Below are 72,089 nucleotides of genomic sequence, written 5' to 3'. Positions count from 1 at the left end.
GAACGAAGCTCAGAGCAATGCTGTACCAATAATACTGTCCCCATTTCTGTAAAAGGAGCTGGTTATGGGTAACTTCAGTTGTTCTCATCTGTCTAGCTGCTTTAAACAGTCATGGACTGCAGAGGCAGCTGCATGTCAACATGCTGAAGAAGCAGAAAAGGAAGTGCCCAATCTCTCTCACAGAGCAAATGGAAGTGATATTGTAAGGATCTCCCCAAAATGAGCAAAGGTCAATTCAAAGGATAGTGAAGTCAGTGAGATCTCTAGTCTACAGAGCTCTGACTGCAGGTATAAAGATGCTCAGATCTTCAGGGATACCATAAATATTCCATGGAATTTCAGCAAGTTTTGAATAATGAGTAGAAGACATAATACTACTAATAAGTTACATTTGTTAGCATTTGAACATAATTACAAATAGAAAAACCTGCTTAACATCCATTACTTAAAATTACCTGTATTATGATGGATAGATTTTATTAATTATTGCAGACATTTACAGGATTCCTCAAATTGTCTTCACAACTTATAAAAGAGATTTCTAGAAATCTCAGTTCTACATTCTGCATAAAGTTATCAGTCATTGACCTGACATGGAGGATTTTATAAATCTAGTTTATCTAATTAAGTACATATTCTACCCTGAATGTTCTTTAAAATTCTTAGGTCAAATTAACTTTGAACCAGAATACTGAAGGGATTTTTCTAAAACTCGCATACTAAGTGAACAAATTGTTCAATCAAATCTGTTTTATGAATGCACCTAAATTATTTTAAACTTAAATTTACTTGAAATTAGGTACAAAGCATATTAAATTACTTTCTTAAAATTATGGATAGTAGGTATAATTTAACATTATTCCTGAGCCATTATTTATTACTTTTAATTATACTGTAACAAAGATTTTGGAATCTAATGAACTATATAAGTGACATCTCACTTCAGGAAATAACCACATGCACATGTTATCATTCTCTTTGACTGTTTATTTAATATTCTGTCTTCTTGTTAGTAGGCATAATTTTGTAGTTCCATTAATAAATTGGGAACCATAGAATGAGGGAGATATTTCTTAACACATGTTTGGAACTTCTACTTTTTGTTCAATTGTAAATCATTCAAATTTCCTTTTCTGGAATTATTTATATTTTGTGTTTTAAAAGTTGCAAGATAACTAAATTGAAATCAAATAATGAAAGCTTGGATCGTGATTTCATGACAAATTAGGTAGATTTTGTCATCATTGCCAGTAAGGAAAACTTTCACTTTCCTGTCATTGGCTGCCTGATAAATTGACAGCTATTTATTTTGCTATACTCTTCATTATCCACTACCTTTCTCTTTCACAGAACGTTTTACTAGCTTTATATTCCAGCCACTTCTTGATTAGAAGTCACTGAAATATGTTCCATGAGCAAAACATTCCCTGAGATTAATTAACTTAAAAAAAAACAAAAACCTGTTTCTCAACTTCCGTGGGACTCAATATTGTGTGAGTAGAGGGAGAGAATGTGTGTGTACCTGGCAACAGATGGCTTTGGTAACATAACTTAATTCTGATTTTAATGTTAAGTTTTGATTAATTAAGGGATTTTTGTTTGGATAATAAATTATTCCTCTCAAGTTGTAGGTTAAGGTTTGAAACAGCTTGCTGATCATTTGTCTTCTCAAAGTAGGGAGTCGTTAGGATCCAAATTAACTGCCATATGCTGGATTTCTTTGTTTTGAAACTGCTAAAAAATGTATCTCAGGAGATGAATGGCCCGGTCAGGGATTTGTGGGAGTTAGTCAATGTTATTTGAGGATGTGAATGCTTTGTTATCTATCTCAGAAGAAAGAATGACCCTGTTACAATAGGGTGACAACTGGGGACATTCCAATAAAGAAAGTGGTGTACATTCTGTATGGAATCTTTTCTCTGGTTATCTGTAGCATGAACAATAGTCACTGAGACAATGTAAATCAAAACTACCTTCTTGATAGGCTGGTAAATGATCATCTTATCCGTTCCGGAGGATGAACTGGGTTACCAGGGCCACAATTTAGCGTCATTTTCTGCTATACATCTTCACATCTGGGACAGATTGTTGCCATTTCCACTGATAGCCTGACACCACTGAAGTAACAGTAGGATATTTGCTACAAATAGAGTCAGACTTAGGGAACGGCAGAAGGGCTAGGAGTGATTGCATTCTCCTAAATCTGTATTGAAAGGCTTCATGTTCATTCCTAGGAGACAGACAAAAAATTACAATACAGAAAGGAGAATTAATTTAAGCTGACCTATGCATGGAGCACATTTCAAGACCAGTGATACAATGAACCCCAACAATACTAATGATGTTTGTTGAGCCGGAGAAGGAAGTAGGAGGACAAGAAAGGTGTGAGTTTAAAGAATTGCATTCCTATAGTCACTTTTTCCCTGCTACTTTTAGCCCACTGGAGATTTTCACACTCTATTTGTGGAAGGGATTGCATTTGTGATTCCCATTACCTCCTGTCCTGATCCTGTTTTGACCACAACAAAAAGTCTTCCACCTCTATAGCTTGTTTCTTTATGAATGAGGTTTAAAAAAGCTAACACACTCCTCATATCAGATCTTCCAACTCTCAACAGGGGGTGTCAGGGAATAGGACCTTCACAAGGCTGAAAGCACAAGCTGAAATAGGGCTTCATCATTCACCTGTCCGCAGAGAGGAAGCAGTTGGTAGGGTCTATTCCGTGCTTGCTCTTTGATGGATAATATTCCAAGCACATTTAACCCTCATAACGACCTTATGAACCCTGCCTTGTTATCATCTCATAATGCAGGTAAGAAAGTTAAAGCACAGAGAAACCAAGTGTCTTTAGTGAACTGATAATATAAATATCAAATGCACAGAGTTGGGGAAATGCTACAGAAAAAGAAGCAATATTGACAGGAGAAAGTGGCATAGACAGCCAAGTAAAAAGGGCCAGTGTGATCCTCCATCCTCATTACATCTGCCCTTCCCATGCCCCTTCCTTTATCTCCCTGTGCAGAGTGGCTGAGAAGTTCTTAAAGTGAGAGGTGAGGTGACAAGGCATTCTGGGGCACAGTGACAGTGTGCCTGCCTGTGCCCAGCCGTGTGGGATGCTGGTAGGGTAGGAGGTGACACAGGAGAGTTCTGGTGAACCAGCATCCAATGACACAGCCCTGCAGGGCAAGAAAAGCTACAGGAAGCCAGGGGGCAGCTGAGGATACAGCACACCACAGGGGTGAGTGAGGAGGCAGAGAAAATGCTGCATCAGTTGGGAGATTGGTTATGCCCAGAAAATAAGTAAATACAACGTACACCAAAGATAGCCAAAGCCAGGTTTCTCATCAGAGAAAGTACTTAAAAATATCAAGAGAGGAGGAAAGCGTGTCCTCTAATTGTTTAGAATTAGAATTAGAGTTGTGGGCTTGAAACCATGTTTTACATGTATGCACACATAGTTTGAATTGTGTGTATGTGAAGTGTACCTATATACATCTCTTTTCTAAAAGACCTAGAAGGTAGTAATGAAAGTGACGGCACTCCACTAGAGCTGAATACAGCCAGAACCCAGGTTTTTCTTTCTAAATGTCATCAGAATTATTTAAAGAACCATTTTAAAAAATGCTGAAGTTCTAGAGCTGTAAGTGGGAAAGGACAAATGAGTCCAGAATATCTTGTTGTGGCAGATGCTTAAAGAATGTTGGGGACAGGTCAAAAGACACAAGAGCCAACTGGAAGGGGCTCCCACTGGCTCAACATGATACAATCAGAACATTAAAATAATCATAACAATGGATTGCAGTTTCTTTCAACTAAGATAACAATGATAATGATCGCTATGAAGTTCTTACAACCAAGATCAAGACCAGTTTGAGAGTTCCAAGGTCGACCCAATTTTTGTACTGAATAGCAAAAGGTAAAACAGAATAGTGAAAGAAGAATAACGATCTGGATTTGCCTAAAATTCTTCATTTACAGTTTTGCCCGTAGATAGCCATTAACACAAGTGAACAAGTCACAATATTTTATGTTTTATAATATTTTTATATTAAGAATTCCACACAATCATCCCATTAACTGAATGGGATGCCTCAGACATTCCAGGAATTTTCTGGTTTCTCACTCCATTGGGATCTAACCCAGCTTCCAGGAGGTACTGGATATAGTTGTGTACAGAGAATCAGGTTGCCTCAAAGTCAGCCCCCTTCCAAGCTGTGGGCCCCTCAGACTTACACTTGCCAGGACTGGGCCAATTCTTGGCTTCAGATTATCTTCTTAGTTCCTTTCTTCTGTGGTTATTATCAGCAGAGCCACCATGACAAAGAGAACAGAATTTCCCTCATCCAGCCCTGCTAGCTCGAGATGTCTCTTGGAGACCATGGGAAATAATCCCTTCAGGTTATTGCATGGAGGTCTACCCACACCTGGGAATAGATTGTTTTCTTTATAGCTTTTTCACTTTTCTAAACTCCAAACAAGGGACTTTAACTTTCTATTTTGCCACCACCTGCTTCCCTTTGAAAAAAAAAAAGGTACAGGGTATGCACCTACTTTCCTGTGGGAATAGTGAACAGAAAACCATAAGAGAAAAAAAAAGACTATTTTTTTCACCTTTGGTGCTTATATTTATAAAACCTCAATGTGAGACTCCATAAATTAATAATAACTAAACATGTCAAGCAGTAATCTGTCAAGAGTTAATAGATGAGGCTTTCTGGATAAAAATAAAGACTGAACATTATGTAGAATCACTACATGCTAAGCATAGGTTCAAATGTTTTGTTTCTACCAACTGAATTAATAAAAAAATACCCTATCAAGGGAATAATGCTGTTCTGTCCATTTTAGAGATGAACAACTAAGGTTCAGGAAGGTTAGGAACTTGCCTAAGGTCACAACGAATATAAATGCAGGTGTTCAATCAGAACCCAGATATTCTACCTCTGAAGTTCTGCTCCAAAAAGTAGAATATACTCCCCCTTAATATTTCTCCCAGTTTTAGTATAGGAATTTTTCTTTCTTCCCTCTTTATTCTATCCTGCATTTTATTAATAATAAAGAATTGAATATACATCTTTAAGTTCTTCCCATGTGTTAACTTCTTGAAAGCAGTTCTGACCATCATAAACCATCTTGTTAGTTCTTCCTGTTAATAATGTACTCCTTCAAGCTCAGCTCTAGATGTTCCACAAAGAATAAGATGAATATCTCTTCACTCTGCTCTGGATGAGTGTTCTCATATTTGTTTTCTTATACTTCTGTTACACCACATACCATTATTCAATTTGTAATACACCTTTGTGTATACCTGGTCTAACACAACATACATTTTTTGCAGTAAGGTATATCCCACTGTTTTACCAAAGAGTAGGTGCTCAATAGGTGCTTTTTTGAATGAAGGAGCCATTTTTAACAACAATATTCAGGGAAAGAAGAAAATATATATATGATTGGTGTCTCCTGGTATTGGAATTGTTATTTCTGAAAGGTATTTGTAGCACATGTTTTGAAATATATACTCATCTTGTCATTTTCTAAATAGAAGCAGCTGTCCCTAAAATTTAAGACAGAAACTTGATCTGAGAAAGTGACACTTGCTCTGTTCCCTCAGATGTCTCCAAGAACAGCTTGTGTGGGTGCAGTGGCACCTGACAGTGAATATTAAAGGTTTGGCCTGTTTCATCGCTCACTCTCTCAGAGAATCATATTTAAATAAATCCTGTCAAGCTAAGTAATGATCTCATCTCGACTTTGTAAATACTACATTTTCTTTAACAGAATGCTTTCAGGGAATTATTGACTGAGAAAGTAGCTGAGGATAAAGGGTCATAGAACACATCTTTCTTTCTCCAGACTTGTGAACCGCTAGCTTCAAATAATCTCATGGGGCAAATTAAATAGACAGCTCAACCCAGTCCCTCAGCTCCTATTCATTTAGGAGGTTCTATTCAAACAGGTCTTGACTGACTTTTTTCCCTTCTGAATCAGCAAACAGACGAACTTTTCTCTGATGGTGGTATAGACCTGCTTTATTTAGTTGCAAGCCCCTTTCATCTTTGTCTGCAAATGTTATGATGGTTTAATTGAAATAAAATTTGTGCTAGGCGAAAGTTGGATGCAAAGAAAATACTAGGTTGCTGTCTACATTTGGAAACAACTTCTGTTCAGATCCTATTTCTAGGCCAACATCACTTCAAAACTGTAAAAGTATTATTTACATTCCAGTTATACCTCAAGGAACATGTTCCATCGGGATTCATGATGAATCATCTCTGCATGTGTTCATCATTGGGGTGAAAATCAGAGTGTGATGCATTAAGACCTGAGAACTGGACTGATCTTTAAGAGAACAATTCAACATTTACATTTATTACACGCATTGACACAGAAATTAATATAGTCCACTCATAACCTTCATAAAACAAAGTAGATGTTACTCTAAATCCTATTGACCTCTAAGTAGACATTGACACTGTTAACCATTCCTTCACTTTAAAATGTCCTCTCTTCATGCTCTCTGTAAAAACACATCTTGTTTCCATTCTTAATGACCTACGAAGGAGTCCTAAAGGAATGTCAATATTTAAAGGTCTGATAGAGGAAAGTGAGGTAGGTAAGAATCTCAGAAAGATCCTTTTATTCCGTGGTTTCTTCATAGGTGATTTCATCTTTCCATAGCTTCTTTGATTGATCTTGATCTGCATTTTATTTTCATATTTTTAAACAAATACCTTGTTACTATTCTATTCATCTTCTGAGAACTAGATTCATATATCTATTTGACTACTCAATCTCCCCACCATTCATCTCCAGATGCCTCAATGTCCTGTCTGACAAAACGAAATGAATGCTCTCTTGCATTTCTCAAAACTACTTTCCAATTTCAATAACTTTGAAAACAAAATCCCCATTTTTATTTGCAAACCAGAAAACAGAGCACAACTTTAAGCATATCTCTGTCCCTGCCCCCTCCCCTGCCTCTCTCCCATATGCAAACAGGAATCTAATTCTGACCTATTACCTAAACATCTCTCCTGGATTTGACTACCTAGATTTCATATCCTAATGAGCTCCCCATGTTCTTATTTGGCTTACTATTTTTCGCATCTCAGATAGTTTACACTGACTTATACACATCTCTTGGGTATGATCAGCTTTGCATTTCCCCCATGCATTAATCTTCTTTAATATATTTTTGCCACATTTCCCTCCTTCCTGAAAAAAATCCAAATAATTCTTTAAGTTGATAATGTTCACTCAGACTTGGCAGAGTTAGTACATTCCAATTCTTCTCAACCACTGTCAGCATTCCTGGGCCATTCAATAATGATTATTATGCTTATAAGGGAAGAATTATTAACATGATATGTTAAACACAGTGAGTTTCAAGTTCACTTCTAATTACTTTATCATTTAAATGTAGTCTGCCCACTCTACCTATATCCCACTATTGGGTAACTGAAAAGTCAGAACATTGCTGGTTGCGGGTACAAATTTTGACTCAAATTTACCCGCAAAAGAGGGAAATGATTGGATCGCAAAAGCAAAATGTCTAAGGAGACAAAGGCTCCAGCATCACTGTGTTGTGGATTCAGACGTTTTTTAGGGCTCAATTTATTCCCTATATCGGGATCTGCCCTCTGCTGTGCTGGTTTCAGTCTTAGGACCAACCTGGTAGCAAAATGATAGAAACAGGTCCAGCTCATATAACTATTCAAGCTCATATTCAGTGGGAGAGAGTGGATCCACTTGCCCAGTGACTCAAACAAAAGTACTTGCATTGAGGTTTTGTAAACTGTGGCTTGGTAGGAAGCATGCACATATTCATCATCAAGTCTTCTAGTGTTGGGGATAGTATTAGCTGACTGATTCATGGACATTGCTCACATACCCCATGTTGGGATAGGATTATAATCAGCTTCACAGGATTTATCATCCTGAGAGTGAGGGAGGGTCCAAGGATCCCTAAACAGACATGGGAACCATCTCTGAAAGTATAAAATTGGATGTCTTATAGCTCAAAAGGCAACAAACACCCACCATTTTGACTTCTATTGATTCTCCATTCTCTCAGATTCTTACTATCCATATCAAGGGAAGAATGGTTTTTTGCCCCTAAATTTGCAAGTTTATGTGACAAATTTTTGTAACCATAGGTCATTGGGGAATTAAATCCTCTTATAAGACCATAATTAAAACATGTGATCGTTTTTAAGACAGTGAGCAAAAGATATAGAACTCCAAAGATCAGTATTTTAAAAAGTTATACTTTAGTGAAGTTATTTGTTAATTTAACAATATGTTTATAAATAATTAAATATCTTATAGATTTCTCAATCCTTTGCTATAGATATGGTTCATTTAGTTATTCCCAAAATAAAAGTATCTTATCCTCTATCTTAGGACTAGTGAACAAAGAGAAGTTGTCACTGGTACAGTTCATTGGAAATGGCATCGGAATCATGTAGTGCTCTCTGTATATGAAAGACCTTTTTCCCTCTGGTGTCATACCTATTTCTCTCTGTGAAACAGTTTTAGAAAGAGAAAATCATGGGCTTACCTGTTAGGATTTCTAACTGCAATGAATGTGGGTGTTTGGTATGAGTACAGGTACAATAAAAGGAGAGGGTAAGCAGTTTTCCTTCAATGCCAGGACAAAAAAAAAATCACTTCCAAGCCTAACAGCTCCTGCCAAAACAGCACATTTATAACAGAAAGTAGCTCACTCATCTACCAGAGCCACTTTCAATATAAAATTAGAATTCTGCTGCCTCAACTCTAAGCCTTAATGTTAGAATTATTTCTGGCTGCATATTGCAAACACTATTCTGTTTAGTGTACATGACTTTCTTAAATGCTTTTTTTCTGGGAACCATTTACCATTGATTTGTGTCCAGGTGCATTTATCATGTTAGCCCAGCACAGTAATTAAATGACTGGAGTCATTCTGTGTATGAATACACTGTGCTCATTATTGCCATTTCACTTAATTCAGCATCATCTGTAGACTTCTAAATATTGCTTCTACATCATCATCTGGTACATCCTCAATAACAGTCTTTGCGATATAAATGCTTTTCATTTCCAGCTGTGATTTTTGCTCTGAAAGTTTCATCAATTGTAGATCACAATATAGATTCGTGTAGTAATGAAATTGCAGTGTTGAGAACGACTAAAATAGTTCATAAGCTTTGTCCCCTGCCTCTAGAATGAATCTCATTCCAAAAGATTAGACTACATTTTATTTTCACATATTACTGAGCAAAATCCTCAGCTTTCCTCTCGTGTTTACTGGGAATTGTACGGTGCCTGTGAAAATACTCAGTTCTCCTGCTGTGGAGTGTAATGGACAGCTCCAGCTGCTGTCCTTCTGGAGAGACCACATTTTCAACAAGCCCATTCTTTCTGAACCTGCTCAGAGACAATGACTAAGCATTGCAAACATGAGACTTGGGCTTGCATTTCCCATTGCCCTTGACCAACCTTTGTTGGAACTGGACTGTGATTGGCACTGTTTCTATCCCAGTCCTGCTTCCTTCCATCTCCTTCCATTGATGTCATAACTGTATCACAATATAGATGCTCTCTCCTTCTTCCCTTGCTCTGTGCCCCAATATATACTTCTGTCATTTCTAATCCTATTCTGCTGTCTCCCTCTTAAAGGACACAAAGCAGTGCAACTTACTGTGAAAAAGCGTTTCTTAAGTTCTTAAGTTACAATTTTACATACTAGCAAAAATATTAATCATAATAAATGTTCGTCTAGTTTATCATTTAGGAAGATGGAGAAAAAAACCCATAGGAGTGATAAAACCTCCCACATCTGAAGAGTTATAAGATATAAAATTCTATAACATATTATATAATATATAATTTGAAAGTTTTCTTTTTTCTCACTTGTACAGAATCTCTGTAACTTAACATGTCATCACTAACCCATATACCTAATTTATTTTATTGTTTATTTGTACCATATTTCATAGTCTAAGGTAAAAGTGCTTCCTTCATATCTATGAAGTTGTGATGTATTTTACAAGCATGAATATTTCATAATATAAGTGGCAGACTTTTTTTCATTTCTTGTAAATAAGCTAATGGAGTATCTTAAAATTAATGGCATCTAAATTTTACCAAGTTCTGTATTTTCTCTTCTACATAGCATTTCTACATCTCAAGTGTGTGGGTTTATGTATGTGCATGAGTGTACCGTTGAACTAAGCAACTAAGCATTCTCTATATTCTCCATTTCCATTCGATGAATGATTTGTATAATGGGAAAGGAATCTCTGAATTTTTCTGTGTGGCAGTTCTATAAGATATTTTTTTTCTAGATATCTGATAGAAAATTAAAATTATGTTTAGGAATTTGAAAGACTTGAATCCCATGAAGTAGTTTTCTATTGAGACTTTGGTCAGGTTGTGAATATGTGAATATACTGAGGACTTATAACAAGAATCTTCTTTCAGAAGCTAGATTCCCAACCATTTTTTTTAAGTCAAGTTCCTATTTGAATTCATTTTTGGTGCATTTGTTTCCAAGAAGAGACAAAGATCATGCTGTAAATTTAAATGAAAAGTATTACCAACATAGATGAAAATTGTAATGCATTGGCAAGCAAGTTAGAGATCAAAATCAAGAGATAAAAAATACTGATAATATCATGGATCAATTAAGAACACACGGTATGACATCAGACTAACTTGAGTTCAAGTTTAAAATATGAATTAATCTTAGATATTTGATATTTGTTAATTACGTAAGTAGCTCATACCTCACTATGTATCTGTGCCAATTATTTAATTCATCTGCTCTTAGATTTGTACCAAACTTTACAGTTTCTGTTTTGTGATGCTGGGGTTGAAACCCTACAAACCCCACCTCGGCTCTGCCAGTGATTCCTGCTGGGTTAGCACTTCAGGGAGATTTGGAGGCTAGAGGAGCAAGATGAGATTGTTTTCTGTCTGTCTGCTTGGATTTTTCTGTCAGTATCACCATAGCAACCCTCCTTCATTACAGAAGCAGTTATTCCTTCCAGTGGCAGCAGCTGAATCCAATTCTTGTTTGTTCTAATATTTGTAGAACCAGCTTTATTGTACACTCTAAGAGATATCAACATCAACCAGTTGTTGATGGTGTCAGAGACTTTGTCAGAGCCCCATAAAGTCTTTGGGAGACCAAAGATGTCAGCACTAACCAGGCAATGTGGAATTAGAGGGTCTCCTCTTACTCTTCTAAATTTTTATAATTGCAATTTCATCTAGAAACTATTTTACCAGTCCTAACCTGCTTCCTGCAGCTGCTGCCTTGGAGATACCTTAGAGTCTGGTGTGTTGGAGCTGGTTTAAATCACCTTGCAAAAGCTGACCAATAGTACTCTTCTCTTCCCAGTTTTCATCCAAAATTTTGACTAATCTGGAAACAAAAGTAAGTCATTCAATGAGTTCTTCATTTTGGTAAAGCTTGGGATCAATGAAGAATCAATATTGACATGGGGAGAGCTAGAAAGAGACAGAGAATATTGCATATGGAGCCTGTAGAAAGACAGAGAAAGGGGGAGAGATTTTTCCATGTGGATGGAGAGCCTGGAATCTAGGCTCTAGTTCCACAGCCTAAAAACTGTCCTGAGACACCAGTGGCTTATAGTCACTTGAGACTTTGAACAGCAATGACCAAATAGATCTTTCCAGGCTTAGATGCTTCCATAATCTTAGGAGCAGGGAACCTCCAGCATAACTGTATTTCCAACCAGCCAGGAACATTGAAGCTTATAATATAATTTATAGAAAGTGGGGGAAAAGTGATTTATTAAACCCACCTGCTTTGTTAGTATGGGTCACCCCTATTTCCTCTACAATAGTAGCTTGCTGCCCATGGTGGAAGTAATTCCAGTGGTAGCCAGGAGATCTGCAGATAGGAACAGCATCATCAACAAAGCAGCAACAGCAGTAATAACAACTTCTATGATGACAATCACTGGTAGTTTTGCTTTTTTTTCCCTTTGAGCAATTTCTTCAAATAAATTAATGTTTTTATTTTAATAAATATTTATTTTAATAAATATTCTACAAATATTGATGATAATATAATAGTAGAAAAATGTGAGAAGCATTTTTCAATTTATGGCTATATGAAAACAAGAATGATATCCTTATAAAATTCTCATTTAGAAAATATTACTATTAAAATTCAAATTCTTGCTTCAGTATGTGAATCTTGACTATAAATGACTCTTGGATTTACTTGTGGTAGTCATGTTGTATACCCATAAAAACATGGACCATTTCATTCACCTGACATGAATTACATAAGTGTATGGTGTGAGCAAGTGTTTTGAATTTTTCTTATTATTGAAATATTTATACTGACATCAAATTTTTTTCTTATCTATCAAAATTGCATCAATGAAATAGCACAATGACTCAATTTCCCACAATGAATAATGAACAATCCCTAGAAAACTAATGCCAGCATTCTCAGTGAGGATTGAATGCATTTCAGTATAAGATGAGCACACAGGTTTGGTGACACACGTATAGAGATGATGATTATGAGTAAGGCTTAAGAATTTGAGCAGGAAGCTGAGTTTAATCCCAGCTTTCAGGGAAAACCATGTTTACTGGCCTCCTTTACAGATGAAATTACTGGGTCTCCAAAGATTAACATTTCCAAGTTTCCACAACATTGATGACTCTATGAACGTTGTACGTTATGAAATTTGGTTAAAATATTCTTATGGTTTTGTTTGGAAATGTCTGCAAAAGGCTCAGGGTTGGTTCAGAGGTGAAACTTTGGTAAGTGATTGGAACATGAAGGCTCTGATTTCATAAATGAATTAATCAATTGATAGACTCCTATTGTGATGACATTACTGGGAAGGGTGGGGCCTTGTTGGAGGAAGTGGGTCATTGGGAGTGAGACCTGGAGAGAGATATCTTGTCCCCAGACTCTTTATTGTTCTCACTCTCTCTGACTCACTGCTTCCTGGTGGCTGTGAGGAGAGAAGCTTTTCTCCACCACAGCCTTACACCATGTTGCTCTCCCTCACCATCAGCACATCATGATGGGGCCAAAAACTATGGATTGAAACCATGATCCAAAATAAATCTTTCCTCCTCTAGGTTGATTTTCTTAGGTATTTGACTCAGGTATAAGAAGCCAAGAAACCACAAACATGAAATATTATATTTTTTAGATTACATTTGTCGTGAGCAATAAAACTATTTATTACACCAACAAACACAAACACAAAGTAACTTAAGAAAGAAATGTATTTTCTTCTTATCCATGTATCCTACTTGAACTCAGGTCTAGGTTGGGTATCATAATCCATGATTCTGGAAACAGTGGTTCCTTCTATCTTGTGGCTTCACCATACATACCTTCTATTCTCAAATTCACTCCATTGTCTAAGATGCTGCAGGATCTATAATATGTACAAATATACATATTATAATATGTACAAAGTATATACAACATATGTACACATTATAATATGTACAAAATGTGGGTAGCTGGTAACAGGAGAAGGGTCAGACTCCTTTTTTAACAGATAATCTTTGAAAGTTCCCAATACTACTTCTCCTTACATCCAATGAGCTGGAATTTAATTTCAAAAGAAATTAGAGAATAGGTTTTATTCTAGGTAATCATGTAGCCCAGCAAAAAATTGATATCCTAATACTTTAGAAAATGAATCAGTAAATAGTTTCTATAGATGGCAAATTAATAAATAATTTAGGCTTTGCAGGTCATATAGTCTCCATCACAAGGACTATTATAATTCAAAAGTAGCCATAAACAATATGTGAATGAATGAGTATGGTATTTGGTGGATTGAATATGACCCCAGGGCCACAGTTTGCCAACACATGCTTTAAAAGATGACAAAACTGATATTGGAAAAGAGCCAGTGTTTTCCGACACCATGCTATTGCAAAGAGAATAGAAGTAGAATTCAAAATTGCCTTTTGTTAGACCAATTATTCTCAACAGGAAAGCACTCTTTTGGTAGCCTGACCTTAAGGTGACTAACACCTGAGTTTTCCCAGGATATATTGGTTCATACCTACTTGTATGGTATCTTACCTAGTCATTTTGCACCTAAAAGTATCCCAAATCTAGTCAGGCTGCCAATAGATATTTACCAACACAAAAGAAAGCATACAAAGGCTCATTAATAAATTTTCACACCAGGATTTATACATCACAGTTAAAATCTAGCAACAACCCAAGTGCACATAAACAGGAGAATAAATATCATGCTATATATTCATACTTTGGAATAATGCTCAAAAATAAAAGGAGCAAACAATTAATATAAAATGGAGAGCTCTTAAATAGTATGCTAAGTCAAATAAGTTAAACAAAAAAATTACATATTTGATTATTCCATTTATCTAAACCTCTAGAAAATGCAAAATAACTTATAGTAACCAAAGATCACTGTATACCTACGAAATCTGGAGTGGGGAAGGCAGGCCTAAGGATTAGGAAGAGGCATGAGGAAGTTTCTCAGGTGATGTGCTCTTTGTGGTGATTGTGATAATGGTTTCAGGAGTACACATCTATGGCAAAACTTTTCAAAAGTGCACTTTAAACTTGTGTTTCACAATATGTTAGTTAAACTCTAATAACACTGTTTCTGATAGTCAGGTCTCAGATTGAATCATAAACTCTGTTGTCACACCACCTGGACTTGGTCTTTTTTTTTTTTTTTTTTTGTTGTTGAAATAAAATGCTGTTTCGTTTTTATTAGCACCCAAATAAAAGGCATAAAAATGAATGAATGATAGTGAAAGAAAATGAGTTTTGAAAATGAAAGAATCTTTGTAATCAGGACATTAAAGTCACCAAGCTAAAATGATGTCTACTTTGATTACCAAATTTGCCTTTGATGGGCAAGAATCTCTAATATTCATGGCTGAAATGGCTGGTTCTGCTGCATGATCAACTTCACTTAATATATTGACTTAAAAATGGATGTGAATGATTGCTCAGAAGTAAATAAATTTTTCTTTAATTGTCCTCCCTAAAAGTCAATAAAAACAAATTGGCTGTCTCAGTGATGAATCTTGTTTGGCATTTCTGAATAGCTTGAAGTATAAAAATGCATTACTCAGTCATATGGGCTCAGACACTTTACATTACCTTTGAGTTCTTCATTTCCCATTCTAATAGAATTAGAGTAATTCACCACTAAAGCTTCTTCCAATTTAGAGAGTCCATTATTCCTGTATCCAAATCTATTCATGCCATCTCTGCTTTGGTAAGACATATCAATCAGCCTGTCTGATTGATATGTCAGCTAAATACAGAAGGACAGTAGTGAAATGTTTTCATAGCAACTTCTCAGAATATTTGGACATTTATTCTCAGTATACTATAATTCTGATTCATCTTTTCCCTTTTCCCAAATACCTTGACTTTGATTAAATTACACATTACTTCATTATCTACTTCCACCACTTGACTTCTATAGTGTTTAGATTTATACACTTTCACCTTTTCATGAATGTGGCTACTTCTGCTGCTATTATGTTCTTGGTCATTGCCAGTATGACGTTTGCCCTTGCCTAGCTTTATGCCCTGGGATCCTGAGCCCAGAGGATCCAGGTTGGCTCAGAACTGTTTCAGGAGATATGAAACCAGAATGTGATGAAAAAAAAAAAGGTCATAATGTATAGAAGATGCATATTCAAACTTTTTTGACCTTACCCATCTTACAGATTTAGTTCAAATTTAGTCCACATTCTTTGCAGACCTGCCTTGATCGCTCACTTTTTCTCCTGACTGTATCCCTGTTTGGGAATGTGCTTTTTATTACCTCTTATTTTTAAGCTCTTTTTTTTTCTTGATTCATTTTAAATTATGGGTACCCCATAGTTCAGTAGCTTCCCTCTATGGTTTGTATCTGGACTATTCCCCCAAAGCTCATATATTAGGCAATGCAGCCATGATCAGAGGTTAAATGATTGTATCATGAGGTCTGCAACCTCCTCAGTGGATTAATCCATTTGGTAGATTAATAATTTGAAAGGACTCCTGGGTGATAACTATAAGCAGATGGCTGGAGGAAGTTAGTCATTGGAGGAATGACTTTGGGGCTATTTCTGTCCCTGACCCCTTCCCATCTCTCTCTGCTTCTGGCTATCATGAGCCGATCAGCTTTCCTCCATCCTGCTATTCTGCCATGGTGTTTCTGCCTTGGAACCTGCTGACCATGGATTGAATTCTCTGAAACTGTGAGCCAAAACTAGAACTTTCCTCCTCTGAGTTGTTCTTGTCAGGTATTTTGGTCACAGTGATTAAAAGTGGACTAGCCTACTTCCTAATATGTTTCTAAAGAATATCACAGTTTGTAATTTCTATTATTCTTTGTAGTATCTTGTAAGGATAAGCACAAAAAAGTTCAATAAAATATCTAGTTATTTTTTAATTGATCCTACTTGGAAGTATTGCTTGCTTAAGGTTTTTAAATAATAAATACTTCTTAGCCGCCCTATATCTGGACAAAATATTACCTAGATATAATCTACGTAATTTTCAGATTTTTCTACTATGTGATTAGTCATAGTATTAACACATTTCCCACAACTATATCTGAACACAATTAATTATGATAAATGATTTTTATAAATTGGAGTTATCAAGATTAATATCTCTTTTGAAGGAGAAAGTGTAGAATGAAATAAATTTTTAAAATGAACAGTCAATTTTTTTTAGACAAGAATGCACATGCATATCAAATCAAAATAAGAAACACCTAGTTAAGGCAATATAGTCCCCAAGTGTTCTTCATCAAGAGTCTGTGCTGAAGCTTTATTAAAAAAATACAGTTCAACTCCGATTATTACAGTTGATCCTTTCCATGTCTTACAGATTTTGCTGTAAGACATGGAAATATTCATCCATTGTTAATATTGTTAATATTCATCCATTCATATAAAAATATATTGTGAGCACATATCATATACCAGGTAATGAAAATAAACTGGACATAACAGGGATCTTAGAGTGTTCTCAATATGTTCCTAATTTTTATTTTGTGGAAATTTCTAAATACCTTAACTTTTAAGCAAAAAATGTATCGCCCATAAGTAGTTGAAAGTTCTTCAATGCAATGATTCAGGGAGTTGTTTTTACTCATTTAGGCAATAGTGATAGGGTTGACCTCACAGATACTTACAAAATGTTGGGCATAACATGTAATTATACAGATAAATGTGTTGTTCTGGTTTTCCTGATTGGTCAGAGTACTGACCAATTGCTGTCGTCATCATCCCAACTCTTTGTGAACTAGATTGCTGGGCGTTATATAATTGACATCAATGATTCTTGTTGACAAAGCACTGCCTTCCTTCTTTATTGATCTATCATCTATCATCTATCTATCTATCTATCTATCTTTCTCTTTGCAGTAGAAACTTACCTATATGGCAATCATAAGAAGATATTGGTCCCACATCATCTCCTACAGCTATGGACATTCATCATTGGCTATAATAAATCAGAGAATCCCATATTCTGGCTATAGTTATGAAAGAATTGAAAGAATGGACAGATGATTTACACCAGCTAAGTCAGAGTCATCCCCAGAAATATACTACAATAGCTGTTAATATGGGAAGATTTTTTTCACAAGAGGTGATGACTTTTAGAAAATCATGAATATAAAATTATGGTCAAGTTTCATGTTTTGAAGGCAGAAAAAATACTTAGGATAAAATCAAACAGATCCTAAATGGAGGCAGGGGGAATGAACCCAAATAACGTTTCTTGATCCCTGAATCCAAGAGAAAAAAAAAATCAGCCAATCAAGAATACACAGCAAATACCAGAGAAGATCAATGTGTAAAGAGAGAAGGCTTATTTTGGCTCAAAATTTGAAGATTCCAGGCCATAATAAAAAAGAGCCATTGTTTTCAGGCTTCTGATGAGGGCAATGTCAGAGGTGGATGCTCCCCTTATGGCTAGGAAGCAAGAGACTGAGGAGGGAGCTGAGGCCACATTGCCTTTAAGGGCATTAGTCCAGTTATCTTAAGGATCTCTCAAGAACCTACCTCCTTAAGGCTCCAGTGTCTCCCAATAGCAACACCTTGAACTGACTTATCCACCTCGACCTTTGTGGGAAACTCAAGATCCAAACTTAGCAACTACTGTCTTAAAGCAAGTTTTCTCAGGTAGCTCTAACAAATTACCATAGATTGGGTAGGATAGATGATCATCATGTACTTTTCACATTTCTAGAGACTGAGAAATCTAAGATCCAGGTACTGGCAGATCCACTATCTGGTGAAGACAGATTACTGTCTTCTCATTGTGTCCTTGCATGGTGGAAAGGAGAGAGGAAAGAACAAACTCCTTATTGTCTTTTCTTATAAAGGTAGTAATCCTAACAAAAGGACCCCACTCTCAGGAGTAATTACCTCCCAAAGGCACAGCCCCTCACTCCCATCCCATTGGTCATTAAGGTTTCAACATATGGTTTGGGGAACACATATGCATGCAGTCCATAACAAATTCCAACCAAAAAAATCTAATTAATATGCCAAGCTTTCTTCTAAAACTCATACACAGTTGAGTTTGGGTTCCATACCAAAGGATCATTCTCTGGCTACTGTAGAGCAGTTTTAAGATATTACACTGGACAGAGTTTAAAATGCACCTGCTTCCAAATGAATTCAATGACCCAGAGACCTGCTCTTCTGATTTAGAGGTTATTTATAATCCTCAGTATTATTTACCCATGGCCATGGACAAAATTGGCTAGAGAGTCTCTAAAAATCTTTCTTCTATACAAAGATCTGCTTTTCTAATCTGAGGTAAAATTTATATAAGTCAGAAATCTTTATACCACTTTGCTTTTTTATTAAGAATTATGATTGACTAAGTCAGTGTCAGACCTAGGGCATGAGGATTGGTAAAAGCTCTATTCCTAGTGTCCAGCAATATTTATCCTGGCACTATGTAAGAATGTTGATGTCATCCAAAGCCATTTTTATTAAGGAAGTCATTTGAACCTCAACCAAAGAATGCACCTTATAGAGCGATCTTTGCTTTTTTTTTTTTTTTTGCCTCAATTTTGTTATAAATAAGCAAAGAAATCCACCTACTAATTTCATGGATCTAGAACTGTGCCAGAGTCAGTATGTATACAGCTCTGTTCAAAACTTTTAAAGATGTGTTAAACAAAAGAAATACTGAGACAATGAATCTAATACTAAGTAAGTTCTGTCACTTACCCCAATACTGACTGAAACTCTCACCCTTCCTTTACCTCTGGAAGAGCATTCTATCTTTTGTCTTCCTCTATGGAATTTTCGGGGCTATTCTTATTTTCTTTCCTCCCAATTGCTTTTCTCATTCTTTCATTCTTCCTTCAAGTCTCATTTTTCATATTACTTTTTCCCTTTCTATCTGTGGAACTTTCCCTTCTGTCTTTCTTGTGCTAAAATTTTAGGGTTCTAATCTTTCCCTTCTTCTCTGCTGTCTAAAGCCCTTTCTGGTTTTGTAGATTTGACAGGCTTTTCATTATAAATATCGTTTAACAGTAAAGTCACTTTTTTTTCTGGTAATTGAACTGATGGAATAGCCTATATAATTCTTAAAGCAAGGCCTTATTATTTGAATGAATCCCAAGGTAACTGTGTTAATAACATGTTCCCACCCACCCCCCAAGATGTTGGCTTGTGACCATGTACAAAAGCAAATCCTTATGCCACCTGGTGTCTATGAAGAAAAGTACAGTCAGAAACATTAAAACTACCTTCAACCAACTCCTCAGATCCTGGATGAGTTATCCTTTTTATTCTATTCATATGAAATGTCCTTCATCTGAACCTCCCCACTGAGTCACACTGCAATTAGCTGGACAGAAATTTGTCACTCCTAATTCATACATCCTAAGACCACATTCCATTCCATCTCCTAGGAAAAAAGATGCTTCCTTCATTCCCTCTTTTTGCTACTCACTGATATAAAATTGGATAAGCCTAGAGCTGGAAGTGAACTCAAAAAGCATTAATAATTTAATGCACATTTTTCACAAAATTTAGCCAATAAATTAGCAATGGATTCATCAGAAAGCAGTCCCCTTTCTTCCCAATAAAAGGCTTCTCAAGTTTGCCTAATATTCTTTCAAGAAGCATAGGATAAACTTTAAAAGATAAAACACAGCTAGAAGAAATAACTAACATAAGCAAAAGAAAGAACACAGTTGAAATCTATGAATGTATATGTAGCAATTTTTATAGAATTTGTTTTTAAAAAATGAAGATGATTGTCATTTATATGGTGGACTAAAACAAAATACTGAGAAGTTGCCTGTTCTGTTCTAATGGAACTTGTCTAAGAGGCAGGGCAGCAATTGGGGAAGAACTAGGCAGAGGAAACCCAGGGCTAAACTGGATTGTTGGGGATGGCAAGTTGTCATTCAACAGGGGCCAAAATGTCATAAACTGGTACATTAACAGATATCCAAAGAGCTGCAAGTTTGGACATTGATATAATATAAGCAGCAGAGATATTAATACTCATAATCAGGCTTCTTACTCAGTCTTGAATGGCACAGCTGCCTCTATTTTTAGGCAGAAGGACTACTGAGATGAATCAGCATCTTATTAAGCTCCTGATTTTATTGGTGCAATGTAAGACTTGAGTCCCCGGAGCTGACTGTGCTCCAGACCCACCACCACCACCTCCCAAAAAAGAAAGAGGACAACAGTCTAAATTTTGAGTGTGGGACAACACAGGAGAGTATGCAGAACCTGGGACCAAGGCCAACCAGTCATGGTAGAAGGTTGTGGCAGAGGTAAGTGACTCAGGACACAGCACTCAGAAAGCAGAAGGAGAGTTCTGCTCATATGAGACTAAATATAACCCCAAAGGCACACCCCAGTGATCTGCTTTCTTCAGTGATGCCTTACCTGCCTACAATTATTGCCCAGTGAATCCATATCAGTGGGTTAATCCACCAATTAGATTCCCTGCTTGTTATAGTCTAACCATTTTGCCTCTAAAAATTCTTGAATTGTCTCACACCTGAGGTTTTTTTGGGGGACACTTCATATCTGAACCATAACATTTATATCAAGCATGATGCTGGTTTCTAACCGGTAGCTAAAAACAAGATGCATTTTCGGTCAACATGGAGGTGGAATTTTCTGGGGAATTATCTGCAGCTGAAACTTACAGATGGTTATCTTATTTTTCTGAAAGTAGATGTTTGAAAAGTCAGATATTGACTTCATTAGCTTAAATTATTTTTATAATTGACACTTTGCAGATGCAACTTCAAGTAATATTCCCAAATCTAACACCTGGACTATTATATTTTATAACTAAATTATGTTTGGTCAGTTGAAGCCACTCAGTTATTAAGGGAAAAGCATCACTTGTGGCAACACAGCAGGGGAAGAATGAAGAAATTTCGTTGCAAGAATGAAACTGTGCCAATAATGGCAGAGGAGCAGGCAAACTTGGAGCCCCATGGGGAAGCATATGCTACTTAAGCTTGTTGGTAAATGAGGCTTCTAGAGTCCTGCATTTCTCTCTGTATACGTTAACATATTACTTTAATATTTTCTGGTTCCCAGTAGACCTACCACAGATATCTCTATAGTGAATGAATGAATGAACTTGTATAATGTTTTCAATTGGATGATGACAAGTTGAGTAGGCATCCAATCTCATTCCTTATCTAGATTCATTAGAATTTGGATCCTAAATGTTTTTTCCTCTCTGCTCCACTCCTGTTTCAGTTGTTGGTCATCCATTAGGTTTGGGGAAAAAAAAATAAAGATAATGATGCAAATCTTCTCCATTGGAAAGAAAATGAGTTTGGGGAACTAGAGACTAGAGAGTTAATCAAGGGTGTTTGAAACTGATGAAGTAGCTATCAGTGTATACCAGCTCGTTTTTATTGACAGGGCAACAGACTGAACTGTTCAAGTTGACTGACAGCTCCATTTGCCAGGCAGCCATTTTGAATGGCAGTTTCACTGCACAGTGTCCATCTTGAGTGGCATCTCAGCACCAAGAACACCTAGTTTGATTGACAGCTTCACATACAAAGAATTGAAGCCAGGATATCTCTGAGAAGCTGAGGGAAGAGGATGGGAGAGAATGATTTTTAGGCTTTGGGTTTCCCCTGTTCTTTTTTCAGTCATACTGGGAACATTTCATCATCACTGCGAAAATGCAAAAAGTATACACGTGTAAAGATGCACTTGATATCTCACAGCTGTGCTGCAAGTCAACACAGTTTTGTGCCCTGTGATATGAACATGTTTGACTCTCTGTAAATGATATAAGTCAAAATTAACTTTGCCATTATTACTGAATTTTAGTTATGTCCACTAAAAGGCTTAATTTTCTATTTATCACAAAGGGGACTGATTAGACTCAATCTTTTATGTATTTCTTGTGATGCATAATGTCTATACTATTTTAACTCACCCCTTTGATGTTAGACTTGAGTTCACTGAAATACAGAAGAGCCAGCAAAAGGACATGGTTACCTAAAACACTGATTTAAACCTAAAATGTTAATCCAAGTCATTCTAAAATCTAAAATTATTGATTAAATGTCTACTCTGTGAATGGCACATGTGAGGAATGAAAACTAGAAAATATAGAGACAAGAAGAAGATTTTTTTCAAAATCATCCAACAATGGCCATTCACAGCTAAAGTATTGTCTAAACTTACAGGTACCCCTCATCAAGGAAATAAAAGACCTAAAGAAAAGGGCTAGGAGGGAGGGTCCAATTACATGTATGGTTTGAGGCAATGAACATTTTAGGCAATGGGACATTTGAGCTGAATTGTGTAGTCTTACAAGGAATGTGAAGATTGATATCAAATAATCAAGTGAATATCAATTCACAAGAGTGAAGACATTTATTTTTTTTTGAAAAATAAAATGAAAGTGAGAAGAAGGAGAGAGGACCCTATGGTTAGAAATCAGAGAAAGGCAAAATTGAGCTGTGAAAGTGAAAAATGTAATGGTTGAGCTCTTATTCATTCTTAGAATTTAATCTGGCAAGAACGTTGCTGTTATCATTACCCATGACAGTTATAACAAGAGCTTTCACCTATCTTGTGACCTGCTGGACATAGTGGCACATGCTGTAATATCAGTGACTTGGGAGGCTGGGACAGGAGGATCACAATTCTAAGGCCAGCTTCAGCAATTTAGCAAGAACCTGTCTCAAAATTTAAAAATTAATTAATTAATTAATTATAGGCTAGGGGTAGAGCCCTTTGGTAGACCACTCCTAGGTTAAGTACCTGGAACCACAGACACATACACAAAATGTTCTCTTCTCTAATACCTTCCATTATTAAACACATACACACACACACACAGGAATAAATTGTTTGCCTAAGATTATGTATTTAAATTTTAATTTAAAGAAATTCTAGAGCTTCATGGGTGCTTGAATTAAGTGACTTCCCCCCCCCAAGGGTATGTCAATTTAATTCAAATTGTAAGAGGAACTACTAATAAAATGATTCCACTATATTTAGGTAGAGATCAGGAAAACTGTATAAATATACACTGTTTTCAATACAATAATTCCATACTTTTGTCAGACAACTGATGCATTAGGAGACTAGATTCTACAGTCTTCTGTTCTCTAATATGAATGGGTAGAGTCCATGTCTGCCATGTCTAATATGAATGGGTAGGTAGTTGCTAAAGCACTTTCTTACTTGACCAGCATGCATCTCATGGAAGGAGAATGAGCAGTGGTAATATTTCTTGCACTAGAGAATGAAGCTACAACCTCATGAGGTCAAGGACTTTTTCAAAAGTCCCCCCAAGGCCTGGAGCCATGCAACAACATTAGGATGTAACCTCTTGGCTACGGGTCTCTTCTCAGCCATATATGGCTTTTTATGTCTTTCAAAAAGACTTCCCAACATTTCCTCTTTTCCTGTCTGGTCTTCACTCTCAAAGGCTCAAGCTGTTGATCCAGAGATGGCAAGAACCTCTCTTTCTGGTGCTCATCATTTTTGATAATTTTATTTGAAAGCAGATCAAATACATATGTTCTATATCTGTTTTCAGGAATATCATAGAATTGTCCTAGCTGACTTTTGCAGGCCTGGTTTACAACAGTCTTTATATTCACTTACTAGAGCTGCCCTAACAAAATATCTAAGACTGACTGGTTTAAACAACAGAAATGTATTTCCTCACACTTTTGGAGACTGGAAGTTCAAGACCCAGTTGTCAGCAGGTTGAATCTCTACTGAGGCCTCTCACCCTGGCTGGTAGAATAACACCTCCAAAATGCAATTTTGCACATTTTTTTTCTGTTGCAGATATACCTCTGGTGTCTCTTGTGAGTCCAAAATTCCTCTACATATAAGGACACCAGTCATACCCGGCTAGGCACCATATAAACGACCTCATTTTCAGTTAATCGCCTCTTTAAATCTCTAAGTTCAGTCATATGCTGAAGTTCTAAGGATTGCAGTTTCAACATATGAATTTGATGGTGATGCTGGGGTGCAATTCAGGCCACAACGACCTCTAGCCAGACTTTGCACTTCAGAAAGAAATGCAGGATTCTCATCCCACCACACACACACACACACACACACACACAACACATAATATTCCACTGAATATCTTTATAAGGAATTTGTATATCTAGCCAACTCATTGATAGAAAAGGAAATAACTGTTCACAATATGAAATGACAAGCCCAAGGTGCAGAGCTGGTCAGTTAATAGTGTCAGGAAAATTAGAGAAAGCCCTGGAAGCAGTATAGGGCTTTGTCTGGATGGGACTTTTCCTTCCATCTGTTTTTTCTGGGTGCAGTGAGGTTTTCAGGCATTTTTCCTCATTGGAACTTTATCTACTAAGATTCTTTACATAATTCTTCTCAGATAAAGATCTTGATCCCTCCAGCTAGGAGTTAATCTTCCCAACTCAGAAACTTCACCGCTTCATATTATAGTATTCTACATATTATAGTTATCTATAACTATATAACAAGTGCACTTGTTTCAAATCATCCATCTGATGTTTTAAGCTTCTTAAGAAGTGAGCGAATGAACGACAGGGTCATTTGTTTTCTATGGTAGCTTCTTATATCTTGTTTTGCACATATACCTATCAGATACTTAATAAATAATTATGGCATTATATTCTTTTTTAAATTCAAGCCTCCTGTTATAAAGCTGCTCCTAGTTTGTTTGTATTGCTTCATTTTAAAATTCAGTTCCAGGGACAGGCAGAAAAAAAAAAGGTGTTATATATTTCCGGTGATCTCCATTGATGAGGTCTCAGACCTTTCCTTCACAAAATTTATAAATTTGAATTCTAATTGATGAGCTCCTTATTTTGTTTCTCCCCTCAGAAGTCTTGAACACTTTCAGGACAGGAACTGTGTCCTATTCATCTTTGTGTCCCTAATATTGTGATTAGCTCATAGCAGATGCTCTAGAAGTACTGAGTACGTTATGGAACTCCTCAATCACAGGAGCCCAGGATTCAGGTGGGCAGCTTCAAGTTGGCCACTGCTTGTATTTAAACATCGAGTGGGTACAGGTTGCCATCTAGTGGCAACTGTTTAGCAATACACTCAAAAAATAGAACTCTCCCAGTATTTTTACTGGTTTGCAAATGCCCTAATAAAAACCCCTAACCACGCGGCCGCAGCTACCCGGCTCCACAGGTGGCCCCGCGGCGGGTGCAGAAGTCAAGTCCTGAAGCCAGCAGCCACTTTTGCAAGCGGCTGACACCCGGAGCGGCTTGGCCTGCCCCGCCCGAACCGGCAGTCTGCCTCTGCCATCAGGGCTCCCCTGGGAGGCCTAGAGCTCACTCTGGGAGCAGCCGCCTCACCCGCCCGGTTCCTAACCACGCGGCCGCAGCTACCCAGCTCCACAGGTGGCCCCGCGGCGGGTGCAGAAGTCAAGTCCTGAGGAGGGAAGATGGCGGAGAAGGGAGTGCATCACCCCAGTGCGCCGCGTCACTGAGCGGGAGAAAGACGATGTGAATCGCCTGAAGGCTATCTTGTTGGGAATTTCCAATGAAATTGAGGTGCTCCAGAATCTAGTGGACAGATTTCCATCATGAGTAGTTCGACTGCGGGAGCTCCATTTCTTCGCACGGAGGGTCGCATAGCCTGACAGGCAATCGCCCCCCGCGCGCGCTGGGGAGCGGCAAGGTGCCAGAGCGGGGGAGCAGCGATACGGATTCGGGGGGCTACCGCCAGTGGTACATTGGCAGCATGGAGTGCTGAGTTCCGGCTTTGAGTCAGAGGAGAGAAGCGGGCCAGTTTGGTTCCAGACACTAGTCGGACCACGGAGGAGGACAGCAGCTGCCATTTCGGAGAGAAGATGTAATCATCCCTTTGTTCTACTGATCTCAGCTCATTCAGCTATGGAACAGGTGATTTCAGGATGGTATTTGCCTGCGACTAGCAGACAGATTTCTTGCTCAGGCTCAGGACTGGGGATCTTGTGGAGAATACTCCTAGAGGCTCATGCCTGGCAAGGCGTGCGCCGGGCACTCAGCAGCTGGATTCTGGTTCCCGGGGCTAACCTGGCCCAGGTCTGAGGAAACTGAGGAGACTGCCAGTGGAGGCCAGCTCCAAGTGGAGCGTGCGCTGAGCTTGGGGCGACTGGGTTCTGACTCCCAGAACAGTTTTGGCCTGGGGGCTGGGGAACCCATGGGGGTCGCTCGCTGGAGCCAGCTCCCAGCGGAGAGTGTATCAGGATCCGAGAGGCGGGGTTCTGGCTACCGAAGCTGCTTCGGCCCAAGGCTAGGGAACCAGCGGTGACTGCTTCTCAGTCAGGGTCCTGTTGGGTGCTGTGGGGCAGAGTGGAGCTTCCTCCTGCGCCCAGAGCAGACCAAGTGACCCGCCGGCATGGTATCATGACACACCAAACGCAGCTGGGGCTGAAGAGAGTAGCCGCCCACGCCTAGAATAGGACCAGCTACCCCGCGGCGCGGTAGCCAAGTAACCTCATTTGGAGTAGGGGCTGTGCAAAGCTGCCATCTGAGCAAGCAGGGCAGGCAGACCTGCGTCCCACTGGAAAGACAGGCCAGGTAGCTTGCCAGCTTGGTGGACATGTAATACTGAGGCAGTTGAGTCACACTGGTTGGAGTGGGGGTGGAGCAGGGTTGCTGCCCGGGTCCGGAGGGGGCTCAGCGACCCGTTGGAGAGGTAGTCAGATACCCCCATTGGGTGTGGGGGCTGTGCAGAACTGCGACCCACCAGCCTAGAGGCCTGCCAGCGCAGTAGACACGTCACACCAATTGGAGTGGGGACCCAGCAGAGCCGCCACCCACATCCAGATCAGGACCAACGACCCCAGGGCATGGTAGTTACGATACCACAATTGGAGTGGGGGCAGAGCAGAGCCGCCACCCGTGTCCGCAGGGGGGGCAGACCTGCGACCGATCAGCGGGGTAGACAGACCATCCTAATTAGAGGAGGAGCACAGCCACTACCAGCCCTGCAAGGGAGACTTCCCAACTATACAAGAGCAATATAAATAAATAGGGAGTAAATTTCAAAAACACAACAGTTGCACCAAGCAGAAAGAAACGCGAGCAGTATGAAAAGACAAGGAAAGAAAGGACCACAAGCAATGCAGGTCAACTCAACTTTAGAAGAGGTAATAGCTGCAACAGATGGAATGTCAGATAAAGAGATCAGGATTTATATGCTTCAGATGATCTGGAGTCTCAAGGAAGACATGAGACAGCAAAATCAGACAATGAAAGATCACATTGACAAACAAATCCAGGAAGTAAAAGATCAATTTCACAGGGAGATAGAGGTAATAAAAAACAAAAAAAATAGAAATCCTAGAAATGCAGGAAACAATAAACCAACTTAAAAACTCAATTGAGAATACTACCAGCAGAGTAGATCACTTAGAAGAGAGAACATCAGACAATGAAGACAAAGTATTTCAACTGGAAAAGAACATAGACAGATCAGCAAGACTGCTAAGAAACCATGAGCAGAACATCCAAGAATTATGGGACAATATCAAAAGACCAAAGTTAAGAGTCATTGGGATACAGGAAGGCACAGAGCTCCATACCAAAGGAATAAACAGTCTATTCAGTGAAATAATATGAGAAAACTTCCCAGACTTGAAGAATGAGACAGAATCCCAAATCCTAGAAGCCTACAGGACGCCAAATGTGCAAAATCATAAGAGATCCACACCTAGACACATTATAATGAAGATGTCCAACATACAGAATAAGGAGAGAATTTTAAAAGCTGCAAGAGAAAGAAAGCAGATTACATTTAGGGGTAAACCAATCAGGATAACAGCTGATCTCTCAACACAGACTCTGAAAGCTAGAAGATCCTGGAATAACATATTTCAAACTCTGAAAGAAAATGGGTTCCAACCAAGAATCGTGTATCCGGCGAAATTAAGCTTCAGGATAGAAGATGAAATTAAAACCTTCCACGATAAACAAAAGTTAAAAGAATTTGAAGCTAGAAAACCACCTCTTCAAAAAATCCTTGGCAAAACATTACAGGAAGAGGAAATGGAAAATAACATTGAAAACCAACAATGGGAGGTAGGACAGTAAAGGGGGGAAAGTAGTCAAAGAGGATAACAAATCAGGTTTAGTAACATCAATAAACAAATATGGCTAGAAGAACAAACCATATCTCAATAATAACCCTAAATGTTAATGGCTTAAACTCACCAATCAAGAGTCACAGGCTAGTTGAATGGATCACAAAACAAGACCCAACAATATGCTGCCTACAGGAGACGCATCTGATAGGAAAAGATATTCATAGACTGAAGGTGAAAGGTTGGGAAAAATCATACCACTCATATGGACTGCGGAAACAAGCAGGAGTGTCCATACTCATATCTAATAAAATAGATTTCAAGCCAAAGTTAATCAAAATGGATAAAGAAGGACACTTCATACTGCTCAAGGGAACCATACACCAACAAGACATAACAATCATAAATATATATGCCCCAAATAATGGTGCAGCTGTGTTCATCAAGCAAACTCTTCTCAAGTTCAAGAGTCTAATAGACCACCATACAATAATCATGGGAGACTTCAACACACCTCTCTCACCACTGGACAGATCTTCCAAACAAAAGTTAAATAAGGAAACTATAGAACTCAATAACACAATTAACAACCTAGACCTAATTGACATATATAGACTATACCACCCAACATCAAGTAGTTACACTTTTTTTCTCAGCAGCACATGGAACCTTCTCAAAAATAGACCATATACTATGTCACAGGGCAACTCTTAGACAATATAAAGGGGTAGAGATAATACCATGCATCTTATCTGACCACAATGGAATGAAACTGAAAATCAATGATAAAAGAAGGAAGGAAAAATCAAGCATCACTTGGAGAATGAACAATAGGTTGCTGAATGATGAATGGGTTTTAGAAGACATCAAGGAGAAAATTAAAAACTTCCTAGAGTTAAAAGAAAACACAGACACAACATATCGGAATCTATGGGACACATTGAAAGCAGTTCTAAGAGGAAAATTCATTGCTTGGAGTTCATTCCTCAAAAAAAGAAAAAACCAACAAATAAATGATCTCATACTTCATCTCAAAATCCTAGAAAAAGAAGAGCAAAACAACAGCAAAAGAAGTAGAAAGCAAGAAATAATTAAAATCAGAGCTGAAATTAATGAAATTGAAACAAAAGAAACAATTGAAAAAATTGACAAAACTAAAAGTTGGTTCTTTGAAAAAATAAATAAAATTGACAGACCCTTAGCCATGCTAACTAAGAGAAGAAGAGAGAGAACCCAAATTACTAGCATACGGGATGAAAAAGGCAATATCACAACAGACACTTCAGAAATACAGAAGATAATCAGAAATTATTTTGAATCCTTATACTCCAATAAAATAGAAGATAGTGAAGGCATCGATAAATTTCTTAAGTCATATAATCTGCCCAGATTGAGGCAGGAGGATATAGACAACCTAAACAGACCAATAACAATAGAGGAAATAGAAGAAACCATCAAAAGATTACCAACTAAGAAAAGCCCAGGACCGGATGGGTATACAGCAGAGTTTTACAAAACCTTTAAAGAGGAACTAACACCAATACTTTTCAAGCTATTTCAGGAAATAGAAAAAGAGGGAGAACTTCCAAATTCATTCTACGAGGCCAACATCACCCTGATTCCGAAACCAGACAAAGACACTTCAAAGAAAGAAAACTACAGACCAATATCTCTAATGAACCTTGACGCAAAAATCCTCAATAAAATTCTGGCGAATCGGATTCAAATACATATCAAAAAAATTATACACCATGACAAGTAGGATTCATCCCTGGGATGCAAGGCTGGTTCAATATACGGAAATCAATAAATGTTATTCACCACATCAATAGACTTAAAAATAAGAACCATATGATCATCTCGATAGATGCAGAAAAAGCATTCGACAAAGTACAGCATCCCTTTATGTTCAAAACTCTAGAAAAATTAGGGATAACTGGATCATACCTCAACATTGTAAAAGCAATCTATGATAAGCCACAGGCCAGCATCATTCTGAATAGAGAAAAATTGAAGGCATTCCCTCTAAGATCTGGTATAAGACAGGGATGCCCTCTCTCACCACTTCTGTTCAACATAGTCCTCGAAACACTGGCCAGAGCAATTAGACAGTCAAAAGAAATTAAAGGCATAAAAATAGGAAAAGAAGAACTTAAATTATCATGATTTGCAGATGATATGATCCTATACCTAGCAGACCCAAAAGGGTCTACAAAGAAGCTATTAGAGCTAATAAATGAATTCAGCAAAGTGGCAGGATATAAGATCAACACGCATAAATCAAAGGCATTCCTGTATATCAGCGACAAATCCTCTGAAACGGAAATGAGGACAACTACTCCATTCACAATATCCCCCCAAAAAATAAAATACTTGGGAATCAACCTAACAAAAGAGGTGAAAGATTTATACAATGAAAATTATAGAACCCTAAAGAAAGATATAGAAGAAGACCTTAGAAGATGGAAAAATATACCCTGCTCATGGATAGGCAGAACTAACATCATCAAAATGGTGATATTACCAAAAGTTCTCTATAAGTTCAATGCAATGCCAATCAAAATCCCAACAGCATATCTTGTAGAAATAGATAAAAGAATCATAAAATTCATATGGAATAATAAAAGACCCAGAATAGCAAAAACAATACTAAGCAGGAAGTGTGAATCAGGCGGTATAGTGATACCAGACTTCAAACTATACTACAGAGCAATAGTAACAAAAACAGCATGGTACTGGTACCAAAACAGGCGGGTGGACCAATGGTACAGAATAGAGGACACAGTAACCAATCCACAAAACTACAACTATCTTATATTTGATAAAGGGGCTAAAAGCATGCAATGGAGGAAGGATAGCATCTTCAACAAATGGTGCTGGCAAAACTGGAAATCCATTTGTATCAAAATGAATCTGCATCCCTATCTCTCGCCATGCACAAAAGTTAACTCAAAATGGATCAAGGAGCTTGATATTAAATCAGAGACACGGCATCTGATAGAAGAAAAAGTTGGTTATGATCTACATGCTGTGGGATCGGGCTCCAAATTCCTCAGTAGGACACCCATAGAGCAAGAGTTAACAACTAGAATCAACAAATGGGACTTACTCAAACTAAAAAGTTTTTTCTCAGCAAAAGAAACAATAAGAGAGATAAACAGGGACCCTACATCCTGGGAACAAATCTTTACTCCACACACTTCAGATAGAGCCCTAATAACCACAATATACAAAGAACTCAAAAAAATAGACAATAAGATAACAAATAACCCAATCAATAAATGGGCCAAGGACCTGAACAGACACTTCTCAGAGGAGGACATACAATCAATCAACACGTACATGAAAAAATGCTCACCATCGCTAGCAGTCAGAGAAATGCAAATCAAAACTACCCTAAGATACCATCTCACTCCAGTAAGATTGGCAGCCATTAGGAAGTCAAACAACAATAAGTGCTGGAGAGGATGCGGGGAAAAGGGCACTCTTGTTCATTGCTGGTGGGACTGCAAATTGGTGCAGCCAATTTGGAAAGCAGTATGGAGATTTCTTGGAAAGCTGGGAATGGAACCACCATTTGATCCAGCTATTCCCCTTCTCCATCTATTCCCTAAAGACCTAATAAGAGCATGCTACAGAGACACTGCTATATCGATGTTCATAGCAGCTCAATTCATGATAGCAAGACTGTGGAATCAGCCTAGATGCCCTTCAATAGATGAATGGATAAAAAAATGTGGCATTTATACACTATGGAGTATATTACTCTGCATTAAAAAAATGACAAAATCATAGAATTTGGAGGGAAATGGATGGCATTAGAGCAGATTATGCTAAGTGAAGCTAGTCAATCTTTAAAAAACAAATACCAAATGACTCCTTTGATATAAGGGGAGTAAACAAGGACAGGGTAGGGATGAAGAGCTTGAGAAGAAGATTTACATTAAACAGGGATGAGAGGTGGGAGGGAAAGGGAGTGAGAAGGGAAATCGCATGGAAATGGAAGGTGATCCTCAGGGTTATACAAAATGACATATAAGAGGAAAGGAGGGGTAAGACAAGACAATACAAATGGAAGAAATGATTTACAGTAGAAGGGGTAGAGAGAGAAAAGGGGAGGGGAGGGGAGGGGACGGGGGATAGTAGAGAATAATATAGACAGCAGAATACATCAGACACTAGAAAGGCAATATGTCAATCAACGGAAGGGTAACTGATGTGATTCAGCAATCTGTATACGGGGTAAAAGTGGGAGTTCATAACCCACTTGAATCAAACCGTGTAATATGATGTATTAAGAACTATGTAATATTTTGAACGACCAATAATAAAAAAAAAAAACCTAACAACAGCAAAGAGAAAACTGTATAATTGTCATTGCTACAGCAATATACAGTCATAGAATTTTTATCATATAATACTTTACATAACATTTCTTTTATATATATATATATATATATATATATATATATATATATATATATATATATATATATATCTTTCTTTTTAGGTGTAGATGGACACAACACAATGCCTTTATTTTTATGTGTTGCTGAGGATCGAACCTGGGTCCCTCCTATGCTAGGTGAGTGCTCTACCACTGAGCCACAATCCCAGCCCATACATAACATTTATTTGATGGAAATTTTAGTGAAAAATTCCTGGACTTGGCGAGAGCTGCGTATATTCTCCAGTTTGCTCAAAATATTGTCTCTCTACCTTTCAGGTCAGTTGCTCTTCTTAACACTTTACCAGTGGACACCAACAATCTCAGCTGTAGGCAGTTATTAACCAGGCAAGCAGAGTGTCTCCCATTATCCTTGTGTTTTCCAAATTTAAAAATATTGTAGGATATCAATGATCTTTTTTGATACAGTTACTTGAAAGTGAAGCCTCTACTTCTATGCTTGTGTACTCTGTACTCTGTGTGTCTTTGAAATTGAATAGAGTACAATAGAGTCCTAGAAACACATTTGCCAGTAGCTTATAGTTAAAATGATCTTTTAAATTGTGTCCTGTCTCTGGTTATTTATTTCACTTTTAAGTAAAAATAAAATTAAAAACATAAAATTATTAAGAGGTGTTTACTTGCTGTTATTTTATTTAAAGAGTACATTCTACTTATAAAGACATTTAATACAGGACCCCAGGTTCTAGGAAGATTTTACTCTGTTTTAGAAGCCCATGATTTTTATTCAAATATATTTATATATCAAGAATACTTTTAGTTCTAGTCATTATGAAGTTTTAGCTAATAAACTTATCCTGACATCATAAAAAAAGTCAAACAGAACAGAATATGTGAAGCAACTGTTTTAGGTGTCAGACAATAGGTATCACAGAATTGTGATCCTTGGGAGAAGGAAACCACAGGAGGTGAGTTGCACCTCTATGCTGGGTTTTTGCCTGAGGTTCACTTTCCAAACTGCCACTCAGCAGGAGATATTGAAAATGAAGCATAGGAGGTAAAAACACTAGAAAACTAATTAACAACATATCCGTGAATTTGGGGAAAATTTCAAGCACATTAATATATGTATAAGGAGAGTACCCAAAATAGAGGAAAAGAGAATGCTTGAAAATAATGGTCAAATAATTTTCAAATTTGAGTCTACAGAACCAGAAATCTCAATGAATTCCAAATACAGAAAACACAAAAATAATACAAATTCCTGCCGTAATAGACTTTCTCAAAGCTAATAATAAAAATAATCTTAATTTCATCCTGAAAAAAATTAATTTACATACAGAAGAACCAAGATAAATATGGAAGCACACTTCTCATGGAAGATGGTTAAAAACATGCAGGCCGGGAAAACCCTGGCTATAAAGTGCTACAAAAAAGAAAAAGAGAAAAAGCTGAAACATGGAAATATTTCCACTGGAAATATCTATCATAAGACATTTTCTATAAATACCAAAGCTGATAGAATCACCAATAAACCACACAAGCCCCTTAGTCAGTTTTATGTCTCTGACCAAAATATCCTATAAGACCAATTTCAAGGAGTAAAAGTTTATTTCAGTTCACATTGCAGAGGGTTGGCCAATGGGCAACTGAGTCCACCTCTTGGGACCTGGGGTAAGGCAGAGAATCATGGCGGAAGGGCAGCAGCAGAGGAAAGAGGACTGATGGCAGGTGCACCTTTCCAGAGCACATCCCTAGTAATAAGCTTCTTCAGCTATGCTCCACCCATCCACAGCTACCACTCAGTCCATTCAAATTAGGATGGAGTTATTAAATTATAGATTATAGTTCTCATAATCTAATTATTTCATCTTTGAATATTCCTATATTAAAACAGGAGCTTTGGGAAGATTTTACTCTGTTATAGAAGCCCATATTTTTTATTCAAATATATTTGAATAAATAAAACACCTCACACCTAAACAATAATAAAGACATTGAAAGAAATCCTTCAGGAAGAGGGGAAATTATACAGTATGAGAATCTGAATCTCCACAAAGAAAAAATGAAAGATCACCAGAAAGAGTAACTATATAGGTAAATACATGAAACCTTTAAATTATTATTTACATTTATCTAAAAGATTATTGAGTGCTTACAAATAATATAAGTGGATGGTGGGACTTAACACGTACAAAACTAAAATGAATGGTTTCAATATGCATAGCAGTAGAAAATTGAAGTACATAGATATAAATCTATAAAGATGCTGCTATTATAAATGGAGTACTATAATATCATTTGAAAGTAGGTTGTGACATATTCAAGATAGGTACTGTAAACCGTAAAGCATCCACTAGAATAACAGAATGAAGATTTACAGCTACTCAGGAGGCTGAAGCAGGAGGATTGAAAGTTTATGAACAGCCTGACCAACTTAGCAAGACTTGGTCTCAAAGTAAAAAAGTGTTGGGGAAGTATCTGCCACAGTCTGGCTGGGCAAAAAAAGGGGGGGGAAGGGGGCGGGATGACAAGCAACTTGTGAAGGTTGAAACAGCGGGAGCCGCTTTATTGTAGGATAGCAAGAGGTATTTATACCTAACTCATTATACACAGCTTGTTTCAATTAACATCATCTAGATACATCAATTAGTCATTAAGGAATCCTCATCATCTTAATAATTACACACAGCTTATCTTAATTAACACCATCTAGATACAGCAGTCAGTCATTAAGGAATCTCCATCATCTTAATGGCTTGCTGGCATTACTTCTCAAACCACTCCTCCTGGCAAAGCGCCAGGTGCCATCTTGACTTGTCTGTGGCCCTCAACATGTACCTCTCTAATAGAGTACTTACCTAGCACGTGTAAGGCTCTGCCAATAATAGAAAGGAAAGGAAAAGGAATAGAAAGGAGAGGAGAGGAAAGGAAAAGAAAGGAAAGAAAATGAAAGGAAGAAAGTTATAACTCAAATTAACAAGAATCTGAAATGAAGTCTTAAAAATTACCCTATTATTTCGAAAGTGTGCAGAAAACAAAAGAGGAAAAGGATCAAAGAAAATTGTAACAAATAGAAAATAAATTGAAATATAGTAGATCAAATAAATGAAATAAGTGCTCACATAAATATGAATGGTCTACCCACTAAAAGGAAGAGATTGTTACAATTTTAAAGACATATAACCCCCAAGTATGTTGCACAAAAAACCCACTTTAAATTTTAAGATGAATGTAGGTTAAAAACAATAGGATGAAAAATATTGAACCAAACTAACTCTATTCAGAAAAAGTCTGATGTCTTAATTAGCTCTTTGCTGCTGTGACCCAAAGACCTGACAAAAACTAATTTTGAAGAGGAAATGTTTATCTGTCGCTTATGGTTTCGAAAACCAGCCCATAGATGACTGATTCTATTGTTCTGGGTCAGAGTTGAGGCAGAGTATTATGCTGATAGATTGCGGTGAAGGAAAGTTGTTCAGTATGTGGCCTCCAGGAAGCCAAGAGAGAGAGACAGCTCCCCTCACCAAAGACAAAATATAAACCACAAGACAGGCCCCATCAACCTACCTTCTCCAGCCACACCCTACCTGCCTTCAGTTGCCTCGCAGTAATCCCTCTCAGGGGATTGATGTACTGGTTAGGTTAAGGCTCTCATAACGTAATCATGTCACCTCTCAACTTTCTTGCATTGTCTCACAATGAGCTTTTGGGAAACACCTCATTTCTAAACCATAACATCTGGAGTAACTTCTGTGAACGTGAGTCAAAATATTTTTTAGGTCAGTCTTGTGGCACAATCATAGCACATCTGACTCCAAAATATCTTTCAGGGTTAAAATCATTGTCAGTGGCAAATCACTTTATTTCATAATGATAAGGAGAATTCATGAAGGGAATATAACAGTATGCAAAACATTTATGTTCCTAAATACAAAGCTTGAAAATACAGGAAACAATAAGTCATATAACTGAGGAGAAATTGTTAAATACACAAGTAGAGATTGACATACTCATCTCTCAATAATTGTTAGAACAAGTGGAAACAAATGCAATAAGGACATAAACAATATTAACGACACTATCAACCAACCTGACCCTAATTGACGTGTATCAACTATTTCATTCAATAGAATAACACTTATTAGTAAGTCAGTGCACATTCTAGGATACAAAACATTTTGATAAATTTAAGCTGATTTTTCATAAAATTTATATTCCAAAGCACAATGGAGATAAGTAAATAACAATTAGAAGACATCTGGAAAAATTCCCAAGTCTGTAGAAACTAAATAACACACTTCTTAATAACAAGTGAGTAAGAAGGAATATATTACTGGGAAATTAGAAACTATTTTGAACTTAATAAGAACACAAAGCAGGAAAATAAAGGAAATTAAAGCCATTCAGATTTTTTGAAAAGTAAAACCTCTTTACTTCTGGATGACAAGATCATTTGTGGAGGAAATCTGAAAATGAAATTATAGTAAAGCTACTAAAATTAACAGGAGTAATTTTATAAGACAGAGGATTGATATATAAAGATAATTTCATATCTGCAATCTAGCAATGGGTGAATAAAAATTGAAATAAAAAGTGATGTTTTTAATAATATCAACAATATGAAATGTTTGGTGATAAAACAGACAACTGAGGTGTCAGATATCTAATCTCAATTTTATAAAAATATTGCTGAGAGAAGTTAAAAGAGATGAAAATTAATGAAGAGATTTAATAAGGGAGTAATTAATGGTGAGGGAGTAATTCTGTTGTTTAATCTACTGAGTTCATGATAGTGTGTTATAGCAATCCAGGAAACAAATTTAGTCTTCAAGACAGTGCAAATCAAAACCACAGTATGATATCAGTACTCTCTTTCTAAAATGACAAATAAAAGAGTAACAACAATTAATGTTGGAAAGGATGTGAAGCAAACAAAACCTCACACTTTGCTGATGTATGTGAAAAAAATATTTACACCCATTTCTAAAAAAAAAGTTTCATTTTTTTCTTACAAATATTTTCTCAATGAAAGCATTGTCCCATAGCTTGAAAAATGTATGTCCTCCAAGTGTTTGTCAAAATAGCTCTCATCAAATTATACTTAAGACCTCAGCATTTTATTGTATTTGAATTATAAACACTGTGGTTGCAGAAATAATTGGTGGTAATAGAAATGTGAACAGAGGTGGCCTCAGTGATTGAAAAAGATCAAAAGAGAAATTTTTGGAAGAAGAAGATGCTTTTTTTCTGGATTTAGTGACAGTGTCAATGGTATATTACATTTTCCAAAATTCTCAAACTGTCCCCTCATTGTGTTGGTTACCTTTTCACCATTGTGACTGAGATAACTGACAAGAACAGCTGAGAGGAGGAAAAGTATATTTTGGGCTCACAGTTTTAGAGGTTCAGCCTGTGCTCAGCCTACTCCATTACTCTGGGGCAGAGGTGAGAAAAAAGACCATGGAGGAGAAAAGCTCTCAGCTCATGATGCTGGGAAACAGAGAGCAAGTTAGGAGCCAGAGGGATAAGACATAATCCCCAAGGGCACGTCCCCAGTGACCTACTTTCTCCAGCCACACCACCCTATCTGCCTACAGTTACCACCCAGTACAGTAATCCTCTCAATGTATTAATCCATTGAATGGATAAACTCTCAGATCTGGTTACATTTATCACAATCATTTTACCTGTGAACACTACTGCATTGTCTCACACATGAGCTTTCAGGAATAACTTATCTCCAAACCATAACACCGACCATCTCAGCATTTTAATATAGTTAAAATATGTATCAATAAAATTAAAAGTAATATTGAGGACTTGGGATGTGGCTCAGTGATAGAGCGCTTGCTTCGCTCATGTGAGACCCTGGGTTCGATCCTCAGCACCACATAAAAATAAATGGACGAAATAAAGGTATTGTGGCCAACTACAACTAAAAAATAAATATTAAAAAAAGTAACATTGAAACATCTATGATTTCATGTACACCAAAAAATGACCAATTAGTGGAAATACTTTATATCTGCAAGACAATGGTGCTATATAAATATAGTACGAGGGAAGGACTTCTTAGAAGAGATGAAGTATAAAACTGAGGCATTTTGAAAACAAGAAAGTTAGAAAATAAGGATAGTGAGGCAATAGGAGCTAAAAGATTAATAGAAAAACAAAACAAAACAAAAGTGATCCTAAAAGAAGATAATCTGAAATATAATAAAGTCCCATGTTTAGAAAGGATAGGCTTTGATAACCTATTATGAGAGATTAATCGTAAAGGTAGATATGAGCTAACTTATAAAGGGCTTTGAATTTGAAGCAATAGAACACACACTTCATTTATGAATGATAATATTCATCCTCCTGGTATTTCTATTCATGTTAATTTCTGAGTACTTACAGTGAGATTCTTCACATTAGTAAGGTGCAGGGTGTGGATTTTGGTTTTGGAAGATAGAAGAAACAAGTAGCTTAAAGATCAGCTATTCTGCTCTCAATATCTCAGAATTCCAGAATTCTCAGAATTCCAGAATGGGTTTTCAGTTCTTCAAGCCATGGATAATAGTAGTACCAGTTATTGCAATAGAAGTTTCTGGAAGTATTTTATAAAGGGAAATGGAAAGGCTTTGGAATCAGAAATATCGTTTACAAGGCTATGTGGTCAAAAAATGATTTGTTTTCTCTGATCCTTAACTTTTAATCTTAAAACGAGTTTCCCATAATATAGAGTGATAATGAGAAATATTACGAGATGATCCATCCATACAAAGTAACAGAGACAGTTATCAGGATGAGACAGCTGCTCGATTATTGTTATAGTATCTCTCTTTTCATGGTTTCTACACAGGCAGATTTGGATGAAAACAGGCTGATAATAAACCAGTAAAGGGCTATAACTAGAAAATCTCCTGGTTCTTGGGAAAGTTCATGTAGTACCTTGTTTCTGGAGAAAAGTAATATTGGACCACACAGTGTCAGAAGGATAGTTTGAATGGACAGTATTATCTTCTCCTTAGGGAAAGATCCTACACACTGGTCAAGGGCCTCTTTTTTTTTAGTTGTAGATGGACACAATATCTTTATTTTATTTATTTTTTATGCGGTGCTGCAAACTGAACCTAGTGCCTCATGCATGCGAGGTAAGCGCTCAACCACTGAGCCATAACCCCAACCCCAAGGGCTTTTTATTTAAAGATTAAGCCTCTATTTCTATGTCACCATTAGACATTCTTTCTAACTTCAAAACTCTTTCCTACCCACCAAATGAAGCCTCTGTCTTGGTTTCTGACAGTTCTCTCATACCCCATGCACTTTCCTTAGTTGATCTTGTTTTTCTTGTGATTATCTGCTCATGAGTGTCTTTCAAATCTAGGTCTTTACTTCAGGTTTCTCTCCAAATTCTAAACTGATATTCCCATTGTTTATTATGACAGTGCATTTCTATTTTTACCCTATACTAGTATCACCAACTCAATTTTCCTCCAACTGAGCTTATTCTCCAAAACCTTTTTGTGTATGAGTGCATGCATTTGAGTTTGAATCAGGACACATGCATTCCAAATTTTAGTGAACAGCGTTATGAGACCCGTGGCAACTAGAGTGTGAACCTAATGACTGTCATTGACTCTTCTGACTTCCTTCACCCTATCTCCATCCTGTATAGATCGCTGATTATGTTTACTTCTATTTCTTAAACTTGGGCTTTCATTCCAGCAGCCTTCATCTTAGCTTAAGCTAGAAATTTTCGACAGCTGCCTCATCCTAACTGAGCTCACTGCTTTTGTTTTCATTTTCCAAGTCAGTTTTTTTCTTCTTTTATCCCATCACACCATGATCATTCTAAGATGTAATTGCTTGGATGTATTTTGCACAAAGTAAACAGTGACTGTGTGTGTGTATGTGAACTCCCCTGCCAAGCATTTTCCTCTTTTCCTGAACAGTCACTGAAAACTCAGGCCCCACAGGCCCCACTCCAACAGGTTTGGTAGATTTGGTAGATTTGTAGCTTGGGGTCCACAGGAGTCAACAGTTTGATGAGCAGGTGATTTAAGGTTTTTCTTTGGAAAATAATAGAGATGTATTTATTTCTTTGAACAACAGATGGCAGTAAAGTCAAATGAAAGAATTTCCTCTAGCACCAGAAATGCTAGGAAAGAGGTGCATAGCATCTTTGACCTTTGATCTCTGCACAGCCCCCGTCCCCTTTTTAATATAAAGTGTTTCTTTGAAAGACTACTGGCTCAAAATATAGCTCTTATTATATTGTTAGGATAATAAGACTTCTTGGTTCTTTTACTTGATGAAAACATTCATTTAACAATTTATAATTTTAAACACTATCTTTTTACAGTATAGATTGTGGCATTGTCTGTCTCTCACAGGCTTTATTTACTCTACCCATCCAATTCCTCACAATTTATGTTTAAAATAATTATGTTAAATTATTTAAATGAATAAATTTAAGTAAAAATTATTTGGGGATATACACACATACACACACACACACACACATATATATATATATATACATATATATATGTATATATATATATATATATATATATATATGTTTTATTATTTTATCTAGTCAGGGAATAGCTGAAGTAATTTTAAGTAAATTTATTTCAGGACAGAGTCTGGGAAAAGAGTACTAAAATTTCTGATGGGTATAAATAAATACAGAGATAAATAAGTGCAGGTGATGTAAATGAAAACAACGTAATGGGATTCATCCTTGGAAACGGAAGGTCTTTTGTAGCTTGAGGTAACAATGTGGGTTTTGGCCTAAGTTTCCAAAAGATTATGACAAAGGGTTTGGAGAGAGTTCCCTGGGAGGAGTACTTCTTACAGAGGGAAATCTGTTAGACAAAAATGATGACTTTGGGGAAACCTGATGTAATGTGGAGAAAGATTTGAGGGAAAATATAGGAGAAATCTAGTCACAGTGAACAGATGCAGATCATGGAAGATCTCAATTAGCTAAGGAATAGAAACACTCCAAGGACATTTCTGTGAGTTGTGAAGTAGGCAATGGAAAAGCGTCCTTGGATTCATCAGATCACACAGTCTTCATAAACCAGATAAGGTAGTTGGGAAAAATATCTAATATAAATTTATTCGAAAAAAACCCAAAGTATCAGAAATATCAAGTGATTTTCCCTAAGATTATAGAGCTCTGTTTGGCATAGGCCTTGGAGAATCTGACCTTCTGTTATGTCCAGGCTTCTAAGTCACAGAAGAGTCCCAGAGACAGCCACTTGCACAAGCCCTGAGTACTCACTCTATGTAAATAAAAGGTTAAATATTTTACACTAATATCTCTAATTGTCATTAGAATCCACCAGTGGAGTACTGAAGCCTTGCATGAATCACATCGACTCTCAAAATCAGGTAATTGAAACAAGGTTTAGGGAAGGGAAGGTTTAGAGACTGGAAGAACACCAATAATAATGATCTGAAGTTTTATTTCTGGTTTATCTGAGTCCAAAGACATAAAATAATCTGCTTTGATTTGGAATTTGTGTAGTTTGGGGTTGAAGAAGCATTGTGTTCAGGAGGACTACAGAAAAGTGACAGATATTTAAATATTCCTGTGAATGTAAAGCTTTCCCTGCCTTGAATTGACCTTATATTCAGACTGAAACATTCTCATTTTGCACTCCTAAACAGCTCACAGGAAGATAATCTTAATATTCATATTCTAAAGATGAGGAAATTGAGATCCAGTGAGGTTAAGTGACTTGCACCTGTGCAGCTAATAAGTGTCAGGCAGACAAAGCAAATTGCAAGACAAAAAGAGTAAAATGCTATTAAGCCTATTTATATGGATACCATATAAAATGATAAAGGAAGGTTCTTTATCTTTGTAATGATATTTTATATTCTGATTATAAAAGTAATGCATGTTCTTTATGGAAATGTGGAAAGAAAATGAATTTTTATCATCCAAATGACTAAATACCAAAACTATTTATAATAATATAATAGGAAAATGTTCTAAAGAGAGTGATGATGACAGTTAAACCAACATTCTTTTCCTTCAAAGTATATCAAAAAGTTGTCTTTATTACTAGGAGAAAATCATAGAAATTCAGCAGCATGTTTAATGGATGTATAACAAAGACATCGCCTTACCTTGAAAAATATCCATGAAAGTATAACAGATATTTAAAAATTTTACGTCATATTGTCTATGTTGGAATAAAACCTCAAGCTCTTATCTAAATAAAACGAGAGTAATCATGGCAATTCTAGATAGGAAAAAAAAAGTAAGAATGAAGACAGGACCAAACCTATATTGGCAGAGAAATGTTTGTTATTATATCTATTATTATTCAACAAATGGGAAGTGCAGGGAGCATTCTTTTAGAATTAGTGACATTCTTGGTATCACTTGCCATGGGAAAAAATAAGAGAACAAGAGTAGAAAAATGACAGAATTCTATCAATATCTCAATCATATTTAAGTGTGGTACCTAAGTGGACAGTTTATTAGACTTATGGGCAGGTACAAACATACAGGAGACAAAACCTCAGCTCAAAGTGGTTTTAACTGAGACAATGTTGTTGTTATTGTTGCTGTTTTTCAATGAATTTTGGAGAAGCTAAAAGACAGGACAGAAGAAATTAAGGAACCAGGCTATTAGAGAGCACCAGAACTAAAAGCATGTTCTAGAGGTTGCCAGTTCTCTTTGTCTCTCTGTCTCTTTCTCTCACTTCTCTTGAGTTCATTTCTTCTTTGTGTGCTGTAAAACAGCCACAGAAAATTACATTCCTATCTTTTTAGACTTGTGACCTGAGAAGTAATAGGTTTTCTCTCTCTCTCATACTCTACTGTTCAAACAACCTCCCAAAGTCTCACTTGAATCATTTACAGTTGCAAAAATGGGATAGTCTTCTCTCCCTTAAACAAAGGAAAGTCTTCATAAAACTGATGTGGCAATCATTCTGGGGAACTAGGTGGTCCTCTGTACTAACTGGTAAAATGATTAAGAAAATGAGTAAATACACCCCAAATCTGAAAGAATAAACACATATACAAGTAAATAAAAGTTCAAAACAATCATTTTCCAACAGTTTAGGAACCTCTAACAAGATGGATATCTAGCACCAGGACATTGTACACATTCATGGTTGCTGTAGACCTCATTTATGAATCTGGGGCTTCAACTAACTACCCAGATTTCACAGTGGTTTTTCATCTACTTCTCTTCTTTCTTCAAACTCATCATACAATGCTTCCACTTTTAACTAAGCTAAGAAAACTCTAGGTTATCTCCTGTGCATTTGTATCTGCTCACTAGTCTAGTAAGCTGTCCAGTCGGTCACTGTGTGGCACTAGCTATGTCTTTCCTCTATGGCCTTCGATTGTTGATTACTGATAGATCTACTAGGTTCCATTGTCTCTTAGGGACTGGAACCTCTCTCAGAACATTGTCCAGTTACTGCTCTGTCTTTCAAAAGTACCTTCCTCCACCAGAGCCCATAGTAACTAGGAACTGGTATCCGGAAGTGAAGTGCTGATTATTTCTTTTTAAAATAGGATTGTCTCTTTAAGAGATATCAGAGTAGCACTGCCCACATCCCAATGTCTTACAGACTCTAGCAAAGACTCTAGGAAACGAAATAGCTTTTCAGAACTTTGCATACAGCCTTCTGATATAACATAATATGCAGACATAAATCACAATGGATCTGGACAGTAAATAAATCTAATGACAGATAATGTGCTCTCCTCAAAAATGACTCTCTTCTTGGTCAACCAAAAGAAAATGTTTGTTTATTTCAGTGGAAGCAAGCTCATTATTATTGGTTCTTTCTTTCTTGAGGACTTTGGTTCTCTCAGTTTCATGCTAGGTGCAATTTTTTTTTTTTTGCATAGCAGAAACTTGGACTTGAGTCCAAGTGTCCTGATTCTCAGTTTATTTCTCTAAATATTGCTAACAACCATGAGGAGTCTATTTTCATGCGAACAAAAGACAAACAAAACTGTGTAACTGGAGAGAATCAGATCATTGAAACTGCTATTAGCCCAATGCTATTCTTTTTTTAATAGTTTTTATTTGTTATTTTTAGTTATACATGACAGTAGAATGAATGGACTTTCACATATCATACATACATGGAGTATAAATTCCCATTTTTGTGGTTGTACATGATGGGGAGTTACACTGGTCGTGTCTTCATATATGAACATAGGAAAATTATGTCTAATTCATGTTACTATCTTTCCCATTTCCATCCCACCTCCATTCCTCCAACTCTACCCTGTCCAATCTGGCAAACCTCCACCCCAGATTGCCCACCCTCCCACCTATTGTGAGTCAGTATATGCATACCAGAGAAAAAGTTCAGCCTTTTGCTTTGGGGGATTGGCTTATTTCATTTAGCATGATAGTCTCCAGGTTCATTCATTTACCTGCAAATGTCATAATTTCATTTCTCTAAATGGCTGAGTAATATTCCATGGGGCATTTGTACCACATTTTCTTTATCCATTCACCTGTTAAAGGGCACCTAGGTTGGTTTCATAGCTTAGCTTTTGTGCATTGAAGTGCCATAAACATTGATGTGGCTGATTTTAAGTCTTCTGTGCATATGCAGAGGAGGAGGATAACTGGGTCAACTCGTGGTTCCATTCCAAGTTTTCTGAGGAATCTTCATACTGCATTTCAGAGTGGTTGCACCAATTTGCAAGCCCTGCAAGCAATGTGTGAGTGTGGCTTTTCCTGCACATCCTCACCAACATTGTGACTTGTATTCTTGATAATTGCCATTCTGACTAGAGTGAGATGAAATCTCAGTGTAGTTTTAATTTGCATTTCTCTAATTGCTACTGATGTTCAACATTTTTTTTTCATGTTTGTGGACCAATCATATTTTTTCTTCTGTGAAGTGTCTTGTCAGTTCCTTTGCCCATTTATTGATTGGGTTATTTGTTTTCTTGGTGTTAAGTTTTTTGAGTGCCACTGCTTTTGTAGATCTCCAGATGAAGTGACAACACAATATAGCACTAATTTAACTATAATTTACCTTATTACATGAGTCATCTTCCTAACTAGATAGTGAGTCCTGAGCAGGCAGGAACCACATCTTACATTATTATCTAATAAGGGGTTGTATGGGGAACAGGGTCCCAGAAAAGTACTTATTTTCATTCACATTTAACCTACATACTGAAATAGCTATTCTCCTTTCCCAGCATTGGATATTGAAATCATTAATATAAAAATCAATTTGTATTAGAAATTTTTCAAATCATATTCTTATTTTATTAGCATGTAATTTTCTGAATGTGGTAGAAAAATCTCTGCTAATGAATTCTATTTCAAATGCTCTCATTATAAGACTTTCAAATCTCATTAACTAAACCAGGCATTAAAAATACAATGATAATAAAATGAAACGGGAAACTGTTGATAATAGATTTGTGTAACTTTCCTCTTTTAGTGAGAAAAAAAAATATGGCTTCAGTCAGTGATAGCCCAAGAATAAGAAGAGTACTTATAAAATACAGGGAATACACTTTTCTACATGTTATAGTACAGCCCGAAGTCTTGCTAGAGTTATGGAGGCAAGTATGAAAATATGGTGGATCTTAATAAGGGCATGTTGATATTGGCATTTTTATGATGTACATATTCAATAGCAATGCAAAATGTCCTGTATAAAGATAACATCATCTAATTGCAATCTTTGGGTAAAGTTGTCCAAGCCTTTATTTAAACTGTTCATATTGATAACTTGACCCTAAGCTTATTGATTAATATCTATTCTAGGCATCTTTGCCATACTTTTCTGGAAATGTAGAGAACAGACAACACTTAAGCAAGAAATTTACGTTTTTAAAAAGTGTTGGCCTTGCCCTAAGTCTTCTTTTTTCCCCCCCTCTCTCTGTCAGATATTACACTCCCTGGAGTCAGAAAGGATTAAGAACAAGAAGTAGGAAAACAGAAAGAAAGAAAACAAAAATCAAGTGACTAACTAATCACCCAGTTCTGGCAGATTTGAATTCCTTAGAGAAGTACAAAATGTCAGAGCTAGAAGCAATTGTCAGATCATTCTAGACCTACCTCCTATAAAGCTGAGTATGATGGTAACAAACAAGTAGAATTATTTACTCAAAATCTGTTGCTGATTGAAGGTAGAATGCCCAGCTCAAGGCAAACAAGTATCTCTCTTTCGAACACCTCCCAGCAGAATGAATGTTTGATGAAACATACAATCTAGTCCTCACTCTGCCCCACTTTGCTGAAATCATGTTTGCTGAAATCACGTTCTATTGGGCCCTGTATCTATTCAGCCCTATGTTCACTTCCTATGAGTGCTCCTTCAGTCTCTTCATGTGGCTCCTGTGAAGAGAGCTTGCTTAGGAAAGGATCTCAAGGAGATCTGAGCCTACACTCACTTTACCACTGAGGTATCTAGGACTTCTTGACTAAATCACTTGCACATACCATTTTGGGTTCCATTTCTCCACACTACAAAAAAAAAAAAAAAAAAAAAAAAAGGAAAGTGCATTGTATGGTAGAAACCTTCTGTTCAAAATCTGGTCCTAGGACCTGCAGCACTGACAATACCTTGGGGTTTCTTAGAAATGGAGAATTTCAGGCCAGACCCACTGAATTGCAATCTGCATTTTATCAAAATATGCAGGTGATTCACATGCACATTAAAGTTGGAAAAGTGCTGAGGGGATTTTAAAAATGGTTTCCCTCCTGTTACACATTATTCATGCTTTTTAGCAGAGACATGATTTAACTGCATCAATTTTTGGCACTGAGAAAAGCTGTGCTATTGGTGATATACAGAGATAGGGAATCATCTAACAACCCTCTCTTTCTCTCCTCATAGACACTTCTTCCCACTTTGGCTGTTTTTGCTCTTAAAATGAAGGCTTACCATTTTCTGCAATCTTTGTCTACAGGAACACATACAGCTGGGAGAGTTCTCTGCCAGGTGAGCAAATGAGCAAGCATGTTATCCCTTCTGGAGCAGCACCTTGGGAAGGAAAGTGACTGGGTGAAGGTCACCTGCAAATGGTGAGTGGAAACGAAACTCCAGAAAGATAGCTTACCACCTGGTAAGTTCTGAAGCATTAGTGCACTTCCATGTAATGCGGCTCTCAGGTGCATTATATTTCATGCACTTTTCCTGCCCTGGAGCCATTGTTTCCTTTGTAATTACAGACTCATACTCAGCTGCCTTGAGAATACTGATGATTGTAAAAAAGACAGCTCACCACAGAGGGTAGGAAGAACTGGTCAAATTGCAAATCTCTTGTGTAAAACGAGAAATCTGTGATTTGGGCTGACTTTCCACCTACCACCATCACCACCACCACCACCACAACAACAACAAAAGATTTCACAAGCAAACTGTCCTCATAACCCCCTTCCCTTTGGTTAATGCTGTCATGAAAAGGCTAAGCAGAAAAAAGCTGGCAGATAGATACTGCAGATTCAAGTGGAAGACAAACAGAAAACCACTTATCTGTGGATTAAAAAAAATCACACATTACATTGGTCAAAAGCAAGACCTAAAACTAGAAAAATGTTGCCATACATGATTAGATGTGAAGCATCCAATAGTTTTAAGGAGGCTTGGGTCCAACACTACAATAGTGTTGCCTCAAATTAGACCCCTTGCATATTGTTACAGTTTAGATTTTAGGTGTCCCCCAAAAGCTCATGTGTGAGACAATGCAAGAAAGTTTAGAGAAGAGATGATTGCGAATAAAAGCCTTAACCCAATTAGCGAATTAATCCCCTGCTGGGACTGACTGGAAACTGAAGGTGGGTGGGGTGTGGCTGTAGGAGGTGGGCATTGGGGGTGTGCCTTTGGAATATATATTTTGTATCTGGCAAGTGGAGTGTCTCTCTCTCTCTCTCTCTCTCTCTCTCTCTCTCTCTCTCTCTCTCTCTCTCTCTCTCTCTCTCCCCTTCCTGATCATCATGTGAGCCATTGCCCTCTGCCACAGTCTTCCATGATGATGTTCTGTCTTCCCTTGAGCCCTGAGGAACAGAGCCAGCTGTGTGGACTGAGACCCCTGAAACTGTGAGCCCAAAATTAAAATTTTCCTCCTCGAAAATTGTTCTTATTATGTCTTTTAGTCACAGCTGTGACAAAGCTGGTTAAAAAACATAGTTCATTCCTGTGGAACATGGAATTATATGTTATTTAATAAGTTTTTAAAGTTAGTTTTTATTTAATTCATCTTTTTCTAAGAGGAAACATAACAATCCTCAATATAGAAAAGCAAATAAGTAGCTCAGATAATAAGCTATACTCATTTCCTTCAGACCAGGTTATTTCTTGTCAATTAGTGTCTCCCACATTGAGTCCACACAAAGATCTAGATGCAGAATCTTTCTCAATAAAAGAAAGCAGGCACCAAGAGCCAGTGACAAATTGTGAGACTTACAACTAATCCTTGATTCTAAGAAGTATTGATTTTTCAAAAATTAAAGTTTCTAATATTAGGTAATGACAGAAATAATTTGTCTCTCCTGCTACATCCCCAGCCTACATCCACCAAACTTTTCATTAGCTCAACAGCCACTTTTATGAATCAATGTTGTTTTAAAATAAAATAAGTATGAATTTTCTTTGTCCCCTACTTTAATGCCTTTGAGTAAAAGGAGTTGTGTGTGTGTTTGCATGATTGTTTTTGAGATAAAATTCAACTGACATACAATGGTTCACCCACTTTGTAAAAAGCAAGACAGTGTATTGAAAAGACAATATAAACTTACCATACAGATCAGCAATTCTGTTTCTGGGTATGGACCCAAATGAAAACACATTTTCAATGAAATAGAATTTTTTTCAGGTTTATATTCATGGCAGCACTATTCATAACAAATCCCAAATGGAAACAACCTGATTATACATTGGCTAGAGAATAGCCTAGAAAAGTATGACACATCCTTCTCACAAGAGGATGTTATTCAGCAATAAAAAGGAATGAACTATGGATGCAGAGATGAGCCTCAAAAACACTATGCTAAGTGAAAGGAGCCAGGCACAAAACCCACATATTGTACAATTCCATTTATATGAAAGGTCCAGAAGAGGCCAATTTACAAAGATACAAAATAGACTGGTGATTGTCTAGGGCTCGGACTGGGGCTGGGGATGGAGATTAGCTACAAATGGATATGGAGAATCTATTGAGGCAATAAAATTTTTCTAAAATTGATCATGGTGATGGTTGCTCAACTTGATAAATTAACTTAATGTTTAAATAGATGAATTTATGATATGCAAATTAAATATCAATAGAGTTGTCAAAAACATTTCAACTGATGAGAGATAAGGAACCTGGCCAAGCATGATGGAGTGCACTTGTAATCTGTGAGCTGAATCTCTGCTTCTGTGTCTGACTCTATCATTCCCAATGCGCTTATATCAGGTTAGTTTTTCTCATTGATTCTCAGACACAGAATCATATTCTTAATAGATTTTTTTGCACTCATGGAATGTTTCCTCAGTTTTCTCTCAATCCATCACATCTAGACCATAGATTCCTTACTCATCTGTAGAATTCCTTTCTTAGAAACAATAAAAAACCCAGGGCCTAGATTAGCAGTTCATGTAGAATGAGTCCACGTTGAACACCATTAACCTCTGATCTACATTCCTTTATTAACTTAAATCCACAATAAGAATTTTGGGGTCTGATAGAGCAGCCATGGGTTTTGGGAAGTCTCTGGGGGAAGACCAGCATGATCATTTTGTAACTTTGTGAAGAATGGACAGAGAGGTGAAATGGTAGCCTGATGACTTAGATGAGGAATTCTGGTCACTTGTTCTACTTTAGTGGATTGGAGAAAAATGTAGACATTGAAGTTGTATTGATTTTAAAATAAATACAATATAAATTGATTACATTTGAGCCAAAACTGTACAGTTAAGTAGACTGATTGTACCCTAGCTATAGTAGAAATACAGGAATATGTGGTAGGAGAACTGCATGACAAAAATGCAAATTGAGAATTTTGCTCAAAATTTTGATGGCGTGAATGTAGAGCAATGCCCATCATCTATAGAATAGTATTTAGGATCTACATGGATTATAATAATGCATAAACTCTCTATAAATAATATGTGGATAATTTAATTACAAAGATGATGCAGTAAATCAAGATAAAGGCTCGTTCCAAAATGAAGAGCTTCCAGAAAGTCCAGCCTTGGAAACATGATAATTGTAGTTAGATGCCAGGGTCAACCTGTCATGATTGGGTACCATTTTAGTTCTTTGTCATTATGCTCAAGACTTAAATATTTGAGAAAGAAGATTGATTTAGCCAACTTAGATTAATACCACAGCTCAAGGAGAGCAACATCTTTTGGCTAGGGGAGAACAATGTCCCTTGATTTATATACATTTCCACTGGTTTATATATAATTGGCATTTTGCAGAGGGAAATCAATATGTGATTAGAACAGGTTAAAGATACCTGAACAAAGCAAAAATGAAGAACCAAAGTCCATTAAAATTATTGTGTCATATCTAACTTACTCTTCACCATACTTTATGTAATTTAAAACTGCGTGAAAACATACTCTGATTCATAATGTTATGAGATCTGTACATTTTTGCTTGCAATGTAAATTTTATTTGCAATGACTTTTAGCCAACCACTCACTAAATTCTATCCATTCTTTAATTAATAGTAATGTAATTTAGAAGTTTCCAGTAAAAATTTCATCATCTTCAATGCTCTTTTAAACCTCTCTGTTTATCTCACATGACATATACTTATATATGTGTAGCATCTCCTTATTTTGAGAGTGAGCTACTTGTGCATAGGTCTTATTGAACTCTGTATCCCTGACAAAGATTAAAATGGAGGTGACCACATAGCAGACATGAAATGATAAATTGTCAAATGTATGATCATAGCAATAAGTAAGCACAAGTTTTTCTACTGAGTAGGAGGTAGATTAAATAAGGGAGTATCCTAATTTTGCTTTATACCTGCAAGGAGGTTATGTTCTTGTTTAATCCATTCTGTCCTCTCTCTAAATGCAAGACATTATGCCCAGCAATTAAGCAGTTAGAGACAATAAGTGAGGTATTTTTCTGTGCCATTCAGAAGCAATTGCAAGCTATGGGAATTAGCATTTTCCTTCCAGTGGAATGCTCAGCAGCTGCAAAAAGTGCCTTGCTGAATGGCATGTGACACTGATTATATTATCTGGTGATTAAAAGGGTCACAATTAGATAAAACCCTGTGCCAATGAGTGTGTTGCAACTCCAACTCACACGAGCAATCTTCCCTTTCCCACTGAGCTAATGCTGGCCTTCGAATAATGGAAGACTCAGAGTTCTGCCACCCTCTATCATTCCAGCAAGGTTCTGCTCTATAATAGGTGGTAGTAATTCAGTTATAATTAAACAAGACCTGATATATTATTTCCTAATGAACTCAAGTGAAGTCATCTCCCACTTCTTCCCAGTGCCTCTAATTAGGCAATAAAGACTATATCATGAGCAATAAAGATCATTTTTCTGGGCTGGTGATGAGGGATTAGAGAGTACACAGGGAGGATCCTATGGCCCAGAGTGAGAGGCAGGTAGGCGGCAGTTCTGAATGGAACATCCTCCATTCCTCTCACCATCTGCTCCCAAATTACCTAGGTGGCAGGCACTGATGGGGAACAAATTGAATTGAAGCTAGAACAAGAAGCTTGAAGCCATCAGTCACTAGCCCAGAAATTTAAATCAGAGCTTTATGTGTGTGGGTCCTTTGCATAATTATTCTGGTGCTTTATTAATTTCCAAGCTTTTTATATCTACTGTCTGGTTGGATCTTGGGAAACTCAAGGGATTTAAAATAAGTAGCTTCCCCCATCCTTATGCATGAGATGATCAGGATTGCAACTTTGAAGTGGCATGCATGATGTGGGAAGGTTATTGCATTCACAGTTATCCACCGCTGAACCCTAAACAGAGTCCACTCTAAAGTGGTTTTGATTATAAATTAGTTTCCTATAATATTAACCAGTAATCATGCTTTCCTCTATTCCTTTTCAGATAATTAAGTGAGGAAAAGCCATTATTTCTGTATTTTCCTTTAGTTCATTCAGTGTACAGGTAGAAAATGGAGGTCTCCAAAACTCCATGATTTTGTGATATAGGGTGCTTCAGGGAAAAACAGCACTGTCTATAGTATATTCTCCTGATTTTGGATTCTGAGGGAGCTATTTTACAAGGGTATAAGTAACTGAGAACAAAGCAAAAATAACTCTTGTGGACAGACATGAATATAGAGCCTATCAATGGAAAGACAAACCTCCTTGCTTCCTGTGGGAAGGCCAGTTCACAGATTTATTTCAATATTGTTGATCTACAAATGAATCTATTTAACTCCTCCTTTAAATGGTTGTGATACCTGTTTGGTTTCCTCATAGGAGTGAAATAAAATCTTTAATCCATGTTCATTTTGTATCTTCATGAGAGTAATTAGTTTATCCTTTGAAAAGGAATTATCTTTTAACAGTAAGTGAAAGTTTATCAGTTTACATATTGCTGTTGACAATAAATTGGAGAATTAGCAACATGAGTACTCATAAGTATTCTATGGCTCACAAAGCAAAACTATTTATTCTCCGACTTTAAAGAAAAAGTTTGCAGACCTTCATCTAGAACACATACGTCCAACAGAGACTCATGGATCAGAGGATCCGCTTTTAGAATTTTTTTTTTACATGTTTAAGGTATCAAGATTGAGCATAAATGAGAACCAGTATAATAAGCCTTTACTTGTCCTTAAATTGCTAAGAGAGTTATTTTGGAGCATAGGATCTGGTTTTGGACTAGACGTTAGGAGACTTGCTATGATTAGCAGTGGGACATTTAGCAAATTCACATTTCTGGGTTTGAGTTTTTTTTTATATGTAAAATACATGTATATATTTTGCTCTCATTTTAATATTCTTTTTATGTTTATCCTTTAGAGATTAGCAAAACTAAAATTTTCTCCTGGTTGAAGTTATTTTTTGGAGAAAAATCAGAATAAATCAGATCAGATCATTCTGTCCTGAAACAGATGGAAACTGTGTTGAGAGCCTATTATAAAACTAACACATTGGGTTAGAAAACCATCTACTGCCAACCCGCTCCTAACTCAGAATGACTGAGCTGTTAGATGTCGAGTAGAAAGGCGGCAAGACCACTGTGAAAACAGAGTAGCAAAGGGGCCTAGGCTGGACCTCAGGCTTCTTGGGAAGAAACTGAAAATCTAGGTTTTATTTGCAGAAAATGGCCAAGAAAACATTGCAACTCATCCCTTCATCCTACTCAATATGGTAAGTGGTTTGCATATCTTTCCCACATCAGTTTGGACTCTGAGGTAAGTGAAATTTATTTGGGGCTTTCTCTACTCTCACTCTGACTCTTTTTCCCCTCACCTACGCTTTCCTCCTCTAGTCTCAATACCAGTATTCTCATCTTGTACCCTGAGCTGCAACCATATCTGCCCTCCCCTGGAGTTCTTTATTCAATCCTGCTGAGAATCTAACATCTTAACTACAAAACCTCTTTTCCTTTACTAACCCTTTCATTCCCCATTTCCTTTTTTCCCTCCCTCTTCTCTTTCCCTCCTTTCCTCCATCTTTCCTCTCTGTTCTCTTTCAACAATTACTTACTGAATGTCTGTCACTTGGCATCTAGGATACACTCGTGAGCAAAAAACTGAGATGGCCCTTTCCCTCATGCAGTTTGTGATCTACGGAGGGATACAGCCATGATACATCTAATTGTGTTCAATAAACACAAAATTGTGATGGTGAAGATTTTTACATAGAAGGAATATAAGGTGCTGTGGAAAACAGGGAAAGAGAAATCTTTCCAAATAAAAAAGGTAAACAAAGTCTTTTCTGAGGAAGGGACTCTTATGCTACTGGATTCTGAAATGTCAGTAGGACATTCCTATGCAATGAAGGTAGAGAACTTTCTGGGTAGAATATAGAACATGTAGAAAGCAGTACTAGGATGGATACTTTTATGCATCAACATAAGGGATGCCGAGATAGCTGGTAAAATATTATTTTGGGGTGTATCATTGGGTGGCTTTCTGAAATATATTAATATTTAAATCAGTGGAGAGAATGAACATCACTATCATCATGGTGGGCTGACATCATCTAATGCATGGAGGGTGCTACAAACAATAAGAGGTGGAGGAAGAGTGAAATCACTCTCTCTTCTTGAACCGGAATATCCATCTTCTCCTTACTCAGATATCAGCTTGCCTCAATTTGAGGCCTTCAGATTTCTACCAAGACTTGTAGAATTGGTTCCCTATTTCTCAGGTTTCAGGTTGAGACTGGGACTACCCCAACTTGTTTTTCTCAACCAGCATCTTTCAAGCTTCAGCCTGTGGGACTTCTAAGTATCCTTAATCAAGTGAACCTATCTTTCAAAATAATATTTTTCATATGTGTGTATGTATCTATCTATCTGTCTACATTGAATTATTATTTCTGTTTTTTTGTTTTTGTTTTTTTTCTTGGAAAACATCAACAAATAAAACTACTAAAGAAGTAGAGATAGTCAGAAGATCTGTTGGGGAGAGAAAGGGGAACTGTTTAATATGAGTCAAGATAGATATGTCCTGATCATGAAAATACAAACATTAGAGGATATATAAAAGGAGTGCAGCCTTATCTTTAAAATGATTTTACTTAAAGAGAGTGCTGTCATGTGGAGGAGTATTTGGAGAAAGCCATAATGCAGTGGAATAAATGAGAAAAATATCCATTGCAATTGAACATGCAGTATATCTACAATACTATGTAGGTCCTGTTATGTGTCCATCATTATCCTGAAATTTTCCAATCTTCACTGATATTCCTCCATTTTATAGGTGATTAAACTAAATGCTGAGAAGGTAAGTAAATGTCCAGATTAGAGAGATAATAAACCTGAAGGAGGGATTCACACAGTTTTATGCCCCAAATTCTATGTTCTTAACACCTATGCTTTGTTTCAACTGGAAAATTCTGTAAAGCACTGAAGAAAGTTGACACTGGAGGTATTTCCCCATATAAATACACATACACATGAACTCATACAGATTATTTTGTCACACCTAAATTTGCCATCAGATAATTTGAAAGTACAGATTTGAGGCAGGGAAATATGGAAATCAGTGTATGGTTTGCAATTACATATCAAAGAGAGCAGATCAGAATAGAAAATATGTTTACGGTGTAGAAGAGGCCCTGCAATGGCTGTATTTCTGCCTCAGTGTGACATCTCAGCAGGCAGAGTGGTCACTGAGCACTCAGCACTTAGGAAAATCAATGCTTGTTGTGCTTCACCTGGATTGGTGGTCACAGTTCATCGACCCTCTGTTCTCCTCATGGGACAATGAGACCTGGGTACTTATTAGCAGTGAACTTGAATCAAGTTACTTAACCTCTGTGAACTTGAGCTTTGTTGTCTCTAAATTGTGTCAATAAGATCCACCTGCAAGGACGGTTTGGCGCTTCAAGGAGATGACACATCTGCAAATGTTGTAGTTTTCCCTCTCTGCCAATTCCTGGAAGATCTTCCACATGGCTGCTTGCCTCCTTCCTCCTCTCTAACTCTTCCTCACTCTTCTTCCTTCTGTCTTTCCTTTATTTCTTCTTTTAATGTTTTTCCTAATTATTTTTATATTTATTTATAATGAGGAATCGCTCACTCAAATTGCCACAAGTTTTGTTATTCCATTCATCTGGCTATGAATCAAGAGAATGAATGTAAAACAAACATGCAGATTATCACATTTACTCTTTAACCAAATGGATTGATTTAAAATAAGTTTTCAGGCCCCTTAGGCAGATTGAGAGACACATAACACTATCTTCTTTTTCTTTCCCTTAAAACAACATCCAGACACCCAAAATGACCCCATTTCTTATTAGAGTGTTCATGCCTCTTCTTTCAATAATACTTTGGAATCTCACTGAAACTAGGACTCTTGAAAAGACACCCTATCTTCAAAGTATTTACATTTCTCACTATTGAATTTGTGTTTTAGGACTATGAGATTGAGCAGGGAATGTAGCTCAGTGATAGAGCACTTGCCTTGAACATCAGTGGGATCCTGCATTTGATCCCCAGCACCATGAAATATTAAAAAATATACATATATTTAAAGAAAAAAATATTAGGGCTCCTTTTTGAATTTCTAAGAACAGAACAATGAGTTCATAAGCAACTGGATTCTAAGTAGAGAGTGCTGTTTTATTATGGGGTGGTTTCTCCTTTATTTACATAAATCCCAGCATGAGATGGGCATTGCCCAGGAGAGCTACAGGGAAACTCTGGGTCTTCCTGGAGATTCATACTTTTGCCATGCATTATGAATAATTGAATTAATTATTCAAGACTGGATTTATGTTTTCATCAAGGTAAACATGCTGACCCTTCACTAATAGTCAGGTCATCTTTGCAAAAATCTCTGCTGAAGAACCACTGAAATAATGACCCCAAAATGTTGACTTTATTTCAGGGACGAGTCAAGATTCTGAAGTGAGGTGGACTGAACTGACCCTGAGCCTTGACCCTCCTGTCCTGATATTAGAGATATTCAGAGTCTCCCATAGTGGGACACAAGCTCAAGAACTTGGTCAAAAAAGGAAAAAAAAAGTCAGGGGAAGTTTTGTTGCAAAAATGTTAGCCTAATACTTTTATCTTGATTGCAACAGAATATTAAACTCTGTTCAAACACCAAAATTATATGTCTAGTTAAAAATGACAGATGCCTAACCCTTGAAGTTGGAAGATGGGGAGATCTTTTGGTTCCTACATGTCACATCACAAATAATCTCTTTTAAAATATTTGCAAATATCATCTTATAAACAACTTTGTGATAAATAAAGAACTCTTAAAACCCAATAATAAAACTGATATATTGATAAATGATTTAATATTTAATAAATTAATATTTTTCAATTAAAATGGTGAAATATTCATGTGGATTTTTTATCAACTTAATTGGCCATTCAACAAATTTTTTTCCTCTGTTTTTGATGTTTGGAGCCCTTAAGATGCATGATGGAATTGTGTTTTGAATTTTTTGGTAAAAACAGCTAAGTGAAGACCTGGAGATATATACTAGAGCCATCTCCTTGGAAGGATTCAGCATGGATAGATGGTAAAGATTTAAAGGGGAAGGAAGGATTGTTTAAAATAGTAAATCAGTAAGTCACTTCTAAATTTAAAGAAAACAAAACTGGAGTTGAAGAATAAGTTTGTTCCCATTGGCTATTGCCATTTTTTTAAAAAAAATAAACATTTTTTTAAAAAACTAAAAAAAAATGGTAAAATATTTGAATACACATTTCACAAAAGAGGAAAGATGTCCAAATAACCACATGGATATTATATACAAATACGAAAAAATAAAATATGAAGGGAGTGAAACTGAATACCAAAATGAGATAGTACTTCTCGCTCATTACATGGCTGTAACAAAAAGCACAGTTTGTAACAATGGTACAATCCCCTTGGAAAATGTTATTGAATTTCCTCAAAAGATAAACCAAAATGTTGCCATATTATAAAATGTAACCAAGATATTTACTTAGAACTTGATACATTGATATTCAGAGAAGACTGTTTTATAATAGCCCAAATCTAGTCCCAATCCAAATGTTCATCAATGATGAAAGAATAAGATAAATTTAGTATAATGCTATAATTGAATATTAAGGAATGAAAATAGATCTGTCTAATGAAAGATGTAAGTAGTTGTAGAGAAACACAACTGAAATAAAGTCATATATTGGGCAGAGGGAGCAGAGACATCCATTTCAGGTTCTTTTTGACTTCTCTGTGTAGTGTTTCTTTCCTATGGATACAGGGGGAATCTGTCACTTGAGGGTCCTATGACCCTTCAGAGTATTTCTGCTCTCACACAGACAGGCAGGGAATGTTTATAGTGACCTTCCTGCTTCTGATAGCGTCCCAATCTCCTTTAGTTAAAGTACTAAGTGGTAATGTGTCTTGAGTCCTTAGATGCATCTAGGCTTTTCTAATTGGTGTCTTATTGGTGAGACATTCCTTAAACAGACAACTTCCTGTCTAAAGTGCTATCCCCCATGCCCTGCCTGTCACCTAGTTTTAGTTTATTTTTCTTTAAACACTTGTCATATTTTATAAAATCTAAAATAATTCATTGTAAAATATCATCTGATATCAGGCAAGTCAAATGGGTCTTAGATTCGTCAAAATATTGAACATATATTTTCATTGGATATGTTAAACCAAAACTCTTTTGAGACTGACAGATCTTAGAAAAGGACAATGTCATGGGACAAGTTCCCACAAATATCAGCAGGAGGGCTACATAGCAGATGAAAATATGTCATGTAGACCTAAAGCTAAGAGAATTTTTATAAAGACAATTTGAGGAAGAAAAGCATAGTTGTTTATACTGAATATAGAAAGAAGGAAGGAATAAGATAAAACAGGCCAAGTTTGGGGATAGGAGGAAAACCCATGAGAAGTACTTGTTGCTTTTGGATTGTTTGGGATTCTTAACAGGATATAATGGCAAGTAGTGAAGCAGATGTTTGGGTTTTTGTTTAAATATATATTCAGAAATGTGGAACACTCTTTCATTGGTTTGGCTGACAGCTATTAACTGATTAACTTCTCTTATCTCTCTTTGCCTCTATGTTCCAGCCCCTTTAATTAAACTTAGGATATTCCAGAATTTTTCTAATATTACATACTTTTATATAGTTACAAATGTGTTATATAACTTGTTGTGTAGTTACTAAGGTAGTCTTGTCTGTCTCCTTCAAGTCAACCAGGAACATTACTTATTACTGAAATTCTCCATAACAGTCAATAGCAGTGTCCAGCACCTGGTGGGTCCTCATTATTGAATGTACAAATGATTGGCCTCAGTTAGGAAAGCTCACTATCCATGCTATTCTATGTGACTGTTCAATAGTAGGCAACAAGTTGTAAGTAGAGGGCAGTGATTTAGCAATATTATCGCTTGACTCTTATGCTACCCTTTCTTGAGGTTTTCACACCTATTGGTTGAAGAAGTCAGGACATTAACAGATCCTGCTATTATAAGTCATATAAACTTTATACCACAAACTACATGGTGAGTAGATGTTATTGCAAATGTGAAGTGTTAACTCTAAAGTTCAAGGTCTCTCAGATAAGAAATTTTTTTTTTTTATCTCCAAAGACCTTATTCACTCAGAATCCTATGATATGTGGAAAGGTGTGTAGGGGTGTGTGTGTGTGTGTGTGTGTGTGTGTGTGTGTGTGAGTGAGTGAGAGAGAGAGAGAGAGAGAGAGAGAGAGAGAGAGAGAGAGACATGGAGGGAAAGTCAAGCTTCATGATGGATTACTCCTCATTATAAGCACCTCTTCAGAGGAATTCTTACCACTGTGACATTAGAAATACAGTGGCTGACTCTTCTTTTTCTCCTCCTTTCTTCTCCAATAAATCCTATTTTTTAAAAAACAACAATGAAAAGGAAAATATTTAAAATGAAATCATTTCATATCAGTGTGAAAAAAAAGAGAGAAGATTTTTTTTTTGGGGGGGGGTTCTGTCCTTCCTGTAATTATACCACATAAGCAAAAACTAGCTCTGAATTTCAATGATAAGTTTGCTTTTATGAATAAACTTGATTGTTCTGCCCTGTCTCTTTGCTGCATTAGAAGAATGGAATCCAAGGATATATTTCATTACCTTTGGGGGTTAAGAGGTTACTCCTTTGTGTCCTCAAACCATGTGGTTGCTGATGATCCAGATTCTGGATTCAGTAGATTCCATAAAATCCAATGAGAACGTTCCAAAGAAAAGTAGTAAAGAGTTTCAGAAAATGTGTAATGAAAGGGTGGCTTTGGGGAAAATTCATTAAATGAGAATTTGGAAAGAGAACATGGAAAGTGCCACTAAGAAGATAGCAAAGAACAAAGAAGGATAAGTCCTGAAAAGTCCTGGTTGACCCAGGAATAATGATGTGGATTCCAGTTTCCAATACCTATAGACCTCCCATTCCTTTCCTCATAGACTACACAACTTCTAGTCAATTCTAGAAAAGTGAATATAGCTTTGGGTAGGTAGTGCAAGACCACATGAGAAAGAAACTTCTGCATGTGTATCCGATAATGCTAAACTGAAAAGAAAAATACCCTGAGAATTAGCAATTAAATATTCACCACTAAACCCATACTTCATTGACACAGTAATATTCTTAAAGCAAAATTTAACAAATACATGTCCAGTGTCTGATATGTCAAAGTTATATGATTGTCATAAGTTGACTAACACACCTACTCACTACTTATCTTATATTCTCAGATATAACAAATATCTGAGAAAAACAACATAAAGGAGACAAGACTTATTTTCACTCTTGGTTCCAGAAGTTGCAGTCCATGATTGGCTAGCTCTATTGCTTTGAGTCTCAGATTATCATGTTGGAATGGTATGGAGGATCAAATCTGCTGAACTCCTAGCAGCTAAGAAGCAGAGTGGGGGATGGTGAGAGGGAAGGGAAGGGAAAGGAAGGGAAGGGGATGAGAGGGGAGGGGAGGAGAAGGGAAGAGAAGGGAGGGGAGAGGAGGGGAGACAAGGCACAGATTAAGAAGTACCCTTTCTGGGAATGCCTTTAGGGACCTACTTTCTCCTACTACGCCCTAACTCTTCACATTCCACTACCTCTCAAAAGTCCATTCGAATTATGAATCCTTCATTGGACTAATCTGTTAGATATTTTATGATCCAATCACTTCCTAAGAGCCCCACTTCTGAACATTGACTTATTTTGGCTCCAAGCCTTCAACACATGAGCCATTTTGGAACATTCCAGATCCAAAGTGTAGTAGAATGTCATTTTGCTATTCTGCAAAATAATACAAACTGAATGTAAGCTACAGAAATTTGCTTTCTCACAATTCTGGGTGCTGGAAGTCAAAGGTCAAGGTATGGATATGTTAGGTTTCTTCTAAGACCTCTCTCCTTGACTTATCTTTTTACTGGGTCTTTCCATGGTCTTTGTGTGTTCATCTATGGTCTCTGTATGTTCAAATTTCCTCTTTTAATAAGGCCACAGCCAGATTGGATTGGGGTCTACCCTAAGGTTTCATTTCAGCTTAGCTGCTTCAATTAAAAGCTCTATCACCAAATATAATCATATTTGGAGGTAATTGGGGTAAGCCTTCAATATGTGGATTCTGTGGGGACACCATTGTGACCATAAGACTTAATAGTTACTAATTCATTATATCCTCCAACTATGGAAATTGAGTCATCCCCTGGGCAACTGGTTTTCAATTTTATCCAAACTTTTTAAAATTTTTAGTCACATTCTAATTCTGTTTGAGTGAAATCAACAGAAAGTATGAATACAATTCATAGTTTTTAACAAATTTATATCTATAGTGTCTAATTTGACATTCCCACATTTTATATAAACAGTTCTTTAGAATTATTTTTTGCATTGTCCAAGGCTAAAATATTAAAGCTACTGAATAATGATAGAGTTTCTAGACTTATTAATCTGGACACTTGTAACATGGTTGGCCACTTTTATTGGAAGGAATCTATGCATAGTTCACCCTTCAGTATATTGAGTTACATCTTGAAGATATACTAGTGGTTCATTTTTGTCCAAACAAATGGCTTTCTCCTAACTTTCATGATAGTAGTAAGTTATTTTATTAAAACTATTTCTTTATGTGATAATTTTTAGAGTAGTATTTGTTTAGAAGATAATTATTTGGGATGGTAAATATACATTTGAAATGCACTATTTTTTAGCTCCTACATTTGTTAAAGGGAACAACATAAGACACAAGACTTCCCCTGGTGTAAATTATGTTGATCACAGAATAAACAAAACTTATATAAAGTTAAATGTAGTCAGTTTATATGTCAAAAGTCAACAAAATGTGCAAAGTAGTTCAAGAAAGTATAAAGGTAGATTTAATGAGGAAAAATTCTATGAACAAAGCAGGAATCAAATTCTCATTCACTCTCATGTTTAACTGAAGAAAACTTTAGGCATAGAGTTAAAAGATATTATTTCAAATATCTATCATTGATTTTATAACTTTGAACACAAGTCTCTAAAACCCAATGCTCATTTTAATCTTCAAAAATAGGGGTAATAACAATTACCTAATAAACTTGACCTCTTCTTGAATTGTTTCCATATAATTTAAACATACAGGGAGTGTTCTAGGTGTTTAGGGAATATAAGTAAACATTTTGGGGAAATTTTGAACATGTATGAACATTTTCTCACTGTCATGTAAATAATGCAAAGAAAACTTATTAATTTTTGTATGCCCAAAGAATATCAAAATGTACTATGATATTGCAGGATGTTGGCAATTGTTAACACTGAATATTGGATACAGAAGGGTTTCTTTATATTATTTATTCTGTTTTTATATATATTTGAATATTGTCAGAATAAAAAAGTATAAAAAGTACTCTAACATAACTATGTAATACTCAGCAATATGAAAGTCTATCTAGTTGGTTTTACCATGAAATTTTATTTTATTTTATTTTATTTTATTTTTTTTTTTTATTGGTCGTTCATAACATTACATAGTTCTTAATACATCATATTACACGGTTTGATTCAAGTGGATTATGAACTCCCGCTTTTACCCCGTATACAAATTGCTGTATCACATCAGTTACCCTTCCATTGATTGACATATTGCCTTTCTAGTGTCTGATGTATTCTGCTGTCTGTCCTATTGTCTACTATCCCCCCTCCCCTCCCCTCCCCTCCCCTCCCCTTTTCTCTCTCTACCCCTTCTACTGTAAATCTTGTCTTCCATTTGTATTCTCTTGACTTACCCCTCCTTACCTCTTATATGACATTTTGTATAACCCTGAGGATCGCCTTCCATTTCCATGCAATTTCCCTTCTCACTCCCTTTCCCTCCCACCTCTCATCCCTGTTTACTGTAAATATTCTTCTCAAGCTCTTCGTCCCTACCCTGTCCTTGTTTACACCCCTTATATCAAAGGAGTCATTTGGTATTTGTTTTTTAAAGATTGACTAGCTTCACTTAGCATAATCTGCTCTAATGCCATCCATTTCCCTCCAAATTCTATAATTTTGTCATTTTTTAATGCAGAGTAATACTCCATAGTGTATAAATGCCACATTTTTTTTATCCATTCATCTATTGAAGGGCATCTAGGCTGGTTCCACAGTCTTGCTATCGTGAATTGAGCTGCTATGAACATGGATGTAGCAGTGTCCCTGTAGCATGCTCTTGTTAGGGCTTTAGGGAATAGACCGAGAAGGGGAATAGCTGGGTCAAATGGTGGTTCCATTCCCAGCTTTCCGAGAAATCTCCATACTGCTTTCCAAATTGGCTGCACCAATTTGCAGTCCCACCAGCAATGAACAAGAGTGCCCTTTTCCCCACATCCTCTCCAGCACTTATTGTTGTTTGACTTCCTAATGGCTGCCAGTCTTACTGGAGTGAGATGGTATCTTAGGGTAGTTTTGATTTGCATTTCTCTGACTGCTAGCGATGGTGAGCATTTTTTCATGTACTTGTTGATTGATTGTATGTCCTCCTCTGAGAAGTGTCTGTTCAGGTCCTTGGCCCATTTATTGATTGGGTTATTTGTTATCTTATTGTCTAATTTTTTAAATAATTAAATTGTGACATTTTCCATGTGCTTTTTGTGTTTATCTCCCATAATCCTGTCTTTATGTATTTATAACAACATGTTAATCTCTATAACTTTTCTTTGTCTTCTGCCTTGAGTTGAACTTTCTCTTCCTTCAAGATATGAGAAGTGGACACTAAACTAATGATCGTTCTTCCTTGCATTGAGGACTCACGTAGTTCACCATTGTTGCTTACATTTTAAGTATCTGTGTTCCATTTAAACTAAGCAAAAAACATATAACTAGATTCTTCATAACCATCAACTGTGATGACAATCTATTTTTATGTTTGTTTGTTTTTTTTTGGTGGGGGTGGGTGGGTACCAGGGATTGAACTCAGGGGCACTGGACCACTGAGCCACATCTCCAGCCCTATTTTGTATTTTATTTAGAGACAGGGTCTCCCTGAGTTGCTTAGCATCTCATTTTTGCTGAGACTGGCTTTGAACTTGTGATCCTCCTGTCTCGGCCTCACTAGCTGTTGGGATGACAGGCGTGCACCCAGCTGATGACAATCTACTTTTGTACAGTGTTCCCTCCTTTTGAGTGGGGAGGTATTTTATTCTGTCATCAATTCCCTGATTCCCTAAATTGGCAAGTTGTGGCATAAATGTGTATGCATAATGTATTATGCATGTATGTATGTATGCATGTATGTATGTATGAATGGCTATATTTGCAATTTAGAGGGAATTTGGAATAAACTGTTTTCTCCACCATTGATTCACTCAACATCTTTGTGTTGACACACCCTATCCTAGTCACTGAAAATTCAACAGTGAATACAACACAATATCCCCTGCTTAACTGCAGCATGTGCCAGGGGAAGGGGGACGAGAAAATAATCAGATAATGAGGAGAATAAATGGCAAGTAACATTATCATAGTGCTACCAAGAAAAATAAAGCATAGAAGGGATAAAGAGTAGACAAAAAAGAGACAGAAAGACTATTTTAGGTACAAGAGTCAGAAAATTGTGAGTGCTAAGGTGACATTTGACTAGACACCTGAAAAACTCAGGACTGTGAATCCTGTGGACATGAGCCAGATGTCTATTACAGGCTGCAAGAAGAACACAAAACTTTTGAGAGGCCAGTGACCCAACCAAGAAACAAGAAGAAATTAAGGCAGATTGGAGCAGGGCGAGATGTGGAGACGAGATAGCAAGGTTTAGAATTTTGATTCCTTCTACATGCAAGTGGAAGTCTCTGATGACTTAAGCAGAGAGAGGACAGATTTAGAGACTGAATGTATAACAAGGCCATGAAGCTCAAAGGCACGTAACAGCTAGATTATCAATGCATCACTAAATAAGATTTCACTGAGGCATTTGAGGTGATGAGATTGATTGAACAATTGGAATGATTTGCTATAATAGGCACAACAGAAAGTGTGTTGAGATATGGTACATGGTAGATTTTACTTTCAATTAAATATCCTCTATCTGTAGAACCTATCACAAATTTTAATTATTTATATAAGGGGACTAATATTTTAATATGATTTCCTCTTCTAGTTGCCTGAGTTCCAGATCTTTGTCTGGTCTCATGTCAGGTATCCATTTGTGGCAGATTTAACATTTTTGCAACAGATAAAATGTAAAAGGATGTATCAAGATAATACACAGCTTCTCACAGGAAAAACAACAAAGCAATGATTTTCAATGTAGAGGGAATGACATTAGTGTCCTAATTTCCTGCACTCATCATATTAGGGGCTAGCCCTGAGGGCTTAGCTGTTAATACAGAGAAGACCCCTCTTCCTCCTCTGGTACAGCTGGACCATTTTGGTGTATCTGGACAGGATCACTCTGCTCTGGGGGTTGGGAAAAGGACTTAGGAGTCAGGAATATGCTGCAGGGCTTGCCCTGCTACCTGTTTGTGCCTCTGGGAGAATGCTGTCACAGATAGACCCGGAGAGACACCACATCCATGTCAACCTGACAACTTGTCATAACCAAGCAGATGCAGGGCTTGACATTTATTTCCACAGCTGTTTTAATTTTCTCTGTGGCAGAAACACAAAATTGGAAGACTGTTGGCCTTTAATGGAGCCTTGTCTATAAGGTGAGGTGCCTCCCTAGTGGAAGATACAGGATCAGACAAAGAAAGCAAGGGCTCAGGAACTTGCAGTCCATAGAACCCAGGAAACATTGAGTTCACAAGGAGGAAGGAGGTGAATGCTTTTCTGAAGCAATGTCCTATGCAGAAGAATGCACTGTGGCTTCATCAGTCATAGGCTTCAACATCAGAACCTATCATGGTGAAAAATATAGGGTACATGAGAGACGAGGATATACCAGGAATTGGCACATGCCTAGGGACTCTCTTGACCTCATCCCACAGACATATGGTGACACAAACCACACAATCTTTTTCTCATTCCCATGGATTCCATCCCGAGGAACACAACAGGAGGAGTTTGCCTAAGAGAAGAAAATTTTTGTTCCAGAATTGATACTATTTAAATTAATAGATCAAAATATTCAAATTACATTTGGTATTTAACTTTTCTCCCAAGACAGGGGATGGGGGATGCACATGAAATATCAGAATGCATACAGAGATAGAATGTTGAATAAATGCACGAATAATTGTAAATTCATAAATTAATGAAGATCTGCTCAATGACTATTGTTTTGTTTTTCTAACACAAGAACACATACAATTTCTAGAAGACGATGGTAGTTAGGGACATGGACAAGATAATGGTCACATTTCTGCTTTATCAAAGTGTAAGGATATGACTCAGATTCCAGGCACCAGAGTGTAGTCACTCTGTCCTTAAAACCATATGTGTTTCTGGGCCATTTTTTTCAGACTGGTTGAAGTAGTTTAGTCACAGGAGTGAGGTAAATGCCATAGGAATTGCTGTTTGGAAGTTTTTGTTCCTCCAAATAATGACGATTTTTAAAAAGAAAACACTCACTAAAAGAGGATTCATAACAAAAGAATGCACAACATTCCTATCAGGACAATGAGCAACAGGGCTGGCTAAGCATCTTTACAACTCATTTGAAAATTTTATTTATTTATGGGATTTTTTTTAAGTACCAATTCTCTAACAAAATGTTCTCAGCAATTAATTCATGCTTTCTAAATTTAAAGCATACTAATTAGATATCCGTCAGGCGACAGGGGAAAGCCTTCTAAGAAACTAGAGGTTCAAATATAGTACACATAAATTAACTCTCAGAAAAACTCTTCTAAAAATACATCATCCCATCATGTGTATATTGAGTGGGCCACATATGTTTTTGAATTTCATCATCTATCTGTCCAAATGTGTATGGAACATGTGTTCTCTCTAAGTATGGATTTTCTGGGCACACATTTGCTTATACCTATTAGCAAGTATTCATAGAGAAATTATTATTGGCCCATTCTATGCCACACATTATGGGAAATGCAGAAGAATGGAGAGATGTCTATATTACCAAGAAATTTGCATTCTTCTTGAGGAGATGGGCTCACACATATGCTACAAGCTAGAATTCAATCAAATGCTAATTCCATGCTGTTTCTAGAAACATGGAGAGATTATTGGAGTAACTACCTATAGGAGGTGTGGCTAAAACTGCACTTAGAAGGCACATGACCTTGGGTGAGGGGAGAGAAAAGGAAAAGGCAACTCTGATTACAAACACTTGAAACTTAGCTTTTAAATATTTTCTGTTTAACTATTGAAGGTGGAACAGGTTATTTTCAAAGGGTGAACCTAGGGTCCAGGGGACCTATGTTTTAATCTAGATTTGACCATTGCCTCATTTCAGCATGACAACACTGCTCTAAAAATTGAACTAGAAAAACTGACTCTTAAGAATGCACTCATATTTACATACTTAAACATAATTTGGTTTTACTCTAAAATCATCGACGTCTGCCCTTACCTTTTTAAAAATAATTACATCCAGAATTCTATATTTCCCACACAAAAATATCAGAAAGGATAGCCTTCCTCTTTGTTAATCATAAATCAGATAGCCAACTCCAACAAAGAGGTGACTTAATATATGTGGACAGACAAAAGGATTGGTCATATTAAAATTTCAAAGTATAGAAAGTTATTTAACTTCCTATAGTCTACTGAAGTTTAGAGAATTGAAGTCAAATGTTGCCAAAGGCAAGATTTATTGAGGACTTTCAAGAATGAATATATTTGTCAATGTTCAAATTCTTGAGTTACTAACGATATCTCACATGTTCCTAGCATGCCAAACTTCTCAAATAATCACTTGCCTTTTAAGATTTATTTTCTTTGTAAATCATCATTTTCCCCTGACAGATAATAATAGTCAGACATAAAGATGTCAAGAGAGTTTTCTGTTTACACAATCAATCTATAAAACCACCAACTGGAAACCCATATATACTCATTCTTGCTATGGTTCTTTTTTTTTTTTTCCCCCACTATGATGGTCTTCTAGATTTGTTTCCTGTGTTTTACTTGCTCTTTACATTGCTACCTTTGAGAGTCTTTTTTTTTTTTTTTTTTGAGAACTGTCTATCCATATGGGGGAGCCAGTGGTATGCTGGTAAATACTGACTGACTGACTGTCTAGGGAAAATATTGTCAGGTGCTGATTTATGGTATTAGCCAACGTTTTATATGATTAGTGCTGCTATAACTAGATACCCAAGATTTTGTAATTTGTAATGAACATCAATTTATTTATTATAGTTCTAGAGGCTGCAATATTTAAGAACAAGGTACAGGAAAACTTGGTGTTTGATAAGGGCCAGTCTTCGTTTCCAAGATGGTACCTTAAGCTCTGCATCCTCTAAGAGGGAGAAGACCAGAAGGGAATCAACCCACTTCTGAAAGACCTTATAGTAGCATTAATCCATTTATAAGGGCTTATGACCTGAGCACTTCCTGTTAAACTGTACCTCTCAACACTGCTGCATTTGTGATTAGGTTTTCATTCTATGAGTTTTGTTGGGGAACAAAATAACAGCAGAACAATTGCAGCCAACTTCTATGGTATAAATACTTCCATCAGGGCTAATTTTAACCTACTAATGTAATGCACTAGAATCAAAGTTGTAAGAAAACAATGTCAGCTGGGTCTCACTTGCAATTGGTTGACATATTCCTTTTTTTTCTGGTGGCTATTAGTGTAGTTCCCGATTAATTGAGAAGGTTCATTAAGATTAAAGAACCTGATTATTCTCACTAAGTTTCACTTTGCTTAAGAATGAATCCATACTGTATGGCTATTCTTAGCTTACTATAATAATTTAATGAAAACTTCAGAGAGAAATATAAGGAGAAAAAACCTGGGAGTGTCTGAGATCAAAGTTTATCACTCCAAGGAAAAAGAAGATGCCTTCCTGGAAATGAGCAGCCAGACTTTCTTTGTGAAGTTGTCAGAGCAGTTTCTTTTCTCTAATGCTACTATATTTTATCAAATGGCATTTCTAAGGCTTTCTGGTGGAAGTTCCTCTCCTAAGTGCCATATGACCACATACACCAATGCTTCATGAACCTCTCCAGCATGTTCAAACTGAAGAGTACTACCTCATCTCAAGCATACTCTTCTCTTTCTATATTCCTAATTGATTGAGGAAACAAAGATTCAAATTTGACCTCTCCTCCTGCAACCAATCCATTAGCAAATGCTACTAATTTTATGATACAATTTTTTTTTCTAGATTTTGGGTATGATTCCCACTTTCCTATTTCCATTAAAATTTTATTATGGTTTACAAGGTCTTCCTTCCCTTGGCCCTTTCTGCCTCTCCAGAATCTTTGCCTATCACTCATAACTCACACTTTAACTTAAGAAAAAAGAAAAAACTGAGTGGGAGTACTGGGTTACTGTACACTCACCCTTTCAAACCTTTGGAGCTTATACTACCTGGAACTCACTCCCCACAGTCTTATTCCCTTTGTCTGAAAAATTACTTCCTCTTCTTTTAACATCTACCTTCAGTATCAATTGCCCCAGAGAATCTTCCCCAAATCCCATCCTCTCCCAATGCTTCTCTGTACTCCCTCTGCACACTTTGCAGATTTCTGACTTTAGAATATCACAAAGAAGTCTGTGTTTATAGGTCTCAACTCCTTATTATTCCTTAAGATCTTAGAAGCAGGCACAAAACAATAATTGTCCTTATGCTTTCAGGATCTGGCATAGAGTTTGGCATATTCTAGTTAAATAGTATCATTAAAGGATAAAAAAGCATCTTAGAGCAAGCACTAAAGTCAGAATAGTTATTTCAAAGAGCAGTAAGACGGAAGCAATAACCTACAAAGTGGCAATTCTGACTTGATTTTATCATGTTTGAAGTTTATTTTTCCTGAAAGTATTAAAATATTTCAAACTCATCCCCAGCAATTGTAAAAATTAATTCTGAATGAGAAAGGAGAGGAAGCAATAGAAGGTAAAAGCCAATTGTTTAAAAACACTCATTTAATATTTGAGCTCCTAGCTCAGACTTTTGCAGAAAACATTGATAATATCATACTAAAGGCAGAAGCCTTACATTATATTTCATAGTTTTTAGGAAGTACATTTGCTTGACATTCCCTTGCCCCACGATCCTAAGTCTCCTCAAAGAACTAGGCAGGCTTTCCTACTTCAATGAAGTTTTCTCACATAATGGTTAAAATAGGAAATTGGAGTTAGAAAGATAAAGATCAAAATTGCTTTACTGATGCAAGGAAAATGACTTGGGGTAAATTCTTTAAACTTTCCAAGAGTCAACTTTCTCATCTGCAAGTTGTGGATGACAATATGACAATACCTCTCATTTTGATAATGCATGAATATTGGTCTGAGCTTTTTTTTTTTAAACAAACCTCAGAAACTAAAAGTCATTATTTTGAGCAATAAAAAATACATGGGTAAGTTATGGGACACTCACGCATGCACACAACTAATACATGTAATAGCAGACTTTAAAAATAATACCTAAAGCAAACTTTGGAAGAACAAGAATGAGAAAGCACACAACCCACAGGAATTATCTCACCAGAATGATACCACTGTTAATGATACGCTTGAAACTCTTCTAGCTCAGCAGTAGCCCAGTTCCATTTGGAACCTTTCCTTGGGCTTTGTGTTGCTAACCCAGATCCAGAGATTGTTTTGGGTGGAGGCCCAAACTACCTATGACTTTGTCATATCTTCTCATATTTTTGCTGAGCCAAAAAGATGACTGCAATGTTACAGCTTTATTAGCAGATGGTCAGATTCTTTTTTTCCCACAAATGCTAAACCTTATTGAGGAGTCTCCTCAGATAGGAAGGAAAGATTTACTCTAGTCATTCAGCAATGGCAAAAGGCAATTACAATCACTCCCTCTGCTGCCCCTCCTCCACAGGTATTTTTCTTACCTAGCTACACAAGAGTGCTCCTTTCTAGAACACTGTCACTGTACCTCCCATAACCAAAAGCATACTCAACACATCC

General features: G+C 36.8%; 1 long non-coding RNA gene across 2 annotated transcripts; it reads left to right on the top strand.

Annotated features, from left to right (window-relative positions):
• The first annotated feature begins 20,653 nt into the window (after positions 1-20,653).
• Positions 20,654-57,782, top strand: LOC113189704 (uncharacterized). 2 transcript variants are annotated; one of them, XR_003301678.2, is made up of 5 exons: positions 20,654-20,811; positions 47,912-48,026; positions 48,965-49,041; positions 54,251-54,300; positions 57,495-57,782. It is a non-coding gene; the product is annotated as an uncharacterized LOC113189704 (long non-coding RNA). The 2 variants fall into 2 exon arrangements; XR_003301679.2 differs by having other exon boundaries at positions 48,946-49,041.
• The last annotated feature ends 14,307 nt before the right edge of the window (positions 57,783-72,089 follow it).

Source organism: Urocitellus parryii, chromosome 13 (genome assembly GCF_045843805.1).
Source record: "Urocitellus parryii isolate mUroPar1 chromosome 13, mUroPar1.hap1, whole genome shotgun sequence".
Classification (NCBI taxonomy): domain Eukaryota; kingdom Metazoa; phylum Chordata; class Mammalia; order Rodentia; family Sciuridae; genus Urocitellus; species Urocitellus parryii.
Note: the sequence above shows the minus strand (reverse complement) of the source record. Positions and strands in the feature narration are given on the sequence as shown.